Source organism: Condylostylus longicornis, unplaced genomic scaffold (genome assembly GCF_029603195.1).
Source record: "Condylostylus longicornis isolate FDR11 unplaced genomic scaffold, ASM2960319v2 ptg000027l, whole genome shotgun sequence".
Taxonomy (NCBI): domain Eukaryota; kingdom Metazoa; phylum Arthropoda; class Insecta; order Diptera; family Dolichopodidae; genus Condylostylus; species Condylostylus longicornis.
Genome location: NW_026577996.1, coordinates 3,082,429 through 3,135,481, shown reverse-complemented (window position 1 = coordinate 3,135,481; position 53,053 = coordinate 3,082,429). Strand labels below are relative to the sequence as shown.

The following is a 53,053-nucleotide window of genomic DNA, read 5'->3' as shown; positions in this document are numbered from 1 at the left end:
TTATTTCAATTCTATATAAAATATAGAAAAAAAAAAACTTGAATGGTATGTATGTATATGAAAAATTGAGTCATACTTAAAATAAAATTCGTACACATTGTTAGCTCTCTATTTAAAAGTATAATAACACTCTTAATGTAACGTATAACACTTACTGTACTGTAAACCAGTTGTACAGTTCTCTTAACTAACGCCAATGCCTCTAGAAAGGAGTAGTTGAGAAAAATAATTGAACACATTTATTCCGGTATTATGACTTTGTGTATTTTTTTATGCGAAAAATAAACGTCAAATACTTAGTATGTATTTAAATTTTTTTATAAATTAGTTTTTACTCTTATATTATAGAATTTCAATGCAAAATAGTGTTCCATTTACACAAAATACTCCGAAATAGTTAAGCGTGTTTTATACCCTTAAATAGAATGCTAGCAATCATTGTTTATTATTGTATAAGAGTCTATTTTAAACTTAATCCTAAATATATGCAAAAAGAATAAAGAAAGAAGAAATCTAATTCTGTTTGAAATTTTATGACAAAAAGAGAAAATAAAGAAAAATGTTAGTGTTGGTATATTTGAAAAAAATAAAAAATTAAAAAAAAAAATCATAATTATAACTTTATTATTGTATATAAATATATTTGTATGAATGAATATGCAGTTAAAATTACGTGTAAATCGTTAAATTTGAAAAATTAAAAGTAATGTTATTTTTTTTTTTTTTAAATTTAAAAAAAAAATTTGACTGATCACAAAGAAAAAACAAAAAAAGAAAGAAAAAAATATTTACATAAGTACAGGGTTCATAATATTTATAAGTTTTAATAATTTATTTTGTAAGTTGCAATTTTTCTATACAATTACTTACATATTATGAAAATATTTTAATGTTCTCTTTTATAGTGTATAAACAGAATAAAGAAAGACGGGTTTACATAAATAAATTAATTAGAGAAAACAAAATGTTTACATTTATAATTCAAAAAAATTCTATAATTACAAAATAATTTAAAACAGAATCACAGTATGGGTTGAAGTTGTCAAGAATAGTTTCTATATTTCAAAATTATTGTATAAACTGCATGTAAATAAATTTATTTAAGTTCAACAGCTGATCTCGCTTCAGTTGATGTTGATGACACACAATAGTGTTTCAGTTATCGTTGAGTTTACCAAAATGTCAAATGATTCTGTTTATACCTATAAAATGTCAGTTAGTCTAAAAATTTTAATTTAGAAAATGTTTAGGTAAAACAACATTCAAGAGATTGTTTTTTTTTGTCTTGAAAACTCAGAAAAATATAGTAAAAGTTCTTATATAATATTTAGAACCCATATATTCTGATTGCAGCATTAAATTTAGAATTTGCCATTTAAAAGAAAAATTAATTTAAGATTATTAAAAGTGTATAAAAAAATTCTTTTATTATATATAAATTATATAGAAATTTTTAAGTACATTTATATATAATTAAGAATTAAAATATGGTAAAGAATTGTGGTTGAATAGTTTAATAAGATTATTATGATTTTTATTTATATTTTATAATTTGAATTAGTTTGTAAAAATTTGGAACGAATTCTTTAACATTATAAATATTTTTTGCATATAATTTTATATACATTGAGATTTAAGTCACCTCTAGAACCGGTTTTGTAGCTTTACAATATACAAATATTGATTCTAAGAATATTGCATTCCTTTCTTGCAACTTTGAATAATGGCTGGCCCAGGCTTTAATATAAAAAATGATGTGATTAATTGGGTTTTATTTTTATTTTTAAAAATAATTTTTATGGTGGGGACAATGTTGCACTATACATGGACATAATAATACAAACATTGCCTATATAGTACTATTTTAGTACAAAAGTTTTTATGATGACTGTAAATATTTTTTTTTTGGTACAAATTACTTTTTTTAATAATTTGTTTTGAAACTTCTGAAAAACCTTAACAAATGCAAATTTCGGCAATCCATAATGCACCGAGCGGACATTGTAAATGATAGCTTAGAAAAAACGGCTTATTTGTAGTTTTTTTACTATACTTAACCTCCCGGTAAACAAAATGAATGTACATTTAAAAAAAACCGGTGTGAATCCACAATGAGTTAAGAATTTAATTTTGCATGAAATTTTTTTGAATTACAATTGAAATCACATTACGGAATAAAACAAATTGACATCAAATTTAAGGAAGATACCCGATTTAGTTCTTTTTTCAAATGTCAAAAATTTTCAATTAATAATCAAAATTGTAATTGAAGCATTTAAGGATTCAGATAGTGCAACTTGTAAAATTCACTGTTACACAATATGAAAATTATTAATCAATAACATACATTTGCACAAATAAACTGCACAATCTTATATTCTAATACATGAATAAATGTGTATACCATGTTTTCTAATTTACTTTTTAGTAATACAATTAATCTCTAAAATATGCAAAAACGCACAATTCAATTTAATATCAAATATAAATATGCTCGACTAAATAAAATATTTTAAAAATTCGCAGCTTTAATCATATTTGTCTAAAATTTTATTTTTATTTTAAATTTAAATTACAACGAATAAATTAATTAAAAATTTTATTTGGTTAGACTTCTAAAAAAGAAAAAAAAATTTATTGTAAATTTTATATTTTATATAATCAGTTATATTGATCAGAAAAACGGAATAGCCTGTTAAAATAATATGACCGTATAGTTATTTTAGACTAAAACGAAAAAGGTTTTGTAAATAATATGAAAAAAAAACAAATGAGAATTTAATGACATCAAAAATTTTCTTCTAGTAGACCTTGTCAACTTGCAGTAGCAAAGCGAAAACAAAAATGAATTTTTCATTAAAAAGAGTATACTACTCACGTGATGTGTGGCATATGCGAATAAAATAATTCAAAACCTATAATAAAACATGTATAAAAAGTTTTTGAAAAAAAAAATAAAAATGAACAAAAGTAAAATTAAGAAAATTAGATTTTTTGTGCTTTAGAATTTTGTCAATAGCTGGTTTCAACGAAATTCGAATCGATCGTTTATTTCAAATTGTAATAAAAATATATGAACAAAAAATTCCATACACAAAAATTAATATTTAACAGTGGTCTTAAGTGAATGTAGTAATTTTAATAAAAAAAAATAAATTCGACTTTTTTAATTTAAATTTTACCGTTATCATGATTAATTTTGATGCCAAAAAAATTGACATTTAAAGGATACAATTTTTCTACGTTTCTTCTTTTGATTTCTGCTACAACAATATGTTTAATCTTGCATCACTAAAATTTTTTAAACATTCTTAGTCACCCCTGCTTAATTCCGAACCGATTTTTCATTTGTCTTTCTAAATTTTTGCATAGAAGACGCTTATTTATTTAGATATATGTCATAAAACGTACAACATTGTTATAAATGCATATATTATGTAAAATTTTAAATGATTGTCAGCAAACGAAAATTCAATGTCAAAAAAAATTGTACGATATTTTAACGTAAGTGTAACCCGAAGGTAACAGATAAAAAATAGAGCTTCTTAGTGCCAAATAATAATTTATAAATTTGTAAAATAATATTGGAAATTCAAAACACAATTATTTTGCAGGTTCCATATTATTAATTATATGTATGTTAATTGAGCTTGAAAATCGTTAAACAACATTAATTGTGAGTTTGATTGTAAAAAATTCCCTGAATGAAATATAAAACAAAATGAACATCACAATTTTCAAAGAATTGAAAAAAAAATACAAGTTTTAGGATTTTCTATTTTAGCCACCAGATTTTACTGTAAAAACGAAAATTTACTGTCAAAATTAGGTGAAATTTTTAAGATATTAATTTTTGATTACTTTTAGTAGTTTTTATTATATAGCTGTTAATATTTGACTAGTTATTTCATACAAATCAATAAAAATTCTTTCGCGAATAAACATGGAATTTTGAGTTTCAAATTGTTATAGCTACCAACCAATATGAATAAAATTTAAAATATAAAAATCTTTATAATTTTATGTCGAAAACGCATCAATTGAGGTCCTCATTTTGTCTCTCATCTTTTTAGTCATTGAGTGACAAGAAAACAAGTCAGAATCATATAATCTTATAATATTGTTTTGCAATTTGGAAGAATATTTTTCATATCAAACACACTTTTTCCAAAAATATACAAAATTCAGTAATCATATTGAACTACTTTGGTTGAGAATTTGATAACAGTGTTGAGATATTTTAAGATTATTACATTGTGAAAACATATCCAATCTTATTAAAAATTGGTGATTGAAAAAATGAGATATAGGATGAGGCTAATAAAATTTTAATGCTTTAATCGAGAAGTAAATAATATTTAAATTATGACACATACATATAAGTAAGTGTTATACGTGCGAAAGAAAAAAATCTAATAAACGAAACCTATTCTAATCTAAATAAATAATCATTTTTCCATTGATGTATTTTTAACTTTTCTTCCAAAATACCGGCTAGCACAAGTACTACATATATGTTGTTTTTTATTTACATAGATTCTCGAGGGGGAGTCAGGCTCACCTCGTAAAGAAATACATATGTGCTACAAAAAAGGTAAATTAATAATGTTTAAACAAATCATCAGTTATAGTAATTAAAAAGTCTACCTGTAAAAATATATTGCAAAAAAAAAATAACAAAAATATATTTAAAATGAAAAATTTAACTTCGACATTAAAATATGAAGTTAAAAAAAATACAATGAATAAAATAAGAATTGTATCCTATATTTTCTTTTTTAAGATTTTATAAGCAAAAATAGAGAAGATTTTGTAATTAATTAAAAAATTCTATATAATTAAAAATTAAAACCAATAAAAATCAAAAATTCTTAAAAGACACAAAGGAAAAATTGTATGTATTTAAATAAAAATAATAAAATGAAAATGTAACATATATACATATATATATATATATATAAATATACATATATCAAACGACAATCACAAAAGCAACTGGATTCTTTTAAATGTTGAAGAATAATCCTCAAGATTCAAAATAGAAAAATAAAAAAAAAAATGTAAAGCATTGAGTAATTCAAAAAATTGTTATGGTTATTGTACCAAGTTAATTCATATTAAATATAAAATTTGTTCAATTAAATAATTTGGTTTCATTCTATGCGTTGTTTAAACTTCACCTTTATCTAATCTGTCTTCATCTAATAAATAGTTCATGCAGAAATAGTTTTATAAATTATAAAATTCTTTCATGAAATCTGCTCTAGTAGCGCCATTTCTAATTTTTTTTTTATTTTCCATTGCAGAGAAAAGGCAAAATGTACAATAGCCTGTGTTTATGTTTTTCATAATATGGTTATGAGAATTATTTTTTTCTCAAAGAAATTTCTTCTCTATGACGTCACATTTTCAAACACAAATGCTATCCAGCAGACCTTGTAAATTTCTTGACCATGAGTGGAAATTGCTACCTAAAATTTTTTATTGAATACTTATTTTCTATTATGATTGCTGTTTTTGCAGATATTTGTACTTTAAAATCTCCAACTGTTCGTACAATTATTTAATAGACAGCTTTACAAAATGAATATTTCCACGAATCCAAATTGTAATAGTAAAACAAGGTCATGAGACGGTTTTTATAATCACGATACGACAATAAAAAAAAATTACCAGTCAAAGTATATCATCCATGTACTGCATAAGTTTCGGAATTATAAATGTAATTTTTTATTTTAAACAGTACTTCTGTGCATGTAAAAAATAAGAAGTTTTTACAAACTAAAATACTTTTATATAAAAAGTATTAAAATTCGTTTTAACTGGTGGAGAAAATCTGATCATGTTTTGATTTTATACGTACCGTGAGTTAGTAGCCTTTTATTTTTTTGTTTAAAAATTTTATTCAAAATGTCAAAATTATATTAAATATTTAAAAATATTTGATATTTACTTTATTTATAAGAAAATGGTAACACTTAATTATTTATTTGAAAATGGTAGCATTTAAAATGTAATGACATTGCTGTCAAAAATAAAATGGTTAAATATTTTTGAAAATAAGAAAAAATGAAAGCTAAGAATACTGTCACTTTTTGTGTGAGTCTGTCAGTCATTAGTTTGACTTACTTGGTTTTTGTACTGTGGGAAAGAAAAGAGTGTGTGTTAAGTCATATTTTATTTTATTTTTCTTTTTTATTTAGTTGAATTATTAAAGTCGAATAGGTGTGAACGGAAAATGGCTGAAAAAGGGGCTTTATTAGCGAAATCAGTGCAAAAACATGCAGGACGTGCAAAAGAAAAGGCAAGTAAAGTGTAAAAATTATTTATAAATGACTTTATAGTTCCCAACTGTGATTTGTGATATCAAAAATTTCTTGATTGGGCTAGACACTTGATTTTGATTTCTCAAGTGGGCGGATAAAAATAGAACAGCAGCCGAACCAGCTATGCTAATATAGCTTTCTCCAAAAAAGTATTTTGTTGATGTATTGAAATAAATTCCATATGTGCATATTTTAGATTATGACAGAATAAATTTAAAAGAAAAAAAAAAAACAATTATTTCCGAAGATAATTTGTAAAAATTTATAATGTTTATTCAAAATATAAAAGATTTTAATTCAAATCAATTGGCAATAAGTTATATAAAGATATATAGTTGGAAGATATTTTGAAAAATGTTTTGTAATTCTATGGAAAAATTTCGCTTTTCCTGTTGTAATAGTGTTTGTAGATATAAACTTGTTGCTGATCTTTTAAGATGACAAAATCTTTTTTTATATTAACTTTTAACAACAACTATTTTCCATACATTACCTTATCTCGTCTATGAAATTATAAAGATATATGTATTGACTATGAAATTATGAATCTTGTGACTTTAAACTCTAATACATTTTCAAAGTAGAAAAATTTTTGACTACGATTTCTCATTGATGATGCTTAAAAGTTAGAGAAGTAGGTAAATAGGTGTATAAATTTTTTCTGTTTTTTATTAGGGCTAAAAAAATTTCTATAAATAACTTTTTGTGTATTTTTCAAAACTAGAAAAATTATAATTTTTCTCATCTTATGAACATCGTAACTTCTTATTAAAGAGTAATATGATTGCACCTGTTGTATTGTTTAGTTATACATGAATAGGTAGGTAATAGAGTAAAGAATCGGAAAAAATTAGTTATTTTTTTTTTTTTATTTCTTTTTGAAATAAGTTTTTAGAAAATAATTTAAACAATTTTTTTTCAATGATTAGTGTGCTGCTTTAATTAATAGTTTAGCATAAGATTAAAATTTTAATATTAATAAAAAAAATTAAAGGCAGAGGTTAGTTGATTCACTGAAACTCTATGAAAGCTAGTGAAACTCTTAGGTGGGGTAGTTAATTTGGTAAACAGCCGAAGGTAACCAACTGATTTTTAAAAATTTTCTAAATATTTGTTTTAAATTTAGTAGGTTGGTACTTTATGTACATATTATTTTTGGAGAAGACCTATCCAATTTTTTTGCAACTTCCTTTCTATAAAAATATTTCTATTCAAATAACTTTCTCATATAGGAATAAAATAAGCTTAATTAACGGAATTTATTAGACTAAGAAAAGTCAATATTTTTGTACCTTCTTTACATAGCCGGGAATGTAGGTCCCAATTTTATGAGTAAATTTAATTCCGTCTAATATTTGAATTAAACAATATATTTAGCTTGAAAGCGCATAAAGTATAAGTAGGTTCCATAGTTAATTTAAATTTTAAATCGAGATTAAATAAATTTTCGTTAGAAATCAAATGGTTAATGAAGATTTTGGAAATTTTTTTGTTTTTTGTACAAATTATAGATTTAATTTTTGAAAATGATTGAATAAAAATCTTTATTTCGTTAAGAAAAACAAGTAATATGTAAGATTTCTACGAAAATTCTGGCTTAAGGTTTCATTAATTCAAAGTGTTGTTTTTTTTATAAAAAAAATAATTATTTTAGTTTACAAGTAACTGTTGTATAAAATGTAGGTAATATTACTGAAGTTGTGTATTTAAATTACTTACCAGCGTTACTAGAATTTAGATTAGCTTTTGAATTTTTATAAGAATTCGATTGGTTCTGCTTTGGTTACTTTAATTTTCGGTTTGTTTACAAATATTATTTTTATGAGTTTCTTATGATTATTGCCATAGTTACTTAGATAGGTACATCCAGTCTCCAATCTACATACATATTTACATATGTATTTGAAATGGAAAGATTTAATTTAAAAATTTTTTTTAGTAAGCTATAATAATTTGGAATATGTACATCTACGTAGTATATAAAGCACATATTTTCAATTTAATTATAAAAAGTGCCAATACCTGTAGCATCATAAAATAGATATGCAACTATAGAAAGGCTTACATGTGCAACAAAAAAATAAATTAAAAGAATAATTTATTCTATAAATTTTTTAAAATCTTAAATTTGTTTTTGTTTCAAGTGTGCAATCATTAGATAGAATAATAAATATAAAAATCTGCTATGTATAGAATATTTTATAATCAATGAAATTTGTACTAATGTAGATATATATATAATGAATAAGTGTACATTTATAATGAAATATGAAAAAGATTATTGTTTACAAATTTTTGGCTATTATAGTAAACACAAAAAAAATTCTAGTTAGCTTTCATTCATTTATTTCAAAAAAAAAAAAACTACTATTCACGTTTCTTAAATAACAAAAAATAAAGTGAAGATAGTATTTGAACTCATGTTTATAATAAAAAAGAAATTATCATTATAAACAAAATAAAAAATTAAAAAAGAAAATAAAATAAAATAAAAACAATAAAGTAAATAATTTGTAAATAAGTACAATGTGATTTGCTTTCACGCCAATAAATTGCATACAATTTTCATTAAAAACAAACTCAAGTATTTTGCAGAATTAAAGTTAGGTAGTAAAAAAATACTTATATTTTATGAAAATTTATATTAAAAATTTTGTCAACGTTGAATATACTAAAGTAGTAGATTACTATTACTAAATTAAAAACAATTAAGAGTTTTGCTATTTTCTTTTTTTGTTGAAAAGCTAGGATCCTAACTACTTTTACTTAAAATTAATAACTTATTTCAATTGAAAATTTGATTTCGAACTGAATTTCAACAATTAAAGAGTCGAAGAATAGTGTATAATTAAAAATTAGTTTTTTTTTCTATTTCCCAATAATAATAAATTTTGTAATTATTTTAACATAAAAAAAAATAAGCAATATTATTTTGTATATTGCAAATGATTTTCGATTAACACTCTACATTTAATTTTTTTTTTAACAAAATTTTTTACTACATAAAATTATGACTGCTTTTCAATTAATTAACACATAAATCACGTCATCGCGATAATCAAAAATAGGACAAAAAGTAATTAGAAAACCATGTGGAATAAAATTCAATTTTCTATATACAAAATAATTATTTTTTTTTAACATATTAAAATTAAATATAATAGGCTTATGTTAGTCAAATTTCAAAATTTAATATATCTATAAGCTTTCATATTATTGGTATACCAACCAATATTTAAATATGTGTTTTAATTTTTATAAATTTTGTTTACTATTTTTATACTAATGTAGAGAGTAGTATTAAAAATTACTACAATAAAAAATTTAGTAAAAAGTAAATTAAATATAATAGTGATTAACTTAACTGTTTATATTGCTACATATATATATATATATATATATGTGTATGCAAATATAAAAAACAATAAATTTCATTATGAATTTATTTATCAAATATGGTACATGTATACTTTACAAAAACAAAAATTTTTTTTTTTTGACTAATTTATATATCAAGTTAAAAAAGTTTATTTATATTGTAAGCAAAAATAGTATGTAAAATAATTTGAATTGTCTTATAATTGTGTAGGTTTTAAGCTCTTTATTACCTTTTTATAATTTACATACATTTGTATATCACAGGTGGAACTTAAAAGCTACCAGATGTATAAAAAAAACTACTTATTCAAATTAAAATATGTAGATTTATTAAAATGTTCAAATTGAAATTTTTGGAATTTTTAAAATAATATAGGAAATTTAAATATTATTAAAAAAAAACTACACAATATTAATTATAGTATGATTTAGTAATAATCTTCAGTTCGTTAGAATAATTAGATTAAGAATTTTCAATTTTAGGAATCTGTTGTACGAGTTTAGGTACATAGTATTCAAGTATTCGAGTTTACGAGTCAAATTATAATAAGTATATATTGCTAAGGGGTTTTGGGTGCTGTTGTTCTTTTAACAAATAAATATTTTGTAAAATCTACAATATATTTTAATATTTAAATGTTTAAAAATGAAAACCTTCCGCATTCATACAAGAAAAAAAAATATACAAGGAAAAAAAGAACAAAAATTTCATTAGTAAAATTATTTTAAGAATTGCTCTACACAAAGTTGTTCGGAATACTTACTTTTATACATATAGAAAAAGCTTTTTTGGTATTTCTTAGCAACTAATAAAATGAAAAAAAAAAATAAATAAATAAATATATCTTTTAAAATTTAAATAATATTGAAAACGAATATGTAAATTAATGAATAAGTGTGGGTTGAACACACATAAATTTCAAACCTTCAAACAGTTTTTTTAATACTAGCAATTCAACAACTATTTGGGCTTTATAACCATATTTACTCACTTACTTATTTCTTTTTTTCTTTTCTTTTTCTGTTTTAATAAATAATTATCGAAACTAAGTGTAGATTATTGACAAACACACCACAATCCATATTCAAAATAAAATGTTGAAACGCAAATTTTCAAGTTTTATTTTAATTTTTTTTTTCTTGTATATTTTGAGAAAAAATAAAGTTTATTATTTGCTACGATTGAAATATGATTCATTTAATATATTATAGAGGAAAGATAAAAGATTTTATTCAAGTTGATTTGTTTTTAAAAATGTATTTGTGGTAAAAATTTGAAAATGGAAACTTGTATTGACTTTTAATGTAATTTTAATTGGTTAAGTTAAAAGAGATATTTTCTTCCATTTATAAAGAGTAAAATATTCTGGAAACTACTAGTTGGTTTGTTCGTTGTTTTTTTAGTTTGTTATTAAATTGGTATGAAAAACAATTTGTTTCTCTATTAATTGAAAATAAATTTCATTTTTTTTCAAACTGGTTCTAAAATTTAAAGCTTTTCTAACTGTACTTGTTTAAATACAATTAATACTAGCTGAATTAGGGAATTTTCGATAATTCGCTTCTAACTTAAGTTTTATTATAAAGCACGTTCGATTAATCTAACCTGTAAAATCTGCAAATATATCATTTTGGATCAATTTCTGTTCGTAAATACACCGTTGTGCTTAAATTTCTAAAGGAATTTTTAAGCTTTTTTTTGTGACTTACTACAAAGATATTATAAATTAAAAGTGGAAGAGCATAATAAGAAAAATATTAGATATTTAAAAATCAGATACTCGAGTATGTTTACAAATCTGCAAAATTTTCTTTTGCTGATATTCAGTTTCTGCAAATTTGTTTTAAGTATGTGTAAAAGTACTTTTAAGATTTAATTTAGAATTTTACATAAATGTCCGAATTATCTATCCCCCCTAGTTATAAAGGAATTTTCAATAAAATTTTGAATTTTTTTTTTACAAAATTTCATTTATATATTAAAATATTTTAAGAAATAACAATTTAAACGAATCGGATAGGTTAGAATATTTTTTTTTAAACTATTAACCATTGAATTCAAAACAATTACATATTTGATTTCCATTTAACAAAAAAAAAAAACAATCACAACAATTAGTTTCCTGTGCCTTTACCACAAATTATAAGGTTTATCGATGTATAAAACTAACTTTGTATACTTCTCGATAATTATCAATCATCCCAATTTTGACCAACCGCATTACATGCAAGATGAAGAGAAGATCTTGGAAATACACTTAATTTCACATTACAACGGGAATGGTATTTTTTTCGAATTTTCTTTAGTGATTAAATATCTGTCTGTACATTCCTGTATTACAATTTCGACTAAACTGGAAATTTATGTCTGAGCTGTGTCTTCTTAAATGTGGTGAAATGAAAAATTTTTGAATTATTTTAGATTCTGGAAAATATAATTAATAAAATTGAATATTTTTTTATTCAATATGAATTTTTAATACTAAAGTGATAAATTTTTTTCGAAAATCTTAATTTTATTAAATCAACTAAAATTTTTGACTTAAACATTATTAGTTTTTCTGGAATTTCAAGTATTATTTTTAATAATCAAGTGGCGCCTTCTATGAACAAGAGTATGAATGTATTTATTTAAATTTTGTAAATATAATGAATTTGTAAGACAATACGAAATCGGAAGTTATATGCTGCTTACAAGGTATTGATTTTTTATCGGTTTTACACAAAATTCATCGCTTTCTTTGAGTTGTAAATTATTCAAACTTCATAATAAATTGAAGTAAATCGATTAACAAATAGTAGATATGTAAGTTCTAGAAAAAATCACTTGTGTAAAAACTAGCTCTATAGTTTTAAAAAAGTGATAGATAATTTGACATTAAACAATTTAAATTCTGAATTGTAACTGTAAAATTCTTTATTATGTAAAATAAAATAGTGAGAAAAATTTAAAGAAGGAAATAAATTGTAAATTTACGTAACCACAATTTATATCCACTTATATTTATATATATACATATATATATATATAAACATAATAATACATATATTTGTATAACAATATAATATTTTAAATTTTAAAATTACTCACAAAACACGAAAAATTTCCCGGAAATTTGTTAATTGCAAATCATTTTAAGTAAAAAAATAAAAAATTTTTTGTTTATTTATAATGTCGATCTTATTTTACATTTTATAAAAAACTTTAAAAAAAGAAATAGAATTGCTTTACATTTTTAATATTTTGTTTATAACATCCAAGGTTCCAAAATAAATACAACTCCATCTATGTTTTAAAATTTAAAAGAGATTTTAATTAAGAATATTTTAGTAAGTAAACATAACTGAATCGGGTAGATCTATGTATGTATATTGTAAGCATGTAAATGAAAAAATTAGTATTTTTGTAAAAGTATGTTATTCAAAATATTGGTGTATTTCAATAATTTTCCAAAAAAAACAAGAAATATTCTAATATTTAAATTTTCTTTTTTGAAGTAATTATAATTTTTTTATTCCCCGAAAATAAATTCAATAGCAACACATGGTTTTCAAATTAAAATTAGCTTTTTTTTTCTTTTTTTTTTTTTTACTTTTGACTATTAACACAAAATACATACAGACAATATTAAACAGTTTTACTCTCATTATTAATAATTCTATACGTTTAATATATACTTGATCTGGTCAAACATTTTTTTTTTAAAATACAAAAGTACATGCATAAATACATAGAGCATTTAATATATTTATAAAATTATGAGTTAGACAGATCAACTATATTATATTTTTACTTTATTTCACTTAAAGCTTTATTGAAAAATTCTTTAGATAGGATAGAGCCAATATACATAGAACATAAAATTAAAAGAAAATTTATTTTTGTACAAAATATATTTTATATACATGAATAAAAAAAAATTTTTTCTCTTGAAAAAGTAATTTCCGCGCGAAAAAGAGGTTGATGCTCCATATATTCTCTAGACGACATTAATATATATATATATATATATAAAGAAAAACTTTTTTTTTTAACATACTTTGAATAAAATATAAAATTAAGAAAAAAAAAAAAACAAAAAAATTAAATAAGATTTTTCTGTTTCTGAACAAGTTCGATACATGAAAATAAGCGAGAAGAAATCTCGAAAAAATCAAATGAGAAATGAAAAAAGAAAAAAAAAAAGTTTTGTTCACTTCAAATTTCAAACGATAAAGAATTTTTTATTCTTTTTAATTCAATAAGAGCAACAATACATTCGAGCATCTTTATTATGAAAAATAAAATGCTAAACAAAAATTATTGCAAATTTAAATGCCTATTTAATATACAATTATTTTGTATACCTTCACATATTTATTTTAACTGTAAATTTATGCATGTATGTGCGGTGTGTTCTAAAAGTATTATTAAACATTTTTTTTTTCTAGATTTACATTATATTTGAAGTAAGAGGGAAAACAAAAATTGCATATATCTGATTTTTTTTTTTATTATTCTTGTTTGCGCAGTTTTGTTTGAAAATGGAATATTTTTTTTTTTTTTGTTTTTTAAATAAATTTGATTCTCATAAAATTTTAACAACTTAAATTGTCCTAGATTTTTGTTTTTTTTTTTTTTTTTTTTTTGGGGAAAAAGTCCCAAAATTTTATTATTAGAACATTTCCAAAATGATTTCGTAGAAGAAATTTTGCTTGCTAGTTATAATTTCTGTTTTTCGGTCTGTTTGTCCGTCCTTTTGCAAGAGTCCTACACATTTTTCTATTTAGAAAGATGTAATGCATATTATGAGTAAATTATTGCAGCAAAAAGAAAAATATTGCCAAAAAAAAAATTAAATTTTACAAGTTATAATTCTTCCAAAACAGTGTCCAACCCGAATGCAATTTGTAAAATCGGTAAGCGAAGATAGTTCAGAACTAAGTTTTTCTATAAAGTAGACAAAACAGAAACAGTTGTGAGATTGTACAAATATATTAACCGTTATATTTAAAATTTTTTAATATTAACCGTTATTTGAAAAAAAAAAAAAAATTTCAGAAGCACGGCAATTCTCAATACTAATATCAATAATTGTAGAATAAAATTTCTCTAAGTTTTGTCTCTCCTTCAACACTATAAGAAAGTCCTGTTGAAGTTTTATAAAAGCAAGAATGTTATTGTTATCGTCCTAATAACCCAAAAGTGTATTTTATATGCTTTAACTATAAATTAACCAGAAATGCAATTTAATCTTTATGTTAGTACTTATAGGGAATTTTCGAAAATTGTGTTCTAGCTTAGATCTTAATGTTCAATAAATCAAAACTATAAAATTTTAATGTAGCATGTTCATTAAATCTTTTATATAAAACTAGCACATTCGAAAGTCGCAGCATACTTAAAGCTCTAAAGTATTTTTAAAGATTTTTTTCAAATGCTTCAAAAATACTTCAAGTTTGAAAAAAATCACGTAGAAAAATTTAATATGTTACAAATCCGAAAACTAGTCAGCTCCTGTAGATCTGTAATGATGTGAGAACAGATTTTTAAGATTTAAGTTAGAACTTTAAGTGTCTATCTGAATTATCGAAAATGCCCATAAATTTTCTTGAAAGTTGCTATTCATTAAAATCAGATCTAAAGATAAACCCCCAACCAAATGATAGTTTAAAATAATTAAACTTTTAAAAGAAAATGTGCTTTTTTACAAACCCTAAATTTTAAAAATAATTATAGTAGAATAGTATGTAATTCTAAAAGAGAACATTAATTGTATTTTGTAAAACAAAAAAAAAAGGCAAAAACCTGGTTGACTAATTAATAAATAATACAAGTTCAATTGTACTATTTTCTAATTTTTTCTCTTAATCTTCTAATGTGATGATAACATGTTCGAATTGAAAATATATCAAGAAAAAAAAAAATGTAGAATTTTATTTTTAGACAAATGAAAATAAAAATATAATACAACAAAAACAAATGTCAAGGAAACTATTTTTATCATTAAACTAAAGTATGTGCAATAAAAAGAAAAAACGAAATGAAAATACTTTCTAATGTTCCCTTTGTAGAGTTATAAATTTTGTAAAGAAATAAAATGAAAATGCTTTATTTTAAATTTTAATTTAAAAAATTTCAAAAATTGATTAATTAATTTTGATTTTTTAAATTTTCTTTTTATAATTGTTTTTAGATACTCCAAAATCTGGGAAAAGTGGACCGAACTGCCGATGATATATTTGATGAACATATAAATAATTTTAATCGACAATACAATAATGCTAATAAATTGCAAAAAGAATTTAATAATTATATTAGATGTGTGAGAGGTAGAGTACTAAACCTGAATTTTTTCATTATAACACATACACGCATAAGATATTATATGTATAAGGCCGAGCAAACGCAAAAATTCCTGATATAAGTTATAACCAAATCAACACGTAAAAAATTATGGCTATTTAACAGTTAGGAGTAAAATGATTCACCAAGGAACTTACTTAAAATTTAAAGCACGAAAACAAATTCTTACAATGATTTATAGGGAAAGTCGGGCTTTTGTGAAAACAAAAGAATTAATTTACTCCTTTTGACGCCGAATTGAAAATTTTTTACTCTTCTAATCGTGTTTCTTTTCGAACAACCCTTATTTTTAATTTCAAAAATCTTCAAGTTTGCCGACAATCATTGCCGGATTTATATTAATTAAGACTATTGTTCATATTTTGAAAGTTTCTTATTAACGGTTATAACATTCAATTGAAATTTTACGTTCCATTACTAAATTGTCAAATGACAAAGGTTTGATTCAACCGGTGTTATAATTTAACAATAAATTATTTTTCGTGGTTCAAAGTTTATATTTCATTTGTTATTTATCAAATACTCGTTTCAAAAAATTATGCATATATTTCGAAAAGAATCGGGCCTGAAATTCTTTTAAATATTTAATTTTAAAATTAAAAATTTTTATAATACAAAAAAGCTTTAATTTTAAAAAAAAAAAATTTTTAATAGCTGTTCAATCGGCATCAAAATCTTTAATGGACGCAATATGTGAAATATATGAACCACAATGGAGTGGTTATGATTCAGTTTTAACACAAGCTCAGGCAACTGATGCCCTATGGCAAGAATTTTCCCATAAACTTGGAGATCAAGTATTAGTCCCACTAAATACTTATACTGGACAATTTCCTGAAATGAAGGTTTGTTTTCTTAATTAAACAATAATTTTTATTAATTTTTTTTTATAATTATTTTTAGAAAAAAGTTGAGAAAAGAAATCGCAAATTAATTGATTATGACAGTCAAAGACATTCTTTCCAAAATTTACAAGCAAATGCATCAAAACGTAAAGACGATGTTAAAGTAATTGCTCTATAAATACATAAAGAATTTTATCTAAATTAATAATTTTAAATTAAAAAAGTTAACCAAAGGAAGAGAACAACTGGAAGAAGCACGACGTATTTATGAAATACTAAACACAGAATTGCATGATGAATTGCCAGCACTTTTTGATTCAAGAATTTTATTTTTGGTAACAAATCTTCAAACTTTATTTGCTTCAGAACAAGTTTTTCACAGTGAAACTTCTAAGGTTGTAATTTTGTTTAATTTTTACTTTAGTAATTTTAATAAACATTTTGTATAATTTTGTAGTTGTATGCGGAACTAGAGGCTATTGTTGATAAATTAGCAACGGACTCTCAGAGGGGATCATACACTTTGAAAAAATCGGAAAGTAAGTAATAAAAATAATGGTCATTGTAACAAAAAATAAAAAGTAAACGAAGAGAATATTAATAAATTTTACAATAATTAGTTCCATATTACAATAATTTTTCAGACAATGCCTTGAAAATTATACCAGACTCTGTCAAAAATAAACAAAATGCTAATTATTCAAATCAGACCAATAATACTAGTATCCGTAAGTAAATTTTAATAAATAAAAAATAATTTGAGGCTAAAATTATAAAAAGAAAACCAAATATATTTTTTTTTTAAATGAGCATGCGTTTTGTATGAAAGTTTTTAATTTCTAATTAAATTCTTAATTGCAATGAATCTATGTTTTTCCAAATGTTTTCTTTCTATCTTCTAAAATTTCTTCGAAAAAATATTGGTTACAAAAATAAAAGATTTCTTTTAATCAAGTTGTTTAAATGTGAACAATTTATTGAATAAAAGAAGAAGAAGAATCTTGAAAACTACATTTGTTTTCTTATTTGAAATCATTCAAATAAAAATACAAAATAAGAGTATCTCACTTTTTCAGTCACCATTTTCGGTAATTTACAAATCAGTATTTTCCTCCAATTGGATTTTCTTATTTGTTTCTCAAAATATCAACTAAACTTGTCAGTTTCTACAAGAAAGTGACTGAGGGAGTGATTGAATTTTATATATTTTTGTATTATGTGACGCTCACTCATTCTATTCTCACACGGTGAGCAAAGGTGAGATACATAATGAGATCTTTTTTGTTTTATAGAAATTTATAACATTATGTAAAGAGTGCAATTTAACAAAAGTGTGTTTGATAAAATAATTCGATATAATTAACAAGTATTTAAAACTTTAATTAAAATATGAATGTACATATTCTTTACATGAGAAATTAATTATATAATCGAATTCAAAAAAAATGTTAGCCCGCTTATGGAAAGAAAACTTTTATGTATTGAAAATGCTCATAACTAAACAAAAAATAATTAAGTAATAATAATATTTAAAAATACTAAAAAGCTTTGTGCCAATAATTGTTGTTATATGTTTTGTTTTTCCTATGTTTTTTTTTTGTTTTTTACTTTTTTTTTGTGTAACACTTTATTAATAGCGAGTCCTACAACATCTAATTCCCCTTCTAATATTGAAACTCCTTCAACAATCAACAATAATGAATCTATAAATAAAAATACTGAAACAAAAATTCATAATAAATTAGACCAACAAAATGATATTGATAACGAGCCATCATATCAAAATACACCAACGGCGGCATCTGGAAGTTCACCATTGACAAATCATTTATCAAATAATGTTACTTCAGTAGAAAATGTAGATGAGGAAAAAGATAAAAATTTACAGCCACAAAATCCAGTTTCAAATAATTTTGATACCAAGTTAACAAGCTCAAATAATAATGAAAATAATAAAACTGAACATCTTAATGGGAATATGGAGAAAAGTATAGTAAAATCTATTCCAATAGGTAAATGAAATTTAGAGAAAAATGAGCAAAATCAAAAAAAGAAAATAAAATTAAAAATGAAAATATAAAAAAAAAAATTTCGAAGAGCCCTTTATTCATTTTGTTAAAATATATTTTTTATGTCAAGTGTGCGCTTTTTTGGTGCAATTTTTCTTTGATTTTGTTTTTTCTTTTTTAATTTATGATTAACCAAAATGATTAACAAAAAAAAAAAACCTTTTAATTAATATTTTTTTAAGGTTATTTAAAATAAATTCAATTGTTATGTAATTTTATAAAAATAATAGAAGATAAGAGTGCATACTACAAACATATTTGGGCGAAGCGTTCTAGTTGTTTTATACAATAAGCAATTTGCTAATTAAAAATATGATAAAATACTAAATTTGATTAAATAGAAAATTTTTCATTTATTTGCTGAATTTCCGTTTTCAAAAAACTCTTGTAAAAATTAGATAAAATATCTGACTGGCTTAATTCAATAAATCAACATTAGGTCTACAAGTCTAGGTCACCTGATTTAAATTTTAAAACTCTTAGTAATTGTTTACAATTTATAATTTTCGTCTTTCGAAATAGTATGTATATAAAAGCTGTATAATATACAACAATTCTTTATGAACATTTCCTTTTCAATGCTATTCTCGGGAAAGCTGCATAATCTTATCAATATTCATTACACTGTTTTGTACAATTTTTTACTCGAATGTTTATTTCTAATATTATGAATGTGCACTTCTTCTATATTACTAGTATTATTAATTAATAACAAGCACAATTTTTTATTTTTAAATGAACAAAACCCTCTCACATTAATTAAATTAAATTTTCAATTGAAAGCACAATTTAACTAATTTTGAAATAATTCAACTAATTGCATAATTTTTTGAATAAAGATACTGAACCTTGGAAATTTATATGCGTTTCTATATAATCTCAAATTAAAATAAACGAATAATTTTTTAAATGTAATTAAATAATAGACTGATGTAAAATTATTTTTTATTCTGTAAAGAAAGGTTAATAGGCTCAGCATGGTAAAATATCTTCTAAATATTTTTAGATTTTATTTTGCAAAGTTGCATAACCAGCAGCAAAAATGAATTTTCTAAAAAAAAAAACAATATGTCAATATTATTAATTAAATTTAGTATACATACCTAATTTTTAATTAATTTTTTTTATACGTGATTGATTTTACGGTCTCAAATATAATTAGTTTTTTTTTTAAGTTAAAATAAGAAATACTAATTTTGTGTTTTTATTTAAAAGGCGCTAAAACAAATGACCTTCCACCTGGAGTTTTGTATCGTGTCAAAGCCACTTACAGCTATCAAAAGGAAGACGCTGATGAACTTAACTTTGAAGTTGGAGACATAATCCGAGTAATAGAATATGATGATCCAGAAGATCAGGTTCGTATAAAATCGAAAATGACTGTATATGCATATTATGTAAACAAACTATGTACTAACATACACAATACATTTTAAATATTTTAGGAAGAAGGTTGGCTTATGGGTGAAAAAGAATCGACAGGGGAAAAAGGATTGTTTCCAGCTAATTTTACGCGTCAAATATAATAAAACAAAAAAAAAATATAAGATAATTTAAAAACAATTTGAAATTATATCAAAGCAAACAATCTTGTATTAAGTTATGTCATTTATTATTTAATGTATAAGTAAAAAAAAAAACAAAGTCAAATTTCAATCAGAAAACAAAATGTAACAAAAATGTAGATTAAAAAAAAAACTAAAAAAAAAAAACAAAAACAAAGTGGCCAAAAAATGTATATACATATACATATATGCATACATAGTTGTCAAAAACACATATAGAGATGTGTGTACATAGAAATAAAATATTATGTATATAATGTAAATATTTACATATAATTATATGTAAATAAACAAAATATATTATATCATGTTATAAATTCAGAATATAGAAGTATAAAATATATAATTGTAAATTAAATATACATAAATACAAATATAATGATTGAGTTCATTTATGTAAGCATTATGTATACGTATATATGCAATTATATAATCTGAAGTCTGCAAAATTTACAATTTTTGATATTATAAATTTATATACATAAAAAAAAAATTTGTTTTCTTGTCCAAATATCTAGTATAATTATGTTCGTACATTTTCTACATACATGTGTATATGTATATGTTTTTTATATGTATACGTATATACATATGTATATATAATGTATAGATAAATGTTGTTTTCAAATCCAAAAGTCAAAAATAAAAAACTCAAATTTTTTAATCTAATATTTTTTTTTTTTCTGTAAGAAATTAAAGAAAAATTTAAGGGGCTTATCCTGAGAAGCACATCACTTATGGTAATAGTGTATAAATTTTATAATCGCTTATAACATTGTATTATCGTATAAATTTAAAAAAATTCATTGTAGACACAAATATTTTGTATGGAATGATTTGTGTTTACAATAATAATATCGAACAATTTACTATAAATATCACTATACAAAATAAGTAATTCAATTCTCGGGGCAAGCTCCATTACAAGAAAAGTTAAGACTTGAAAAATATTTTAGAAAAAAAAAGACAATCGAATTTTACTCAATGTTCGTGATGATTTTTTTTTTTTGTTTGTTGTAAATTTTTGCAGAAACTCCAACTTATTATATAAAATGAAAATCTGCTAAATTCAAAACAATAATATGTAATTTTTTTTTTTTTGAATTTATTTTTATTATAACATTTTTTTTAAATATTTTAAATAAAAAAACAATGTCTTTTGGAAAACAAGAAACACAACATTAATCGATTGTAATTGCGCAAAAATATTACTTCTAAAATGAAAAAATTATGTATTTATATATTGTTTGTTTTTTTTTTTTCGTTAACTAATTTTACTAAATGATTTTATAACGATTTTTAATTTATAATTAAATTGTATAGAAGTGAAAGTAATTATTTATTATAATTGTATAAACAAAAAAAAAATTAAACAAAAAAAAATCAACAAAAAAGAAAACAGTGACTCAAATATATTTTAACTTTGAATATAAAAGTTTATAAAAATAGAAGAAAGTTATGAACAGGACAAAAACAAAAGTCTCGAAGAAGAAGACAACTAAATAAAATAAAAAAAGCTCAAACAGGTTATCATAAATTAAAAACTATATATTTTTTTTTTAAGTTTCAGTTGGAATACCAGATAATATAACTTTGTCGTTAGATATTTAGATGTTTCTTGAACATACTAATAAAATCAAATTAAAATTATTGGTAAAAAAAATAAAAAAATATTGAAATTCGTTACATTTGCATTTTTTATCTGTTAGTGAATTAAATTCTTGTTAATATTACTTGGGTAACTTTCTTGTTATTAAATTTCTAATTTACATAAAATTAATTCTTTTGCTATAAAATTAAATAATTAACTTTTATTTATCGACAAATTTGTATTATTTGAAATAAGTATGCCACACCTTTGTTATTTGGATTTTTTTTTTTATTCAATTACGAAAAATAGACTGAAAATAGTAAAGAAGCTAAATTATCTTAGTGAGTAATAGCACATATTCGCAATCAAAATTAAATAAAAAATTTATAAAATAAAAACTTGTTAGGTTATGTCTTATTCAAATGTAAAATGGTAAAAAAAAAATGTTTTAATTGCTTATGGTTTTAAAATCGAAGACTTCCCTTATCAAATCAAAAAAAAAAAAAAAAAAAACAAAAAAATAAACTACTTTTTAAATTAAATTGGTTTTAAAAATACATAAAATATAATGTTAAATTTGTGAAATAAATTACTAAAATGTTTTTATAATATTCACAAAAAAACCTTTTGCTCATTTAATATTAACAATTAAATAAAATTAATAATAAAGGAAGTATTTTTCAATTACATAGCTATGTCATTGAAATACACAGCACAGTTAAAAAATTGAAATGGTTATTGAAATAAGGGTACGTATGACACATTTTGTATGAAAAATTTATTAGGAATACAGTAAATTTTGTTAAAAATTAATTAAATTGGTAAGGTGATCATCATTTTGCACAAACTTTTCCAGGTGTCAATTTTTTTTTTTTTTTTTGAACATTACTCTTCATTCATGATGTTTTGTTTTTAAATTGCAATAACGTAACCAAATATAATAGTTGCATACTAAATTTTAAACTTGTATAAGTTTTTAAAATTTATTTATTTTTTTATTACACATTTGATGTCATATTAGATAATTGTAGGAACATTTATAATCATTTTGTTGAATTTGAAAAAATAAATAGAAAAAACAAAAATCGTTATAATTTCAGTAGTTCTGTAAGTTTGTATTTTTTATTATTATAAGAATAAAAAATCATATTTATTCATATATACTATTTACATTTATTTGTTAAAATATTATTTTTTTTTTTAATTTCAATTTACATATATGTAGTTTGAACAAATTCTCGAAATTATCTTCTAGTTTTTTTTATATACTGAACTTCTTTCACTAATATTTTACATGCATATACATAAAATTATAAAATACTTATTCTTCCATTGTTTTTATAAAATTGTTTTATATTGTTTTACAATGTTTCTTAAAAAAAAAAAAATATTTAGTTCAATTACTAGTGTTTTTGTTTTAAATTCAAAAATAGGTAAATGAAAAGTAAATAATAATACGATTTTTACTTTTAATTATAACGTCTTTTCTTTTATATGTTTAATCCTTTTATTTATACATATTTTAGGAACGCTTCAAATATAATTTTAATTTTTATTCACCCTCTATAAAAATCATCACATATTTTCTTTGGTGAATTTTGGAAAATTTAATCGATTCATTGTATCGAAATAATTTTTTAAGTTTTCTATACCTGATTGATATATTCATATCCAGGTATTTATACGTACATATCTACATATAATATGTGGGACATAAATAACATAATATAGTTTAAGTACATACATTAATGCAAACACAGTATGTACATTTTTATATATTATTGACTCCAAGATGCCTTATTGAAAATTTTGAAGAAGTGGAAAAGGAAGGGGGGCGGGGGGGTGCTTTTGTTATGTACATGTAAGTGGATATGTTCTTGAATTCTGTATTATATTCTTATACAGGGTGTATGAAGCACTGACATGTCAGAGCAGACTCAGATCTGTCAAAAAATAGATGTGCATTTGTTTTTCACCGTAGAGAATTAGAAAATATCAGTTAAAATTGCGTGTTCTTTTTAAACAAATTTGAATTAAAAAATTACTAATTATAAGTTAGAATAAGCTCTATAGCGTTCGATTTTAAAATCAGAGCTATCAAATTACAAATTTTTTTCATTTAATCAGGTCGTGGCAATTCTTAATCTAATTAGATTCAATCTCTAAGCTAAAAAACAAAAATGCCTATGAAATCTTAAATCGCCAAATTTATTTTATCCCCGAGAATTATAACTTTTTGAAATTTCACACTAAAGGCATTTAACTTTATGTCAAATCAACATTTTTGCCAATATAATTGCTTGTTTTCTGAGTTATGTCATTGTTGCAATTGAAAAAAAACCGATATTTATCAAGTAAAACTTCAGAAATATGTACGTGAACTATGTAGGTACATTACAAAATTTAGTTAACATTTATGCGTGATAAAGTGGTCTATCATGCGTTTCCAGTTGCCACAGATAAACCCAATTAATAGTTAAAAACAACGAGTTGTCGAAGTTATCGCTGGGATGTTTGATTAGTTTTAACATACATAAATGTGCTGAATGAGGATGAAAAATTTTCATTAATCTCCACGTAATTTTTATAATACATATTATAAATTGGTTGACACAACACCTCTAATCACAAAGTATTCATTCATGAAAAATATTTTTATGTTACTACATTTTACCATTGAGCTCGTTTTACTGTAATTTTAAATGTGACAATTTTAGTTTATAGGGAAATTTTCGAAATGTCAAATTTGACTTTCAATGATTTGTTGTTCTAAACAAAAGTAAAATAAATTTACAAAATCTCTGCAAAATAGAAAAAATGAATGGTGCGATTGTTTTCTTTCTTTATTAAATTTGCAATATTATTTTATTGATTTGGATTTTAGATGATGTATTGGAAATGGATGGTGAATGTGACGCGATAGTTAAGAAAGAGGAAGAAAAGGTTTTTCACGTAGAAACTGAGGGTTTCAAAAATTATAATTCAATACCAACATCATCTGAAAAAGGTTTTGTTCAACATAAAAATCTTAAAATTGTTTTTTCAACATTTTAATGAGAAAACTAAGATAAATATTCTATTCTTTTAATTTCAGATGGGGAAAATAAGAGTGAAGAATATGAGAATTTAGGCAAGCAATCCAATGATATAGTTGAAAACAAAGTAGATAACGAGGGCACGGAGGACCAAAATCAGGAACCAATCGGTGGTGGAAATACTAACGATTTGATAATTATTTCAGAATGGGGAGGTTGAGATAGCTTAAGTCAAAATTATATAGAGCAATAAATTTTACTTTTTTGAAATAGAAGGTGATAGCCAGGATGCAAATGAAGTTGTGGAAGACTTGGGCTTTACTTTTGATACAACTCCTACAGAAGAAAAGGGTTCGGAGCCTGTTCCGCTTTTTAAAAGATTCAGAAAGGGTGTTCTTAAAGAACAAGAAGAAGTTAAGCCTGAAAACGATTTCCTAAATTCAAATAAAATAAAAAATGTATGCTTTAATTGTGATGGTGACCATGCTTTGAAGGATTGCGAATTGCCAAGAAACATGAAAAAGATAAACAAAGCTAGAAAACTTAAAAATATGAAGGTTGAGAGATATCATATTGATGTTGAGCAGCGATTTGCTCATATTAAACCTGGAAAAGTTAGTCAAAAATTACGGACCGCTATGGGTTTGAATATAAGCGAAATCCCGCCAATGTTTTATAGAATGAGAGTTCTTAAATATCCACCTGCCTGGCTTGAGGAAGCGAAAGTTGCACATTCAGGCATAAATCTGTTTGGTTCAAAAGTATAAAATAATTGTTTTTTTTTAAATGTTTTAGAATTCAATTTCAGGGTTGCACAATACTTGGAAGCGATGACGATGAAGGTGAACTTGATGAATCAAAGCTAAAATATGATTTGTCAAAAATAATTGATTTTCCTGGATTCAATGTTCATCCTGGAGTTGAATACTTTGACGTAACTGAATATTTTCATTCAAATTTCTGAGAATCTAAGCTTTTTTTGTTTTCCTAGGACTATAGTTATCAAGGTGTACCACCCTTCTCTTTTGAAGACAGTAAAGAAAATTTTATAAAATCATTTGCCCTTAACGCAGCCAAACAGGGTTACAAAAGAAAAAAGTTAAAAATTGATGTAGAACAAACTGAAAATATTGTGGATGAAGTGACAAATGTTGCTGATATGGAAGTAGATGAAAAAGAATTTGAAGAAATAAGTCAAAATTTGCCATACTTTTTAAAGAATCAACCACCACCTCCAGCCGAAGAACCGCCCCAGACTCCTCCTCCTCCGGAAGATGAAGGAGAAATAAGAGAAACCGAATTATCAAGTTGTGGTTCAAATGCATGTGTGGACACTAATTATCAAGATTTATCACTCAGTGCCCTTGAAGTAAAACAAGCCGAAATATTAAAACTATTAAATTCAAGTGATGGAATGGAAATCGAAGAAAAAAAGTCAAAAATAGAAAATCCTATTAAAACAATTTTAGCAAGTAAAGACGAAGAAATTTGCCAGACAAATAAAACCGATGAAAATGATCAATTGGTTTGTGAAAATTTGATGGATGAAAACAGTTTCCAAACAGACGACGAGAGTAAAATTAATGAAAAATCAAGTAGTAATATATTAAAAAGTTCTATAGTGGGAACACCAATTTTAAAATTTTCCCCTTATGAAAAATTACCACCAGGGCATTTGTTTAAAGAAGGTGTTAGTGATGTTATCAATTTTGAGAATTTACCTGACTCAGTAGGAAAATATGACCAAATGAGAGTATTACTTTTTGGAGTTAGAAAGAAAATTGTTGAAATAAATCAAATGCCAGATGATTAATAATTAAATTAAAAATTAATTAAATTAAATTTTTTTTTATACGTTTGAATTGTTTTGAAAAATAAATTAAATATAACGCGTTTTAAAATTGGACAAATAATAAGATTTATTTCTGAAAGAATTACATAATTTCTTTTACATTTTAATTTCCTCTAAAGAATTTTCAGGTGTTTCTTGAGATTGTGATTCAGTATAGAATTGAGGTGTTTGGAGATGAATCAATTGTTTAAATTAAATCTCGTTTTATTAAGTAGAATATTTATGTAAGCATAAAAATATTACATTAAATTGATTTGATTTTTTTGTTATTTTCATTATCATAATTAAATTATGATCTAATTTAAATGTAAATTCAATTATTTTATTATAAAAATGATCAATAGAATTTAAAACCATAGTTAGTAGAATCATTTGTAGTACAAGATTTTAAATTTATCAAATAGTTTAAAGAAAATCAAACTCCACTTCAAATCAAAATCACTTGTAGTACACAATTCAAAGGGGACCATATTTTATCAATTTACGGCTTAACAAATAGTCCGCATTTGTAAAATGCGTAATACTATTTTTCGTAAAATAGACTCAAAACTCTTCTTAATAGTCACTTTGAAGTTTCTCAAATCTATGCTTTCAGTTCAGATATTCTAATATTTAAATATAGTACCTAGATAAAAGACTGACACAAATTGTAAAACAATTTTAGTATAATAATTGTTTTTAAAATTTTTGGTGATTTTCTATATTTATATCATTAAATTTTTTTCTCACTTATAGGTATTAACATATATTTTTATTATTTTTTTGAAATAAAATAAAAACAATACAAATGAAGTGAAAAATTAAAATAATAAAACAAAAAAATAATATATATAAAAAAGCAAAGGTCTTGCGCATATAATTTTTATGAATTAAAAATTATCTATACGGTCAGTATAAATTGAATGGAAATTTTAAAAATTTATCAGTTTGATATCTTGTGTCGTTTTATTATGTTTAAAATATAGTAAAAAATAAAGTAAAAAACAAGTAATGTTCACTAATTATAATTAAAATTAAATGGTATTTTTTTTTTTTTATAAAATTATATTTAGTCAATATAATTATAAATACTATGATTATATAAATGATGGGTGACTACTTAATTCAATATTGCAGTCTTAATTTAAATATACAAAAAATTAAATAGTTAGTTAAAATTTAATTTAAATTTTTTGTTTGGTTTATATACTTATTATTATATTTTATTAATTATAATGTTTGAATTTATATAAATAAATTAAATTTAAATAATTAACATATACAAAATTTATCTTTTTAATTTTAAATCAACACTGAGTTTGAACATCTTGAATTATTTTATAAAAAAGAATTACAAAACGCAATAATTTTTTATTTAGAAATAATGAAAAAAAAAATGTTGTATACTATTCAGTCAAAATTTTTATGGTCCAAATGATCAATATTAAAAATCTGTAATTTTAATAGGAGCTACTTAAATAAAAAACTCCAGAAGTATCTATAAATACACGGATCCAGAATAATTATAGGATATTTTAACTGATAAAAAGAAAGAGTTCATTAATTATTATGTTTTATATAATATTTTTAAAATAATTTTTATTTATGATTATAATTTTTTTTTTAATTAAAATTACTAGTAAGTATACTTAGACAAGCTTGTAAGCTTGCTTTTTTATATTATTCTACTTAAAGTATTGAATTGTGAGTACGTGTTTTGAGTAAAATAATTTAATACGTAAAATGACGAAAAATTTTTTTTATTATTATTAAAATTAACATATGAAAAAAAACAAGCAAAACTAGTTTTTCATTTATAATTTAAAATAGAAGATTGATTTACACTGATTCCAAAATCATGCCTTTACTTTTTACTTTATTAAAAGATTTTTTCTTAACAAGGTGCTTATATTCACATTTTTTTTTGCTTTTCCGTCTTTCTCTATTATTCTTACAATATTATTATGACGATTCGGATTAAGTAATAAAAAAAAAAATTCAAAAAATTTTAATCTAAATATTTTTAGAAATATTTTTAAAACTCGCTTGGAAATCCCAGTGAAATCAAAAACATAAAAAAAGAAAAAAAAAAATTGTTAATGGTATTTTTCGTGTGGCTTTTCTTAAAAAAAAAAAAATGAACAAGTAAGCATCACCGCTTCACTTTGTTTGAATTATTTCAATTATTATAACAAAAAAATGCATCACCGAAGGTAAATTAGGTGTTATATTTATTTAAATGATTTTTGAAAACTATTATTTTGTACTAATTTTTGGGTAAACGTGATTAACATTCTTTTCTTGGTCGCAAAATTTTATGCTTTTCATAGAGCTTTGGGTTTGACAGGAAAAACCGATTGTTACACGTGAGAGAAAGAAAAACTTAAATTGAATTAAAAAATTAATGATTATTTAATGATTATTATAATGATTATATAATGATTTAAATCCTTTAAATAGAAATTTGTTAATTTTTTGTACTTGCGCTCTACTAGAGAAATTCAAAGGAAATTTAAGATTTTAGCTAATGAAACTTTTCGAATATTCTAAAATTCTCAACCCTTTTTTACACAAAATTTCTAACTTCTATAAATTCTTATTTTCTTAAACGTATTTGAAATTTTTAATAAATGTTTTAATTACTATTTTATTTAACCTTTTCATATCAATTATTATTAATTATAATTTTTTTCTCAATTATTAATAAAAAAATTTTTTTTTTCGTTTGTTAGTCAATTATCCAAAAAAATATGCATTTCAACAAGTTCAAAGTGTAATAAATGGGACATTATTAAAAATTGAAAAGTAATTGTTAATTTATGAAAGAAACAAATATAAAAAGTGCCGGAAATTTGAAAAAGAAAAAACAAAATATAAGAAAAAATTCAAGGTAGCTCTAACTACACAAGATTGGTATTTTCGTTATTTTTCAAATTAATATTATTCAAGGTTGATAATTATTAAATGTGCGATTAAAATTTATGAGTAAATTCTGTATAAAAGCAATAAATGCAAATTATTCAAATTTACCTACGGAGCTGTTAACTTCTAAAAAATTCTTGTACAATAACTAATTTATATATACAAAAATATAATTATTGAGATAGCAAGCATATAGATCAACAACCTGTAGTTCAACTATATTCTATATTCACCATTATATTCTATGTTCAACCAAGCAACATATGGTTGGTTTATGGATCTATAAGTGACTTCAGTCCATTCCAATTAAAAATTAAATATTATATTTCGTTTGGGTTTAAAGTAACCACTAAAATTTGGTGTAACTATGACTTTGCTTTTAAGAATATTTATTTTCCTATTGAATTTTCACCATTACTATCCATATACACATGTAGTACATTCATTGGGTTTTGAATTATTGTATGTTAGACACTCTTCTCTTAATGGTGTCTTATCATTATATGTTCTGTACCAAAAAAAAAAGCTGGATAAGAATTTCTAAGAATTTAAAATAAATTTTTGCTCACAGTCGGAAAATTTTCAAACCAATTATCCTCTTGCATTAACAATTTCATATAAGAACATTAAGAAGAATTTAATAATTCAGAAAATTTAATAATTATTTTATAATATTTTTTAATTTTTTCTTTACAATTTTCAATTCAATTAAGTAACACATTAGTTTAATTATATGTGCTTTATTAAATTATTAAACTATTGATTCACAATAATTTCTAGTGCTAAAATATTTATTCAATTATACTATAAAGTATTCACAATTACATAAAATTATTATTTTGCACCTGTTGTCTAATTTAAGAGTAATAAACCAAAAAATTACCACTACAATATTAGAATGGTTATTATTAAAATTTTCAAACCAACTTACATTTTATTACCATTTTTTTTTTTGTTTTACGTTATATGCAGAAAATTATTATTTTTTTTTAATTTTTAACTGATTAACATTAAAAAAAATGTACAAAATAACAATAATTAAAGTATTTATCAAAGTATTTTTTATTTTTACAGAGCTCTTTGAATGGGCAGTGGAAGGGATATAAAAATTTAAACGCTTATATTTGGTGTATAAAATTTATTATTACTTTGGGTTTTTTTATTATTATTTTTTTATTTTTTATATTCGATTTATTTCATTTTGTGGTTGAGAATTTTTATATAGTCTATCTTGTATTTGTTTTATTCTTGATGCTGGCTAGGCTTGACTACTTAAATCGCGGTTAAATATTATAAATTAAAAAAAAAATTTTAATTTGGTTTAGCTTCAAGTCAGCTTCAAGTCCGAATCTTATTTTAAGTATAATATATAAATTTCTCAAGTGAATGGTTTCATTATTGTACAGTCATTTAAATTACTAAGATCTCTTCCCGTTTTGTTTTCCATTTTTTTTTTTTTTTGTTTTCGTGTTGTTTAATTATTTTTGTACACAAAATAATGTTTAATATAGTATATACGCTTTCATATATTGCAAATTAAATCATAACGTGGTGTTAATATACAAACATACATACTTACATATAAATTAGTTGGTAAAATGTGTAAATATTTTAGTAATTAGAGTTAAAAAGTATGTGTTTATAGTAAAATTTTACATGTTGCTTAATTGCATTAGAGTAAAAAAAAATTTTTTGTTTTTTTAAATAAAACTCAATTGAATTAAATATATATTTATGTACATACAAAATATATACAATAACATAAAGAAGTTAATTAAAAATAATTTTAAAATTTAAATTGAAAAATGCAATGTGATGATTCTAATAGTGGTAAGTTAAGAAGTGCTTGTAGAACAATTCACAATAACTTCCTTGTATGAAATTACCTTATTAGTTCGAAATGTTCTCAAAATGTTAAAATATATTCTAAGTTAAATTATTTTCAATACACACATTCTAAGTTAAATTATTTTCAATACACACACAAACAATAAAATTATTTAAAAAATATCAAATTATTATTAAAAATTTTAATTAATAATATTATGAAGTTTGAGTTCCCTTTTGGTTTTAGATACGTACTAGGAAATGAATTTTGAATTACATTTTTTTGAAAATTAAAAGTTTGACTTGCCGTTTATTTGTTAAATTATTCTGTAATCTGGTAATACTAAATTAAGCCACATTTTAAAAAATAAATATTTTTTTTTGTACAAAAAGAAAAGAAAACCTGAAATAAACAAATTAATTATAAATTAAAAACTTCCATAAAAAACAATGAGCATTCATTTAAAATTACCTGAAAACTATTATTTCATTTAGATTTTAAAATATTCTTTCTTTCCGTTGAAATTCCGGAAAGTAAACTTTTGAATTTACTTTCAATTTATAATTGGCGTCTATTATTAAATAATATTCAGAACTTCAACTTGACTTCAGTAATACATTTCTAATTGCTGAATAAATCCAATTTACATTATCATAATACGTATTTAGATTTAAAGAGATGGTGGTCAATAATTCAAATATGGTAATGTTAATAATTATAAACAGTATTGTTAAACTAGTTCAAATCTTTTCAATTCTTTCAGTTATGCTACTAAGTTTAAACAAAATATTCTCGCATACTAATTGTAAAATTCTTGTAAAAGTTGTCACAAAAATATTAATTTTTATTATTTATACAAATTTTTTGATCCCCTTCCTATTCCATATTTATAGATGTAAGTTTTATAGAAGTATAAAAGTGTATGCAAGTTAAAAATATTTTTAGATACGGGGAAAAAATAAAAGCTGTGAGAAATATAGAAAAAAAGAACATAAAAATCTGTGTATAGTTAAGAATTTAAGAAGGCAAAGCTAAACTTAGTTGTACAATGGAATTTATTATAGAATTTAAAACAAGTTTTTTGTTGGGGCAATAAAACTTATATTTAAATTATAATATTTAACAAAAAAAAAGAACTGCAGGTGGATGGATAGTGGTGTGAATATACAGTGTTACCCACTCAATTGAAACTAAAATATTGTTAGCAAAATTTGTTTTCTTGTCATCTTGGTTTCTTTTAAAGAAACAAAGTAAAATTAAGAATAAATCTTTTACACTTTTTGTTTAAGATCATTTTCTATAATCGGCTTATATCGGATGTGTGCCCTCACTAGTTAGAAGAGGGGGATTTAAATACGAAGTTCTATGTGCATGTAATCCAAGTTTGTACCCTGTAATAATAAAATATAAATGTACGTATTTACTTTTCTTCTAAATTCCAATGGTGTAAATGCGATTTGTTAAGATGGATGTTAAAAATGGATGACATATAAATGGATTGAATGCTAAGAATATGATGCTTAAGGGGAAGGTAAACAATGTCAAAATCTAACATACAATGTACATAAAAGCAAATACTTAATAAACATCAACTTGCAAAGCAAAAATTTTTTAATGAAAAAATTCAAAGAATATGTAAATTAATTTACATACAAAGAACAAATTAATATAAAATACCCAATTAGTCACAGAAACACGAGATAGGTAAATAAAAATATTGTTTTACATTACGATTAAAAAATATTTTCTTTTTCTAAATTACTTCTGTTCACATTTTTACGTATTCATAATTATTAAAACGTTCTGGTTTATGATTTTTTAAAAGAAAAATAAATACATATTCCACATACTGCGATAAAAGAGTATTAATTAAAAACAACAGACTATTTCTCAGATTTCAAGATCATTAAAAAATTCAAATATTCATCTGGATAAAAAATTTTGGAGTATATTAAAAATTCATCCAAATATAATTCATCCAAATATAATCATACAATAATCGTTAATGGAACAAAGCTGATCATATAGAGTTCTCAAAAATTGAATATATTGAGTTGAAGTTGAGAAGTTATTTCCCGTACGAGTACAAAATGAGAACCTGTTTAACATTTGTCGGAATGTTAACTTTGTGAATGTATAACATGATTTGAATTTCATATTATATTTTAATGACTGTTTCAGAGTAGAAATTGTAGATGGCGAGAAAGAAGTTGACAAAATATAATATTCACACGCGATCTTACTTCCTACTTTTTTATAATTTCATAATAGTAATTTTGCGAATTGAAATTTTTTTGCAATCCACGAATTTAATCAACCAAGAAAACTTTGATAATAATTTTAAATTCTTATATTTTCAAAAAATATGACTAATTATTCTACTATTCAATTTAATTATATTATAAAAATAAAAAAATTCACATTGTATAATTTATTAAACCAATCGGGAAAAATTTAATTATAAAAACACAAATTGAAATTAACATGAGCAAACATAAACAAGATTTGTGAGCTTGTGAGCATTTAAGAAAGCGTTTAGCAACTTTATCAAAGTATTTTAAATAAAATGCAAATTGTCCAGCTTTTAAAATATAACAGCTTAACAACTATATTTGTTATAATTAAATATAAATTCGCATATAACAATTAAATAAAGAGAGACGTTAAGCAGCTACTATAACCTTTTCTGAAAATTAATAATAAAAATGTCTACATTAGTAAATATTGTAAAATGTAAATTAAATTGTAATTACATATGTATAAATTCGCTTCTATATGGTATTTTCTATCTCAAATATTAATTTATAATACAATTTCATTTAATTATAATGTTAAATTATGCAATTTTTTTCAAGATTTATATTGTTTTCAATAATTTTTTTTCCTAACATTGATAAATTGTATTTATAGTAATAGAATTGAATTTATGAATATATTTAAAGTGATATGTAGATATTTATGATTTTCAGAAAAATTCTTGCAAAAATTTCAAAATGAATTCAACTTTACACTCAACAGAATTTTTATTCTTATACAAGACTAACCCATAAATTGATTCCAAAAAATCATTCAGAATCGTTCTATATGTAGTTCAGCCAGATAATGCACTGAAAATTTCCTTAAATATTTTATTAAATACATATATCGTCCCACAATATTGCCCTCACAGGAATGAAATCAATGTTGAACAGAGCTCTGCACAATAATTACTGCTGATTCAAATATTGCTTAATTGAAATTTAATTTAATTATTTAAGAATTAAATTTTTTTACATTATATATAAGCTTTTCAATCAAAAAATTTCAATTAATTAATTGTATAATTAATTAATTATATAATTATATCATTTTTTGAATACACAAATTACATTGAATTTATAGTAAAGCAAGGCCATAATTAATATGAATCCATGCTTGATTTTGCTCAAATTTATAAAATTTACACTTTAAGTACCATGTATGAACAATTTTGTTATGACTCTTATTGAAATGTATACATATATGTGATTGTGTATATAGAAGTAAAATTGTTATTGTGCATATTAAGCTTACATATTAACTCATGACTTAATTGCAAAATAATTAAATTGCTTTAATTTGAAATTAATAATTAAATATTTTTAATATTCCTCTATTCATTTATTTTCTTATATTTTAAATAAATGTACATGTAAATGTATACGATTTGTGCAAAATTTATTAATTTTACAATACTATTAGAACACTAAATGCTCGATATTAAAAATATTGTTACAATAGTAACTTTATAATTATTGCAATAAAAGAAATGTAATCAAGATTTTGACCTTCGTTTAAAAGAAACACAATTAAATATTAGTGTTGCGATAGTATTTTCACAGTTAAAAAATATTGTTTTGCTGCGATAGTATTCTTATTTAACCACATGTGAAGAGAATTGTGTTAATTTAGTAAAAATATTGCAATAATGCGACGGTATAGTAAATCTAGTACTCTACTAAATACATGAAGCAGTTTATGAGTTGTAATTGCTGAATAGTGTTATGACATTGCTGCAGTTTTAAATTCACAGAATCACAAAAATTTCAATTCACTTCGATATTTACTCTATTTTTTTTTGTACATTTTTGCATTTTTAAAACAATTTTGCATAATTTTTGCAATTAATTATAAGTAACGGGTAGATAATACGAAAATAATTTCATTTTTGTATTTGAATTACGAAAATATTTATTTTTTAAACACGGTAAACGTTTAACACACATTTTTCACTAAAGGTAATTAATTTTTTCTTGCAACAACAAAATTTCATTAAAATATGCACCGATATACAAACAAGCTTCATATTCAGATATTAAACCACATAAAAAATACAAACAGTGAGATAAAAGAAAAAAAAAAACAAAAATCATGTTAACTTTTTTTTCTCTCTCTTGTCGATTTTAATATCCTTGTCATAATTCTCTTTAGAAAGGTATATTTAAAATTGTGTGGGTGGGTGTATATGTAAATGGTGTTTCAGACATGAATGATACTTTAATGTTTGATTTATAAATTGTTGGTTTTTCATGCTATTATTTTATAACAATTTAAAATTTTTAGCCCAACTTTTATCTCAGAATCAGAAGTCTAAAGAGTATCAATTGAATATTTTTAACAATAAATGTTTTTTTTTTTTTGTGTAAAAAAGGATGTTAATCAATATTTCTGACATTTTTATTTAGTGACGCATTCCTACAAGTAAAAATTCATCATCATAATCAATTTACTATAATTATTTTCGGATATGTATATAAAAAAAAGTAAGAGTATTAATGATGGACTCATGATTATTATTAAGTATTTTTCTGTTTATACACACATTTAACATTTCAACTTTGGTTCATAATCATTATTTTTGGAAAATATTTGTTAATTTTCGTCTTATGTTTAGTACCTTAAAAAATACCTTAATTACAAGTAATTTGCATTCTAATTTTTATTGCCGAATAAGTAAGGTTAGCCTTAGAATTTCATTCTGTTCTACTATCTCAATAAAGAGTTTTCATGCCAAATTTTTAAGTCTCTTTAGCGTCTCTGATATCGGAATATTAGTATTTATGTGTTATTACATAATTCAGCAATTATAAGTGATAAGCTGAATTATTTAATAGCACAGTATTAATGATATTTCGATGGTATGGACTATAGACCATAGGCAATTTTTCTGCATAAAAATACAAAATTTTACACTTTAACTTGTTTATAGTAAGACTACGGATACAATTTCGATTTAATAATCATTTGTAAAAATTGTCTATGAAAAACAAATTATATAATATGGAATAATTGATCGCAATAAAATATTCTAAATAAAATTATTGTATCGCTCATCAATAATCGTTATGGATAAATGATTAAATTTTCTAATGTAGTACTATTTTTTTCTATGTCTATATTCTAAGGTTTTCTAACTTCAAAACAGCATTGAAACGGCATTAAGATTCAATTCAGCTTATGTGTTGTAATTGCTGAATTATAAATCAATGTAATATTAGTGTAATTTAATTATGTACAATATTTTTCTATTACTGAATGAGCAAAGTTGTTACAATGTAATAATTAGTGCAACTTTGCTTATTCAGTAATCGAAATTGTATAACTTAATAAATCAAGTTAACATTGGATTATTTTTTTGGTAGACGTCCTTTACAACCTACAATTAATATACTTGGAATTCATGTTTCATAATTTCATATTTGAATTTCATATTTTAATATTTACAAACCTAAAACGTGTTTCGATAAAAAGTTATAGTCGAGTTTACTTAAAAAATCATGTATGCATACATACATACATATGTATGTATATAGTGTAAAAGGATTATAAATATCTTACGGTTTTCTGGTTGAGATTTGGGTAAAGGTCATATAAACGGACATCAAGAGTTTTCTAAATAATATAAAAGTGTTTTTAAAGTATGTACACTTGTATACATCCATTAATATATATGTACAAATGTATATGTATGTATATTTATTGAAGTGTATATTTAGGTATATCTACATGCTATTTATTTAAATATTTACATATACTATATATATATATATATTCTAATTTTAAAATTTTTTTAAAATTTATTTTAGGAATTAAATTATTTATATTCAATAAGCATATTATCTGAATTAAAATTAAAATATTTATTTGTTAATAATTTACCAATGCAATTATATGTATAGTTGATTGTCAATGCTTTTCATAATATAGAATATTTGAAACGACTACTAAAATGAGAATCGCTTTGACATAAGAATTGCTGTTTTATAGTGGCACTATATGCAATTCAGATTATTCTGCATTTGCAATTGGGTTTAATACCCTCTTCTAAAGACTTAATTTAAAATTGTATTCAACGAATTTTGATATAAAAGTTATAAATCATGATAACCGGAGATTGAATTGAGTATTACTGAAATTATTGGAGTGTTTAACCAAAAGTCTATATATTATAATCAGCTTAAAATATTTTAATAACAATTAAAATTTTTATGGCAATTAAAAATTTAATTTTCTGAATAAATTATTTTCCATATTTGCTTAAAGTTGTTGCTTGTGTCAGTCAAAATAAAAGAAAGTTATTTCTAAAACTCGTTTACTTATTGATTTTTAAATTTCTGTATAGTTAATTATAAATTTTTAATTTCAGAAAGAGAGTGTGGCGGCGCCTTGGCGATGTCACCAACAGCCGATATTAAAAAAACTGCTAATACAAGGGGAGAAAGTGAACAACGTGAAACATGGTCTGGCAAAGTAGACTTTTTATTATCAGTTATTGGATTTGCAGTAGATTTGGCCAATGTTTGGAGATTTCCATACTTGTGTTACAAAAATGGAGGCGGTATGTCGTTTTTTTTCTTTTGTTTTGTATTTTAAATAAAATTTTTAATTAATTCACATTTCAATTGGAATTCACACAATAATTATATATGTACGAGTATATATACTATTTCACATGTCTTATTATACAATTCAGCAATTAGCTTCTATAAGCTGAATTACGTATCAACGCAGCATTACAATTTAATAATATAAAAAATTTAATTTATTTAGAAGTAATTGCGTTTAAACTCTTAAATTAAAAAATATTTTAGCAAAAAATTTGTGGTTTCTTAAATTTCCTTTAAAACAAATCCTTGTATCCTAGCACTTATGTTGTACATAACACTTGTCACCGTAAAAATGAAATATATAAATTGTAATTGATTAAAAAATTTTTATTTGATTGTTCTATTAGTCTAATATTTCAGTTGTAACAACATTCTTGGTTATGGCTTAATCCATTTTTTTTTCTTACAATATTCGCATGAGTCCCTCTGATTTTTTGTATTTCCTTTTTATTTGAAATGGTAAAATTATTCGAACAGCTATATTATAACTATCGTATTAAGATATACGGTATGAGTATAAGTGTGTCAGAGGGTTTCAACAATAATTTTCACTTTACTATTGTATTTCGGTATTCTCTTTTTAAATTGATTTTTTATGAGCTGAATGCTTAAATTATCTTACTATAGTCCACAAGTTTCACGTAAAAGTTGTGATATTTTATGTAGTGAGTGAATTGTAAAAATTACAACAACAAAAAAAAAGGATTTCTTGAATAAAATAAAAAAGAAAGAAAAATGCGTAAGATGTGAACCACAATATTCTGTGGAAAAATAAAAATCTCCACTGTTGTTCACAAAAAGTAATAACGGGTGATTTTTTCCCGTTTAGTTTTTATGTTTTTGATTTAGACGTTTCATGCATGATTTGTTGTAGTTGTCAAAAATGTTAAATCGTCATTGATTTTTTTTAAATTAAAGGGTTGTTTCTCTTTTTAAATTGTCATTGTGAATAACGGGAAACCTATTTTAAAATTGTTAATATTTTATTAAATGTTAAAAGAAATTATTGAAATATTTAAAGAATAATGAATAAAAACGATTGCAGTCGCGTGTGACCAATTAATTTGAATGTAAATGCGCGATTTGAAGCGAGTTTATCAAAAATATAAATATGAGAATTATCTTGTTAAATAACTATATCAACACCTCGTTCAACACTTTAAGGATCATTTCTCTCAATACATTTTAGTATATACTGTACATTGATTATAATAGTTTAGTTAATATTCAGAAACTTTGAATGAAAAACATATTGTCTTTTATTCAATTTCACTGCTTTACAAGTCAAAGGAATTTTCATATTCCAACCATTCGGAATTGATTGCAACTTTCAATACAAATATATTGAACGTGTAATTGGTAATAATGTTCGAAAAACTGGCACAATATTATATCATTCGAATGGATTACCTATCGAATGCGCAAGTCATAACCAATATTTAAGTAAAATAACATTTTATTAATTTACAAAGCTATGTGATAAAAATTGATTTGTCGACTCAACTGATAATTTAATAGAAATTTTGCAATTTTTTCTATGTTTCTCTTTGAATTTCCTAAACGTTTCAAAAAAAATCACCCATTACAAATCATAGATTGAAGGAAATATAAAAAAAAATGTCATTTTTTTTTTTAATTTTTTTGCACTAAACTTTTATAATGGTAACAATTTTCTTTCTTATAAATATTTCATATTTTCAGATTTAATGTAAAATACTCTTATATAATTGATTCAACTTTATAATCCCATATAATATACTCACATATATAATGTAGTTATAAGCCAATACCATAAGTAAATATTCATTCTTTGGAAATATGAAATCATTGAAGCGATGAAAAATACCCTGGCAACATTTTCCGTTTTTCGTTTTTCTATTGTTCTAAATTTTTGTTTTTCTTTTGTACTCCCGCATTTTAACCCGCATTTTGGTCGGCATAGAGAAAATTATAATGTAATATAAATAGTAGATATATAAAGAAAATTCTAATAACACGTAAAGTGGTGTACTATGACACAGCGTACAACAACAAAGTAAAAGAATGAATAAGTCCTTTATAAGAAAGATTTATTCCTTAATGCCTTTTCTTCTTTGCTATAATTTTTTTTATCGGCTTAAAAGCTTTTCTCGACAATTTAACCTGTTGAATTTTTTTTTTGCTTTTTTTTTTGTTTTGCTGTTCGGCTTTTATTTCGGTATGTGAGCAGAGCAGCTCATATTATGTGCACATATTCTTACATACATAAATATTACTTATGAATAAAGAAATTATTCTTTTTTTTCTTCATATATTTTTAATGGAAGGTTATCGTTTCAGACATCAATGTTGATGATGATGAAAAGATTAAGAGAAAATTGTTTCAAAATGTACCAACTTTTATATGTTGTGAATGAAGGGAAAGTTAAAAAAATTCTTAAATTCTGTTAAAATTTTGAAGTAATTTTTTTTTTTTAATTTTCATTAACTTTGTAAAATTTTTGTAAGGTTATGTATAACATGTTCACAAGTATGTATGTGCCGAACTACACTTTCACTATATTTTCTTACAATAGACTGTAAATGTGTTTTTTAATTTGTATTGCATAAGGAGTGCTATTGCAAAGATTTAAGGCAATTTTAAATCGTGTCTGGTTTATAAAAGTTTCAATATACATAAAAGAAAATGGTGTTTCAATGGTTGAATAAAACGTAAAAAATTACTTAACTTTTTTCAATATGGGTCAATTTTTTTTTGTTCTTATAAAATCACGTCCTTATCAGAAAATTTTATTATTTTCACAATTCAAAACCGTAAAATTTATTGTAAAATTTCAATTTATTTTAGTGTATTTAATAAAATTTTATTATAAGTAACAAAAAAAAAACCGATAATTTAATAAAATTTATATTGAAGCATCCCCAATAATATTAGAATTACATTAATACTATATTACTTGGAAATTCAGCAATTAACTATTATAAGCTGAATTAAATAGTTACACGATACTACTGGAATTTAGATGTCAAGGTTATAGGTCTGCTTTTACGTAGACGCTGACCGTACTATATTATTAATATAAATTAAAAAAGTATATATAGAAATCCAGTAGGTAAGCCAGTTCCGAATACAATCCAATTTCGGGCGTATTTTAAATATCATCGCTTTTGCAAATAACAAATAGGATTATTCAGCTATGTAATATAATATAAAGAACTCAGTTTATTTAGTTGACATTCTGAATTACAGGTTCGATTTTTGTTACTAAAACACTGCAACAAAAATCATTTTATGCCTTGTGTAATTATTTAAGCATTAAGCAAATTATTATTTAAGCATTTTTGGCGTTTTGTACTCGAAAGAGACCAAAACGATCTCCCAATTTAAATTTTTAAAAATTTTTCAATTTTTAAAGTTCATTTTTATTTGAAATAAATCAAAAAAATCCTGATTCATATATTTTTACTCCAATGACATTAAATATATTAAGATTTGTGAGATGAATCTATTTAATTATGGAAAATGAGAAGGAAAAATTTCATTTGTGGTATAAAAGAAATAAACTTTCTACAACAGATTTCCGTTAATTCAACAATGTGAAAAATAATTCTTCCGCTAGAGAAGTGTAAGTAAAAAAGCTTTATTTTTTTTTTTTACTTTATGTTTTATTTTCAAATTAGGAACTGACGGAAATGTCTAAAATTTTGAATTAAGACTTACGTTATAGTTTCTTATTATTTGTTGTTCAAAGTTAAAATTGAATCGGGAGGAACTTATAAGGATGAAGTAACAACATATACATTCATTTCGTATACAATATGAAAGAATCTGACAATGAAATTTAAATTTAATAAAGTTGGGTCAAACCAATATATTGGAAAGAAGCACGTTTCCCTTCAACAAGTGAACATACTGCTTTTAAAAACTCTCTTGTGTATCAAAACTCTCACTTGTATATCAAAATATGAGATAAATAAAAAAAATTGAAAGAGAATTATCGTAATGCTTGATTTCAAGAGGTAATCACGTAAGTTAAGATAAATAATTATATTTTTCGATGGTATGGAATTTACCGTTAATTTTCTGCATTTTTGGAAATTTTCAAAACTTGCCGTTTCGGAAATATAAGTTAGCCTAAACTCAAATTTTGAGAAGCGATAATTTGAGAGTGGCTGAAATTGGACAAATATTTTGTTCCAAAATCAAATCATGTTTGTAGTTTGGTAACAGTAAATAGTCAAAAAATGTCATTTCTGGGACTTTGAGGGGTAACATAAAATAGATCTTTAAGGTTAATATTAATATAAAATTATATTCATAATTAGTTAATATTAGGGTTAAATATTAGGGTATTGTCATGCAAAAAAATTTAATTTTGTCATATATAAACCAAATTTTAAGCGTCTTCCTAAATGCATATTAATGTTAGATTGACTTCTGCAAGTTGTAAAATATAAAAAATATGAATCTTTTAATTTCACCAATCATAAATTTCTTATACAGAAATTAAAATTGGGTAACACTAAAATGTAAACTAATTCCCGTAACTTTAAAACTAGATTACTTTGTAAGTAATAATGCTGTATTGCTGCAGATTTCAGCAATTAAAACTTATTATGCGCTTACATGTGTTTTATGTAATACTGCATTATTATACAATTTTGAAGTAAGAGTTGTAGTTCAGAAATTATACAATAATTAATCAAAATATTCTCAGAGTATTTAAAATTTGAGAAAATGTCAAAATTTTTTTAATATTTTAGAAACATAACCATTATAATGTATATATATATCGTTATTTATAAATAATACAATAACGTCAAACATATTTATATAACATTTTTTAAGTTAGGTCGTCTAATAATAAAATGACATAAAAATAAAATATTTTCTAAATGCTTCTTTATATACTCATAATATAATGTGTATGTAAATATATATGTATGTATTATTAGCACTATGATCATCATATTGTCCTGATGTCATCCATTATACTACTTATAACTTAATTTTTTTTTTTTTTTTTAAAGATAGGAACAAAGAATTTTATTATACTCCCTTCTAACGTTTAAATTAGGTTAAATTTTTAAATTGATTTTTAAGTGATTTCCTTGTCAAAGATCAACGATGAACGATAGAACAATATAATTACATTTCTGGCAATTTATTTTTATTCTTTTTATGTGAATATTATTCTTATATTATTGTGAGGAACCCAAATCTATGCACACACGCATAGCATAGATATAAATAATTACATATATTTATAAATGCTTGTATATCTAAGAGGAACGTTTACTTAAAATTCATAATATTTTACTGACTTCAGGAAAATATTTTTTTCCTTTTGCTCTTTCAGTTGACTCTTTTTCCTTTTGGCTATATTATATTCAAATGTATAAGTACATCCATATATGTATGTATGTACATATATAATTCATAATGAATTGATTTCAGACGCTTATAATAGGAAATTTGGTATACGTAGGTACATTTTATGTTATACAAGTGAATATTTTAAATAACTCATTTCTTATAATACACAATCTTGAAGTGTGCTAATATGGCAATTCCTTTTATTAAATTGCTTAAGTGAGAAGAGTATTTTGTTGAATTTTTAATTTATACATAAGCCTTTCTTTCCCTTTTTCATTAATATAGGAATGTTAATAATTATTGTTCTGATAATAGTAATCATGAGGGGGCACCAAAATAATGTAACAATAAAGTAATAATAAAGGTGACATTATAGCAGCACACACACATATTGTTATATTGTATTTATGTATTTAGATAAGTAATTAAATAATTGAATTGGTAGACTTTTGAAATTAATTTAAGAAAAATGTCGGGGAAAAAAAGGCAAACTGAAAAAAAAAATTAATACGTAATTAAAATAACGAAGTATACTGATTTGTTTCTTAAAATATTTTGTCGAATTCCAAGAATATTGTTCAAAATTAATATTATATTTTGAATTATCCTGAAAAATTATTGGACAATATTAATTTTGAATAATAATTGTCCAATAATTTTTCTCTTTTCACGATAATAGTAAAATTCATGAATTATTCAAAATTTGTTTCGCTTCTCTTCTCACGGCATCGCTCCTTTCCACTAATTTTTTTTAAAACTTTACACACTTCAGTTATAACAAGTGAAATGGTTGACTGAGCAAGAGCAATATTTAAATCTTAACCTACACTATGCTGGTAGTCACCTCCTGCTAAAAATTTTCTGCAATCCATATTTTTTTTTAAAACTAAGAGCCTCCTTAACATAAATTCAAATGTATGATTACTTTAAATCATTCAAATGTTTATTTTTAAAAAACTGTCGGAAATTTCAGTAACAGAAATGTCAAAATTTTAGAAAATGCTGCGATGCAATATTGTTAAAAAGTTCCAAACCACTTGAAAATCGCAAATCAACTAAGGCTAATTAGCAACTTTCGCATTTTTTTACATAGACCACCTTATGTCTACTTGACTTGTCCATTAAAATGTTAGAACTGCAATTCGATTTGAAAACAAAGCATTTTTCAAATATTTTTTCAATAATTTCTAATTAATTTTTTTAAATATTATTTTTATATTCTAATTTTAGGCGCTTTTCTCGTTCCATATTGCATAATGTTGCTTGTTGGAGGTATTCCTCTCTTTTATATGGAATTAGCTTTAGGCCAGCATAACAGAAAAGGCGCTATAACTTGTTGGGGTCGGCTTGTACCATTATTCAAAGGTAAATAAAGTGCTGCGAAAAGTTTATTTAAAATAAAAATACGAAGTGTTTCAAGCATAAGATTGACTATATCCATTGACTTTTGCATAAATCTTTAGTAAACATTCACCTTATTATTCGATTTTTTATGTTAGAGTATACATAGTCAATCTTAAGCGAAACCATTTTATATAAATAAGTTTTATTAACTTTAATCTATACGACAAAAGGAATTGGTTATGCCGTTGTATTGATCGCTTTTTACGTTGATTTTTATTACAACGTTATTATTGCGTGGTCATTGAGATTTTTCTTCGCATCATTCACCAGTAGCCTACCATGGACATCATGTGATAATACGTGGAATACGCTTGACTGTCGACCAGTAACATTTTAGCATTTAAACATTCTAAAAATTATTTTGAAAAAAATACTTTCATTTCTAGTTTGGACAAAAGTTTTGGTCAAATAGCTCTCTAATAGAAGGAAATGACACTCTTCTTCTGCAAAATGACACCCAATTAATTATCAGTAATGAAACAGAATCAACCGAAAAGTTTCAGTCAGCAGCTTTGGAATATTTCAAGTATATTTAATTTTCAAGTTTTTTTCACAAAATAAAAATTAAATACAATAATTTTGTTTTCGCAGTCGTTACATTCTAGAATTAAATCAAAGCCAGGGAATTCATGATTTGGGGGCTATTAAATGGGACATGGCAATTTGTCTCTTAATTGTTTATGTTATTTGTTATTTCTCGTTGTGGAAAGGTATAGCCACATCGGGAAAAGTTGTTTGGTTTACAGCTTTATTTCCATACGTAGTTCTTTTTATATTATTTATAAGAGGAATAACATTGCCTGGATCTTTAATGGGTATACAATATTATTTAAATCCAAATTTTAGTAAAATTTATAAAGCTGAAGTTTGGGTGGATGCGGCAACACAAGTTTTCTTTTCATTAGGGCCTGGATTCGGGGTTTTATTAGCTTACGCATCATACAACAAATATCATAACAATGTTTACAAGTATGTAAAAAATAAAGTATTTTAAAATTTATAATTATGTTGACTCAAATCCTCAAATTATTTATTAATTCTTGACAGGGACGCTCTCTTAACAAGTTGTATAAATTCAGCAACAAGTTTTGTGGCTGGTTTCGTAATATTTTCAGTGCTTGGGTACATGGCATATTCTTCGGGTCAAGATATTAAAGATGTGGCTACCGAAGGACCAGGTTTAGTATTCGTAGTATATCCGGCTGCTATAGCGACAATGCCTGGGAGTACATTTTGGGCATTGATATTTTTCATGATGTTGTTAACACTGGGTTTAGACAGTTCGGTAAATTAAATTACATTTTCATTACAAAACAATTTTTTTTTTTAATTATTTTTTTATTTTTCAAATATGAAATTTTTACAGTTTGGTGGTTCTGAAGCAATTATAACAGCGCTAAGTGATGAATTTCCAAAAATTGGTAAAAATCGTGAAGTATTCGTGGCTATATTATTTACTATATACTTTATTGTTGGACTTGCAAGTTGTACCCAAGGAGGATTTTATTTTTTCCAACTATTAGACCGTTTTGCAGCTGGCTACAGTATTTTAATAGCCGTATTATTCGAAGCGATTGCCGTGTCGTGGATTTATGGTATACAAAAAATAATATTTTTTTAAAACATTCGACGCAAAACAGATTTGCAAACACCTAAATGCCTCTCTAAACAGAAATTTGTCTTGTTTCAACAATGAACAATATAGTTTATTAGTAAATAAAACAAATTAGAGTTGCATTTTTGGTAGTTGCCCATTTTCTTAAAATAATTTTTTTTTAACTTTTTAATTTCAGGAACAAATCGATTTTGTGAAGATATTCAAGATATGATTGGCTTTAAACCAGGCGTTTATTGGAGAGTGTGTTGGAGGTTTATTGCACCAATATTTTTATTGTTTATTATTGTTTATGGTTTAATTGGCTATGAACCACTTCAATATGAAGACTATATTTATCCGTACTGGGCAAATGTATTAGGTTGGTGTATTGCAGGATCATCTGTCGTTATGATACCGGCAATGGCTATTTACAAAATTCTAACAACTCCCGGTAGTATTAAACAGGTAACCAATATTTTTTATTCTAAAATATAACAAAAAAATTTATTTGAAAATCAAAACAAAAAATTTTAGCGAATTAAAGTTTTAACAACACCATGGCGAGATATGCAAATTACTGTAAATGGTGTGGTTACCGAACCGACTGGTGTCCGATTACTTGATACAAAAGAACATGCTGTAGAAGTTTGAGGACGAAAGCTTACTAGATTTAAAATTTATTATGTTTAAATATAATATACAAAAAGAAATGTAAACAACGCGTTCATAATTAATAGCGAAATTTTATGATACAAAACACAAAAAAAAGCGTAAAACAACATCGTACACACACATATATAAATATAAGTGAACACAAACACTGTAACATGTCAAATGAGTAAGATGTCATCCATTTAGTTTTAATATACTTACAAATTAAGAATTAATTATTAGAATAAATTTTGTTTTTATTATATAAGAATAATATTTAAGTCATTATAAAATATTATTATACATAATTATTAACTATTATAATAGTTATAGATTGAATGTTATAGAAATGTTATATATATACACATATAAATAGAAATAATGTATAAAAGTCACTATATACAAAATTTGGTTTAAAAAAAAATTAAAGAGTTCCACTGACGACGCATTTGTTAAGAGTTAAAAAATAAGAAAAAAATAATTAAATACTTTTGAAATATTATAAAAGAATTGCATGTTTCAATGCAAAATATGATTTATTGGAAAAAAAATATAAAAAAACCAGAAATGCTGTGTAGATAATATAGTAAAATTAACGAAAACAAAAAAAATTGAATTTGAAAAACAAAAAAATTTCAATATAAATTGATGTTGTCACCATTATTAGAGCTATAGAGGTAAGCATATAAAAAATGAAGGAAAATCCAATTGTAATTTATAATAATCTGTGTACGTTTTCCTTATTATACATACATACATATACTTATACTTTTATATAGTGATGTTTTTTGTGTATTCTAATCACAAGTGTAAAAATGTGACTTTCATCAATTTTATATCTATAAAAAGAAATAATTCGAAAATAAAAATTTTAATAATTTTCCAACAGTTTTTTTTTTGTATCGTCCTGTTTTGTATTACATTACTTTTGTATTTGTGACTTAAATAAGTTTTTTAAAATTTTAAAATTAATTGTGAATGAGATTCTAAATTTTATTACACAATATAGGGCAAACATCTTAATACAGATCTCACTTCAATTTGACTCATTGTGAATATTAAAATGACTAATAATTGTGAACATATATGACAATTTCACGTTCATTTTTTATTAAGCTGAATGTCCATAATAATTCGTGAAATTTTTCCTTAATTTCAAAATTGCTGTCATGTGGTATTTATGCACAATTAAGCTTATTTAGTTGCTAAATAACGTTAGAACATAATTTTACTACAATTTTGAAGTTAAGAGTTGGCAAATATTTTTTTATTTATTTTTTTATTTCAAATAGTTTAATTCATTATATAACATTCATATTGTGTATAACAGTCACATCGCATAATAAATGTTGTACATCTAAAAGAAAAAAATTATTAAAATATTTAATTAAAATGTTTTATAATATAAATATATATAAAATTTTCTAGATACTGACCAATTTTATGGAATTAATCCGGTTTTTATCTTAAAAACTGAAAATAATGTTAAGTAAAATATATAAAATGTAAAAAAAAAAAAATACAAAATATTCCAAAATTTTAATACGCTCTTTTATACGATAGAAGCTTGCAACTTTTATATATGTACATGCATAGAATATAATTTTTATTTAATATAATAATTTCTAATATTTTCCTCTTTTTTTCGAATGATTGTCCAAATTAAACCTACAAGAAAATTTTTAAGTTGGGGTTACAAAAACAAAAAGTTCCAAATTTAAATTGAAAAAATAAATTTATAAATTAATAGACTCCGACTGTATTATAATATTAATGAACAATAGAATTATAAAATATGAAATGAAATATGAAAAACAAATGAGGGCACTATTTACTTCATGTAAATTAATCCTATTTTATGTTCTTGCTTTATTTGCAAGAACTTATATCATTTCGAAAAAGTATGCAATTTAAATTGTAGTAATTGTGTATCACTACAAAATTCAGGCCATATTTGTTTTAATTGAAAAATTTTATACAATTACCGTTATTTGGAAATGTTTATCATATTGCAAATACACAAATAAATTTTCGGCAATAAAAAAATCATTAATTATAAATAATATAGCAACCAATCTGCAAGTCAGATTTACGTCAAATTTACGTTTTAGTAGTCGCCTACTAAAACATGACAATTTCTCCTCTTATAATTAAATTTATATTCTATATAAATATTAAATAAATCGATGAAAAAAAATTTTTTTTTAATTATCGATAGTTATTTTTTGTATATGATATAAAAAACATTATTTTGTTATATATTATATTTATACATTATTATTATACGAGGTAGAATATAAAATATTATTTATACTATTAATATTGTATTAATGGTATCCCTCTATAATAATAACTAATAATGTACGAGAATTTGTATAACTTATTCCTATAATGTGCGTTTAAATATTTTACTCGTATTGTATACTAAAATTAATTATTAAGAAAAACATACATACATATTATATATAGTACACAAATTACATAATATATATATATACATAAAATATTATAATAAAACACAAAATTTAAATTAAAAATATAAATAAATAATAAAAAAAAAAAATAAAAGTTTTAAAATAATTTTATAATGAGTTTATTTAATTTAAAGCGAAAATTCTCATGCGGGTTCTGCACATGACTTGTACATAAGTCAATACACATTGTATTAGTTGCGAATTTTGCATCCACATTTAATGCAATATTGATGTAGTTGTCTTTATGTACCTTTACATAATAAGCAATATATGAGTATATGTATTAAACGCTTGAATATCTGGTGGAATTTCGATTAATTTATATTCATTTGCATGATTTCAGTGCCTGCATAATATTCCTCGTTACTGGCAAATAATTCTTTCATATGTATAAGTAGTTAAGAGAAATCAGATTTATTATTATCATATAAAAAATTTATTACTACATACAAAACTATGTAGATTTAAACAAATTACAATATAACAACTGAAATCAATTATTTAATTTTAATTGATATACAAAAATTTTCAAAATATAATGGTAAAATATTTACAAGCAACAATCAACCTAATTAACAATAACAAAAAATTTAATTGCACTCAAATAAAATTAATTTTTAAAAATGTAACTTGATTGCAATTGTTAACAAAATTAATTACAAAATAAAAAATTCTAAAAAAGTATTTTTTTAACTAATTTTAAGAGTTATATTTTCTCCATTTAATAAATATTTAGATTTGTGAGTCTCAAAAAGTTCTGTAAGAGCTGTAACAAATTTAGAATGTAAATCATCAATTTCAAGTGTTGTTGGATTTAAATTTCTGTTAACTGGTATAGGCGCTCCAACTAAAATATACAATATTACACATTTATGTAAAATAAATAGGATTAAAACAATTTCTTTTTGTTTTCATTTTAAAAACTAACCAACTACTGTAACGGGTGTTCGATATGGTACCCATCCAAAAGCATATTGAAGAAATCCTCGTCCAAAGAAGAAAGCCGGTGATATTCCTGTCAGTTTTTTGAAAGCTTCTTGAAAACGTCTTACTTTTGAACCAACTGGATTTGATGCTTGATCAAAAATATCAACTTCTCCGAATGAAAATACTGGTACCAGAGGGGCTCTAAAAAATTTAAAATGGAAATCATTTTAATTGCATTGTCTTTTTTTTTTAATTTACTCGGCTTAAGAACATTAAAACATCGTCAATTAAATAAATTATTTTTCATTCACAATGACAAATAGGTAATCAACCTTAATTCAAAAATTTTTCCGAATCACTTACCCAGTTTTTATCGCCAATTTAACAAATCCTTTTCTTTTATTCAAAAATAATTCATAATTTTTTGGACGAGCTAATAATGCTTCTTGTGCTCCTCCTACAATTATAACTGCAGCATTAGATGTAGTTCCATCTTTATTTACTGATTTACTAAATTAAATCTCTTATTATTAACAATAAACAAACAGAATATTAATATTACAATGTTAATAGATTTTCAATACCAGCTTTAGAAGCTGGTATTAATCCCCAAGCATACATTAATTCTCTCCAAATCGGTACACCGAAATGTGAAGCTAATGTACATACTCTTGCTGCAACGCCTGGAAATAATTCTTGCCATTTTGGTGACATTGAAACAAAATGACCGAAAATACCACAACTAAAATTTGTTTTTCAAAAAATTAATATTTCAGTACTTATTTGTATGTTGAATATTATTTCTTTTCCCTTACCATAAAATTCCATGAGGAAATGCCGCAAGTATATAATTTGTATCTGATTTTAAATTTGCAGTTTTAACAAGATTTATTGGAAAATATTCACGGTACAGTCGAAAAAATGCATTGTCTCGGAAACATTTTAACCTGATAAAAATTAATACGATACATAAGCATATATAATTAGATTTGTTTTATTAGATTAATTTTTTTGATGATTTTGAATAATGCGATGTTCACAATCCTGTTGAAATAAAGGTGTTGAAATGAGGATATTGTAAATTTTATTTACCACATTCTATTTTAATTTAATAATTAATGAGACGAACGGTCAAAAACTCAAAATATTTGCTTAAATTACCACAGCGATTAATTTACGAATGCAATAATTCAATTTGAATTACAATCGTGAACATTATATAAGCACGCATAAGTATACATGAGTCAAATATATAGACTCATGCATACACAATGTATTACACATCATTTTATTTTTGTAAATCAGATTTTATGCCAATCATTCAGGGCTTGTTTCTATACAGTATACACTATTTATAATATTACTAATCGTTTTGTTTACTCTTACCCTGTGCTCCAACCTCCTTTTTCAATATTCTCCTTATCTAAATACATATATGCGCAATATAATAAACATAAAAACCTAATTGGCCATGTGCCCCAAATCTAAAAAAAACAAAAATATGCATACCTATTTTCTAATGTAAAACATTATTTTCATACCAACAATGAAATAAATGTAAAAACTGTTATACTTTGACCCCATATCATTAGAAATATCCAAAATCCTGCAGCAAGTGTTTGTAATCTTCTTCGTAATGGTATATTTAAAGGCGCCCAAATTTTATTTTCATTTGATATTTCCATTCTGAAATACTACTAAGAACTTCCAACTTTAATTACTTATAAGAAACTAAATTGATATTCATATAGTAAGCTTATCTCCAGTAGGTGATAAAATCAATCATTAAATTATTTAAAAATATCGAAAGATAAGTAAAGAAAGAAAGAAATAGAAATAAAATTTAAATACCGTTTTATCATATTAGAGGTAAGTATATTTTTCTCTTAAGAGAGTAATTGTTGAATATTGGTACATAACTATGTAATTTTTGTAGTTTTAAAGGTCGCTGTTTAATTAAATACAGTGTGTGTCTTTCTATATGTCATGCACAATTATAGTTG

General features: G+C 23.4%; 4 protein-coding genes across 9 annotated transcripts; 3 read left to right on the top strand and 1 right to left on the bottom strand.

Moving 5' to 3' along the window:
* Positions 1–6,112: 6,112 nt before the first annotated feature.
* LOC129607327 (myc box-dependent-interacting protein 1) lies at positions 6,113–22,215 on the top strand. Of its 6 annotated transcripts, none has more exons than XM_055518263.1 (10): positions 6,113–6,304; positions 15,881–16,016; positions 16,705–16,895; positions 16,954–17,058; positions 17,120–17,290; positions 17,353–17,434; positions 17,540–17,623; positions 18,641–18,907; positions 20,180–20,322; positions 20,410–22,215. In XM_055518263.1, exons 1-10 carry the CDS (start codon positions 6,239–6,241, stop codon positions 20,488–20,490), a joined length of 1,326 nt encoding a protein of 441 aa, XP_055374238.1. In that variant the 5' UTR covers positions 6,113–6,238; the 3' UTR covers positions 20,491–22,215. The 6 variants fall into 6 exon arrangements, with proteins under 6 accessions (XP_055374238.1, XP_055374236.1, XP_055374237.1 ...); XM_055518261.1 differs by having other exon boundaries at positions 18,533–18,907; XM_055518262.1 differs by having other exon boundaries at positions 17,516–17,623.
* Positions 22,216–24,888: 2,673 nt separating this feature from the next.
* LOC129607378 (zinc finger CCHC domain-containing protein 8 homolog) lies at positions 24,889–27,090 on the top strand. Its single transcript, XM_055518348.1, has 6 exons — positions 24,889–24,944; positions 25,005–25,127; positions 25,215–25,370; positions 25,429–25,916; positions 25,964–26,089; positions 26,147–27,090. Exons 1-6 carry the CDS (start codon positions 24,938–24,940, stop codon positions 26,966–26,968), a joined length of 1,722 nt encoding a protein of 573 aa, XP_055374323.1. The 5' UTR covers positions 24,889–24,937; the 3' UTR covers positions 26,969–27,090.
* Positions 27,091–30,967: 3,877 nt separating this feature from the next.
* LOC129607584 (sodium-dependent dopamine transporter) lies at positions 30,968–48,021 on the top strand. The gene is given in 10 exon segments (XM_055518676.1): positions 30,968–31,738; positions 38,401–38,592; positions 45,228–45,362; positions 45,572–45,726; positions 45,788–45,927; positions 45,993–46,370; positions 46,449–46,686; positions 46,768–46,996; positions 47,195–47,463; positions 47,533–48,021. Coding segments are annotated over 10 exon segments (1,917 nt in total). The 5' UTR covers positions 30,968–31,713; the 3' UTR covers positions 47,689–48,021.
* A 2,644-nt stretch (positions 48,022–50,665) lies between these two features.
* On the bottom strand, positions 50,666–52,839 carry LOC129607585 (2-acylglycerol O-acyltransferase 1-like). The gene is made up of 7 exons (XM_055518677.1): positions 52,592–52,839; positions 52,437–52,534; positions 51,866–51,997; positions 51,613–51,792; positions 51,414–51,560; positions 51,052–51,251; positions 50,666–50,970 (listed from the first exon to the last, which is right to left on the bottom strand). Exons 1-7 carry the CDS (start codon positions 52,733–52,735, stop codon positions 50,813–50,815), a joined length of 1,059 nt encoding a protein of 352 aa, XP_055374652.1. The 5' UTR covers positions 52,736–52,839; the 3' UTR covers positions 50,666–50,812.
* Between the last annotated feature and the right edge of the window lie 214 nt (positions 52,840–53,053).

What these genes read in the sequence shown, in the direction of transcription:
- LOC129607585 (XM_055518677.1), bottom strand. Translation starts at nt 52,735, where the DNA reads ATGGAAATATCAAATGAAAATAAAATTTGGGCGCCTTTAAATATACCA. An exon ending in AAATTGGCGATAAAAACTGG is followed by an intron (nt 51,252 to 51,413) that starts GTAAGTGATTCG and finishes TAAATTTTTTAG; the next exon opens with AGCCCCTCTGGTACCAGTAT. An exon ending in AACACCCGTTACAGTAGTTG is followed by an intron (nt 50,971 to 51,051) that starts GTTAGTTTTTAA and finishes TGTATATTTTAG; the next exon opens with TTGGAGCGCCTATACCAGTT.
- LOC129607327 (XM_055518260.1), top strand. Translation starts at nt 6,239, where the DNA reads ATGGCTGAAAAAGGGGCTTTATTAGCGAAATCAGTGCAAAAACATGCA. An exon ending in CAGGACGTGCAAAAGAAAAG is followed by an intron (nt 6,305 to 15,880) that starts GCAAGTAAAGTG and finishes AATTGTTTTTAG; the next exon opens with ATACTCCAAAATCTGGGAAA. An exon ending in CACTTTGAAAAAATCGGAAA is followed by an intron (nt 17,435 to 17,515) that starts GTAAGTAATAAA and finishes TACAATAATTAG; the next exon opens with TTCCATATTACAATAATTTT.
- LOC129607378 (XM_055518348.1), top strand. An exon ending in ACCAACATCATCTGAAAAAG is followed by an intron (nt 25,128 to 25,214) that starts GTTTTGTTCAAC and finishes TTTTAATTTCAG; the next exon opens with ATGGGGAAAATAAGAGTGAA. An exon ending in TAAATCTGTTTGGTTCAAAA is followed by an intron (nt 25,917 to 25,963) that starts GTATAAAATAAT and finishes ATTCAATTTCAG; the next exon opens with GGTTGCACAATACTTGGAAG.